The 72,089-nt window shown below is 40.9% G+C and overlaps 4 protein-coding genes across 4 annotated transcripts; 2 read left to right on the top strand and 2 right to left on the bottom strand.

Moving 5' to 3' along the window:
• The first annotated feature begins 13,016 nt into the window (after positions 1–13,016).
• On the top strand, positions 13,017–14,949 carry LOC139472429 (UDP-GalNAc:beta-1,3-N-acetylgalactosaminyltransferase 1-like). Its single transcript, XM_071254907.1, has one exon. The coding sequence runs from the start codon at positions 13,766–13,768 to the stop codon at positions 14,924–14,926; it is 1,161 nt and encodes a 386-aa protein (XP_071111008.1). The 5' UTR covers positions 13,017–13,765; the 3' UTR covers positions 14,927–14,949.
• A 7,747-nt stretch (positions 14,950–22,696) lies between these two features.
• On the bottom strand, positions 22,697–43,542 carry LOC139472294 (solute carrier family 13 member 2-like). Its single transcript, XM_071254731.1, has 14 exons — positions 43,324–43,542; positions 42,979–43,128; positions 41,288–41,403; positions 41,058–41,206; positions 40,178–40,313; positions 38,919–39,074; positions 38,373–38,501; positions 37,498–37,596; positions 34,674–34,778; positions 29,547–29,644; positions 28,528–28,643; positions 27,690–27,851; positions 23,650–23,787; positions 22,697–23,153 (listed from the first exon to the last, which is right to left on the bottom strand). The coding sequence occupies exons 1-14, from the start codon at positions 43,540–43,542 to the stop codon at positions 22,971–22,973; spliced, it is 1,956 nt and encodes a 651-aa protein (XP_071110832.1). The 3' UTR covers positions 22,697–22,970.
• Positions 43,543–49,671: 6,129 nt separating this feature from the next.
• Positions 49,672–67,006, bottom strand: LOC139472295 (solute carrier family 13 member 2-like). The gene is made up of 14 exons (XM_071254732.1): positions 66,788–67,006; positions 66,299–66,448; positions 65,053–65,168; positions 64,115–64,281; positions 62,583–62,718; positions 60,439–60,594; positions 59,729–59,857; positions 59,108–59,206; positions 55,504–55,608; positions 54,553–54,650; positions 53,782–53,897; positions 52,813–52,974; positions 50,104–50,241; positions 49,672–49,854 (listed from the first exon to the last, which is right to left on the bottom strand). Exons 1-14 carry the CDS (start codon positions 67,004–67,006, stop codon positions 49,672–49,674), a joined length of 1,974 nt encoding a protein of 657 aa, XP_071110833.1.
• A 932-nt stretch (positions 67,007–67,938) lies between these two features.
• On the top strand, positions 67,939–68,730 carry LOC139472547 (tetra-peptide repeat homeobox protein 1-like). Its single transcript, XM_071255017.1, has one exon. The coding sequence runs from the start codon at positions 67,939–67,941 to the stop codon at positions 68,728–68,730; it is 792 nt and encodes a 263-aa protein (XP_071111118.1).
• Positions 68,731–72,089: the final 3,359 nt, after the last annotated feature.

Below are 72,089 nucleotides of genomic sequence, written 5' to 3'. Positions count from 1 at the left end.
TTTCAAAATTGGAGCAATATCCAATACCAACGTTGGAAGATTTGTGCACGAAGCTATCTGGGGGTGTAAAGTTCACCAAACTTGACATGAGTCATGCGTATCAACAGTTGGTCTTGGATGAAGAATCCCGAAAATATGTCGTGATTAACACCCACAAAGGACTCTTTAGGTACACAAGATTGCCATTTGGAGTATCTTCGGCACCCGCTATCTTTCAACGGATGATTGAAAGTATTCTACAGGGACTCGATTACTCAGCGGGTTATCTCGACGATATCATAAACTCTGGAATCGACGACAGTGAGCATCTTCGTATTCTGGATGAAGTACTTCATCGATTGTCAGAAGCAGGATTACGTTTGAGAAGAAACAAGTGTGTCTTTATGGCTGATGAAGTTGAATATCTTGGTTATAGACTTGACAGTGAAGGTTTGCATCCAGTGGAGAAAAAGATTGCTGCAATTCAGGAAGCTAAGGTCCCTGAAAATGTGAAAGAATTGAGAGCTTATCTTGGTATTCTGAACTACTACCATAGGTTTCTACCAAATCTGCCTGACACTCTCTCCCCCTTGTACAAGTTGCTACAAAAAGAAGTGAAATGGTCATGGAGTACATCTCAACAAAAAGCGTTTGAGAAGTCGAAGAACTTGCTTCAGTCTTCGGATGTCTTGATTCATTTTGACAGCTCCAAACCACTTTTACTGCAGTGTGATGCATCCCCCTACGGAGTAGGTGTTGTGTTGGCTCACCAACTGACTGATGGTTCGGAGAGACCTATAAGTTTTGCTTCAAGGACACTGACTAAGGCAGAGCAGAATTATTCTCAACTTGATCGTGAAGGACTGAGTGTGATCTTCGGACTGCGAAAGTTTCATAAGTATGTTTATGGACGTCATTTCCAGATCGTGACAGATCACAAGCCGTTGGTGTCATTATTCAATGAGAATAATCCAGTGCCACAGATGGTGTCTCCAAGAGTTCAGAGATGGTCAGTGTTGTTGACTGCATATGACTATAAAATTGTACACAGGAAAGGTACACAGCATACCAATGCAGACGCATTGAGCAGGTTGCCAGCGCCTGACTCAGGGAAGCCTATGGAAGACATGACAGTCTTAATGCTTCAGGAATTGGACACATGCCCTCTGAAGTCTACAGACATAAGTATCCAGACTGGCAAGGACCGAACATTGTCTATTGTTCGAGAATTTGTGATCCGAGGTTGGCCGCAGCGTGACAAGTTGGATGACCACTATGAGCCGTACTACAGAGTTCGTTCTGAACTCAGTGTGATGGATGGATGCTTATTAAGAGGTTCGAGGGTCATCATTCCATTGAAACTCAGACCTGTCATATTGTCAGAGTTGCATCAGTCCCACCCAGGAATCACCAGGATGAAGGGCTTGGCCCGAAGCTATGTTTGGTGGCCGCATCTAGATGCTGACATAGAAACAACAGTAAACAGTTGTGATTCCTGCCAGGAAGACAGGAATTGTCCGAGTGTAGCTCCCCTACACCCTTGGGAGTATCCTTCTCAACCTTGGCAAAGACTGCATATGGATTATGCTGGTCCATTCATGGGTAGCATGTTTCTTATAGTGATTGACGCCTACTCCAAGTGGATCGAATGTGCACCTATGTCGTCGTCAAATGCAAAGGCTACCATAAACCAGCTGCGTCGGATGTTTGCAGCTTATGGCATACCAGAAATTATTGTAACTGATAATGCTACAGCTTTTGTTGGGGAAGAATTTGCTACATTTATGTCCAGAAATGGAGTTGAACATGTGACAACATCCCCTCATCACCCGGCTGGGAATGGCTTAGCAGAAAGGGCGGTTCAAATAATAAAAGATGGATTAAAGAAGACAACTGGTGACACAGTTGCAACTCGACTACATAGGTTACTATTTTCTTATAGAATTACACCACAGTCTACAACTGGTGTATCACCTTCAATGTTGTTTCTAGGACGCAGATTGCGTTCGCGATTGGACTTGATGTTTCCAAACCTTACCTCAAAGGTGAAAAAGAACCAGAGAAAACTTGTGGATCAGTCAGCACTAACGAAATGTAGGGCATTTCAAGTGAATGACTCAGTGTGGGTTAAGAACTTTGCTTCAGGTCCAAAATGGATTAGTGGACAAGTTGATAGTGTAACTGGTCCATTATCGTACATCATCAAGTTAACGGATGGAAGATCGGTCAGAAGGCATGTGGATCATGTCAGACGCAGGATGTCTTTATCTTCACCCCAATGGGACGTGACTCAACGTTCAGACACTCCGCTAGAATCGCAGTCTTCACGAAGGAAGGAGTATGAATCAGACTTACCCGACACATCACAGGTAGATTCCCATGAGGAAAGTATCCCAGGGGATGTTTCAAGTGTACCAGATATGTCTGAACCGGGGGAGGAAACGCCGGTAGTGACATCGCCCGTAGCACCCATACTTCGTCGTTCAACCAGAGTGAAGCAGCAACCGTCTTATCTGAGGGACTTTGTGTCAAAGTGACATTTGAGTGAACTGTGATTGTCATTTTCAGTGAACTATGTGTCAAGGTGGCATTTGATTTAGCTGTGAATTACAGTTACTTGTATCAGGACTATAATACTTCAGCAGGTTATCAGTATTATTATGTGTCGAAAAAAAATTTAGTTGAATTTCACTTTTCATTATGACTGTAACTTGTCAAGTTATCAGGGTTATTAGTACTTTACAAGGGTCAGTGTACATTGTTAAGTTACTTATACTTTATGAAGTCCCGTGGACTGTGTTGTTTATCAAAGATTATTATTTTTGTTTCAAAGTAACTTAAATTTAGGAGGGGCGGATGTAATATCTGTAATTGAAACGCAGTAGCTTTAAACTAGCTAGTGTATTATATTATGAAAGGCCAACAGATGTCCGCTCTTGTAATGTGATTAGTTGCAGGTAAGCGCAATCACGTGCTGTTATGTAACATGCGACAGTCGGAATAAACAGCCGGTCAAGTGGCAGGCTCGTCTCCCTACTCCCGCGTTTGTCGTTCCTCCCTGAGAACCCAACATACATAGATTTAATAATACCCTTGTTATAGACAATGAAAGCGGTTAGCATACTACATGTCCATCCTGAGGCAACATATATCCAACATTTGTCCAACATATATCCAACATATGTCCAACATATATCGAACATATGTCCAACATATATCCAACATATATGCAACATATTTCCAAAATATATCCAACATGTATTCAACAAATATCCAACATGTTATCCAACGTCATCAAACACTTCATCCAACATGTATCCGACATATATTCAACTTATGTCCAACATATATCAAAAATATATCACATATATCTAATATGTTATCTAACATATATCCAACATATACTAGTATTCAACATATGTGCAACATATATCCAACATATGTCTAACATATATTCAACATATATCCAACATATGTCCAAAATATATCCAACATATATCTAACATAATATATGTCCAACATGTATTCAACAAATATCCAACATATATCCAACAAATATCCAACATATGCATGTCCAACATATATCCAACAAATGTCCAACATGTATCCAACATTTCTCCAACATGTATCCAACAAATGTCCAACATATATCAAACATATATCAAAGATATATCAAACATACATCAAATACACGTCAAATATATATCAAACATTTATGCAACATTCGTCGAGGACACGGGATCTTAGAGATAGAGACTGTAATTAAGAGTTATTTTTCTAAAAGAGAATTGACACCGTTGTGTAATTCTTATACTTGAGGTAATAAAGTAGCCCGATATTGACGGTATGAACGATCTTGGCGTTTGCTAACAAATTCATAACAACGATATTTAGACTTTCAAGTGTACATCGTGAGTAGAAGAGAGGGGGGGCTGAGGGGGGTTATCTGTGTACACGGGATGTAGCTGGGTGTTCGGGGGATGCTGATACCGTATCAGTGTATCACATTCCAGTCAATGACACGTCCGGCTGCGTGGAGAAGTACATCTACTGCTTGTGAGCCTGACACATCGAGAGCGCTGCCGCCTTCTCTAGGACGCGCAGGGATAGTCGCCACACATCGCCGGCGCTGCTGTCGCTGCTGTCGCTGCCTGTCTGGTTCTGGCGTTGACGCAAGTGAAACCAACCGTTCGTTCTTGCTGCACAGGTTCATAGATGAGGATGCCACGTGTGTTATTTGTTTTCATGAGGACCTTGATGGTGGTCGTGATGGGCTCGCACGAGAAGCCGGCCATGTTGATACATCTTCGACATTCACCCTGGCATACAGCTTGTGACAACGTGGACGGGACACGGCTCGAGTCATACGTCACGTTCAGAACCCACGGACAAAGCGATCGTTGGGATATGGAACCGCTTATCGGCGCTGTCAAGTTGGATTCGGGGTGAAGTTCGGCGACGCTCCCTGCTCGGATATATTTGGTGGAAGGTTGGTTCAAACATCTCAGATAGGTTGGGATGTTCTCAGACCATGGGCACGTGAAGGACGAGGTTCTCCCGGGAACCATTGAACCTGTTATAACACACACTATCGCCAATACACCGACAGAGAGTAGCATGGTGGTTGGGTGGGTCAGATAGCTCCACAGTGGAATGAGTAAAGAATCTAAACGGGGTCGTATTTATATTTCTCTAAAGTGGATTTCCCTCGTGATAAACAGGATAAAAATAAATATTTTAACACGCACTTACAGAAGCCCCATGAAGAAATATCGGTTTATATCATACTGTCCTTACTTTCGAAATTAAGCCAGGCGTGACGATGAACAGAAATACTATATTGATAAGAGCGTTTATGACATATTTCCCGTCTTTTTATGACAGTTACTTATAATTACTCTGGTAATACCAACTTACTGTGTTTAATCTTGTACCACATCAGAGATGGCGGAGTCAATGGGGAAGTTCTGCTGGGATTCCAGGTTCCTGGCTATCGATGTTATCAAGGGGAACTAAAGGGGTTTCATTGACAGCCACTGCATACTTGTCGTCTGTTTATTTTTCACGAAATAAAATAATTATGGAAATATTATTCAACTGAGTAATCTCATTGTGTTCCTTGATAACTTTTGTGATGATATCAAGGAGATATTGTTCTGGCTTCTGGTTGATTGGTCATAGATGCTATGCTTTGATGCATGTAATTATAAAATTTCAACGCAAGAGAATAACCAGTCTCGATTATCTGACGAAACAATTACCATTTGGCGGAAAAGGCTGAATAATCGTAAAAATCAAGTGATTTACACATCACGAGCATCGATTCACGCATTTGAGATACGATGACATGCATCAACCGAGTCAGCGAGCCTGACCACCCGAACCTGTTAGTCGCCTCTTAGGACAAGCATAGTCGCTCTTTACGGGAAGCATGGGTTGCTGAAGACCTCTTCTACTACGGGTCTTCACGGGTCGTTATGTGACGTCTTCAGAGAAATTACCAACAAGGTGACAAAACAATTTGTCATGATTTCTCTTCAAAGAAAACGGTTCGGTAATACACCGCTTAAAAGTCGGATAGACAGAGAAAGTGAGAGTATATATCTCAATGTTTGATGCAAATCCGTAAAGGATAGACAACAATATCGTCACGGCGCTTTGCGATCACTACACATTCATGGTATCTAATATAGTGTATAACTAATAGTCGAGTGTAAGTGGTGATATGTGTTGTCATCAGTAGGCAGTAAGTACATGTAAACTCGTTATCTGTGTTGTCAACAGCAGGTATTAGGTACATGTGAACTCCTTACCTGTGCTGTCAACAGTAGGTAGTGGGTACGTGTAAATTCGTTGCATGTGTTGGCAACAGTAGGTATTAGGTACATGTAAACTCGTTATCTGTGTTGGCAACAGTAGGTATTAGGTACATGTAAACTCGTTACCTGTGTTGTCAACAGTAGGTAGTGGGTACATGTCAACTCGTTACCTGTGTTGGCAACAGTAGGTATTAGGTACATGTAAACTCGTTACGTAAGTTGGCAACAATAGGTACATGTAAATTCGTTACCTGTGTTGGGAACAGTAGGTTTTAGGTACATGTAAACTCGTTACCTGTGTTGGCAACAGTAGGTACATGTAAACTCGTTACCTGTGTTGGCAACAGTAGGTATTAGGTACATGTAAACTCGTTATCTGTGTTGGGAACAGTAGCTAGTGGGTACATGTAAACCCGTTACCTGTGTTGGCAGCAGTAGGTATTAGGTACATGTAAACTCGTTACCTGTGTTGTCAACAGTATGTAGTGGGTACGTGTAAACTCGTTACCTGTGTTGTCAACAGTAGGTAGTGGGTACATGTAAACACGTTGCCTGTGTTGGCAACAGTAGGTATTAGGTACATGTAAACTCGTTACGTAAGTTGGCAACAATAGGTACATGTAAATTCGTTACCTGTGTTGGCAACAGTAGGTGTTAGGTACATGTAAACTTGTAACCTGTGTTGGGAACTGTATGTAGTGGGTACGTGTAAACTTGTTACCTGTGTTGTCAACAGTAGGTGTTAGGTACATGTAAACTTGTTACCTGTGTTGGCAACAGAAGGTAGTGGGTACGTGTAAACTCGTTACCTGTGTTGTCAACAGTAGGTGTTAGGTACATGTAAACTCGTTACCTGTGTTGGCAACAGTAGCTAGTGGGTACATGTAAACTCGTTACCTGTGTTGTCAACAGTAGCTAGTGGGTACGTGTAAACTCGTTATCTGTGTTGGCAACAGTAGCTAGTGGGTACGTGTAAACTCGTTACCTGTGTTGGCAACAGTAGCTAGTGGGTACATGTAAACTCGTTATCTGTGTTGGCAACAGTAGCTAGTGGGTACGTGTAAACTCGTTACCTGTGTTGGCAACAGTAGCTAGTGGGTACATGTAAACTCGTTACCTGTGTTGGCAACAGTAGCTAGTGGGTACGCGTAAACTCGTTATCTGTGTTGGGAACAGTAGCTAGTGGGTACATGTAAACTCGTTACCTGTGTTGGCAACAGTAGCTAGTGGGTACGCGTAAACTCGTTATCTGTGTTGGGAACAGTAGCTAGTGGGTACGCGTAAACTCGTTATCTGTGTTGGGAACAGTAGCTAGTGGGTACGTGTAAACTCGTTACCTGTGTTGGCAACAGTAGCTAGTGGGTACATGTAAACTCGTTATCTGTGTTGGCAACAGTAGCTAGTGGGTACGTGTAAACTTGTTATCTGTGTTGGCAACAGTACGTAGTGGGTACGTGTAAACTCGTTATCTGTGTTTGGAACAGTAGGTATTAGGTACGTGTAAACTCGTTATCTGTGTTGGGAACAGTAGGTATTAGGTACGTGTAAACTCGTTACCTGTGTTGGCAACAGTAGCTAGTGGGTACGTGTAAACTCGTTATCTGTGTTGGGAACAGTAGCTAGTGGGTACATGTAAACTCGTTATCTGTGTTGGGAACAGTAGCTAGTGGGTACGTGTAAACTTGTTACCTGTGTTGGCAACAGTAGGTATTAGGTACGTGTATACTCGTTACCTGTGTTGGCAACAGTAGGTAGTGGGTACGTGTAAACTCGTTACCTGTGTTGGCAACATAGGGTATTAGGTACATGTCACATCCTTCTGACACGCTTTGTTATAACTGAACAACTCCCGCATCAAGCTGACGCGCTGTTCTATGAATAAAATATTTTTCAAAGGTGCGTCGAACCAAACGCACTTGGTATTAAAGAATCCTTTGAAATATCTTGAAATAAAATACTGGCAATGTGAAATGAGCTGAAATAGAAGATAGAAATTACTACATGTGCTGGTGATGCGGCTACCTTCGCAGATCAGTTCGTGATGCGATTGATTACCACTGAACAACACTGGGCAAGTCTCGTTAGATCACAATAGCAATGCGAGACAATGAAAGCGTACGTAAAATATCTGCCTTTGGTTTGTTGTAACTCCGCACTTAGCAATATTCCAGCTGTTTGACGACGGTCTGTGAATAATCGAGTCTGGACCAGACAATCCAGTGATTGACATCATGAGCATTTGTCAGTTGGGATACGATGACATGCATCAACCAAGTCAGCAAGCCTGACCCCCTGATCGCGGTAGTCGCCTCTTACGACAAAGCATTAGTTGCTGAAAACCTATTCTATTCGAATCTTCAGGGTTCTTTCTGCCCTTGGTGCGCTTTAGACTCACTGTGTGTGTAGTGTTAGTGTAATACTCAGTATAGCATTTTCTAGTGCTAGTCCCCTGAGGTACCATTCCGCAGGTTAACATTGATACCCCACTCAGACTGACTTCGGCCCGACTTCTGTTTTAATTCCCTTAACTCCGTGTTTCATGGCTGGGTAACAACAGGTAATGTTTTAACGGCAGTTAGTATGGCGTGGTTTGGGGATGGAACCACTCACCTTCCGCTCTCCCGGCAGACGCTCTATTCACTACACCATCGGAGTCAGTCTTGAAGATATAGTAGTAGTTGTTGTTGTTTAACGCCGCACTCAGCAATATTCCTGGTATATGACAGCGGTCTGTAAATAATTGAGTCTGGATCAGACAATCCAGTGATTTATGGTATGAGCATCGATCTACGCAGTTGGGATACGATGACATGCATCAACCAAGTCAGCTGGACTGACCACCCGATCCCGTTAGTCGCCTCTTCCGACAAGCATTGTCGCCACTTCCGAAAAACATAAGTTGCTGAAGACCTATTCCAACCCGGATCTTCACGGGTCTGAAGATATGATAATGATGAAACTGATTACTGTTCAAAGAGCTGGGAGAACCTGATGCATAGAAACGATGCATGGATATTATTTGAGGCTGTGCTGCAGTTCAAAGGTCATGTGTAACCACGGTTATCAAGACAGCTGTCATCATATTAGGGTCCTCGGTAACACGGAATCCCTGTTTGACGTGGTTCTATGAACAATCAATTAATCTGAAGGGAAACAACAGTTGGTTATATCGACAATGCATTAATTATTCTTTCCTTTCATGTTCACCATCTGGCAGTTATGAGCATCACGGTCCACACGTCTCTGTCTTTCGTTTTCCTGTTTGCATATCATCTTGCATCTTATGCTTGGATAGATGCATAGAATGCGCGAAAACATTAGAAAATCTGTAACGAATTCTTTGATGATGTAAAAGCTTCTGGACACCATGAATCAATGTGATGTGGTGGTGTCATGTAACGCCTTGTCGTCACGTGGTTGTGTCGTGTAACGCCCTCATGTGACGTGGTAGTGTCATTTGACGCCCCCTTGTCACGTGATGTCATGTAATGTCCTGATGTGACGTGGTGAGGTCATGTAACGCCCTTATGTGACGTGGTGAGGTCGTGTCAGGCCCTTATGTGACGTGGTGAGGTCATGTCAGGCCCTGATGTGACGTGGTGAGGTCGTGTCAGGCCCTTATGTGACGTGGTGAGGTCATGTATATCCTTGATGTGACGTGGTGAGGTCATGTAATGCCTTGATGTGACGTGGTGAGGTCATGTAACGCCCTGATGTGACGTGGTGAGGTCATGTGATGCCTTGATGTGACGTGGTGAGGTCATGTAATGCCTTGATGTGACGTGGTGAGGTCGTGTAATGCCTTGATGTGACGTGGTGAGGTCATGTAATGCCTTGATGTGACGTGGTGAGGTCATGTAATGCCTTGATGTGACGTGGTGAGGTCATGTAATGCCTTGATGTGACCTGGTGAGGTCATGTCAGGCCCTGATGTGACGTGGTGTGGTCATGTGATGCCCTGGTGTGACGTGGTGAGGTCATGTAACGCCCTGATGTGACGTGGTGAGGTCATGTAATGCCCTGGTGTGACGTGGTGAGGTCATGTAACGCCCTGATGTGACGTGGTGAGGTCATGTAACGCCCTGATGTGACGTGGTGAGGTCATGTAACGCCCTGATGTGATGTGGTGAGGTCATGTAATGCCCTGGTGTGATGTGGTGAGGTCATGTTACCTCCTGAGATGGATATGTTTAAAACCTATATGATTTAATCTAGCGTCACAATTGCGATAGGTGCAGCTATCACTTCGATAACGTCACAGACATGAACGGAAACAACCCTTTTTACATTAAAAAATAAATCATAATATCAACAGTTTAGATATTCCAACGATATGTGGCTAAAGCATTCACCCATAGCAACACGTCAAGCTTTAATCAAATGGATATAAACTTAATTTTCTGATGATATGATTACCAACGATGTTCAGAGGTACGATGCCATCGCCCAACTCTCCCAGCTTGACCTGCCGAGCCATCAGCAGATTTATAAAATGACCAACGAACTTGCAGGTGGGCTGATACGGTGTCCAAGTGCTATTGCTGCTGGTGACGTCGCCGTCACGGACCTATTGCAGAGGAGTATGGTACGGATGTGGCGGACTTCCTGTTGGGTTCTAACCCGCTGTATTCCTGTTTTAGGCCTGTCACGTGTTCTACCTGTCACCCGGTAACAACATGCACACATCGTGCGTCTGGAAGAGCCGAAGGTGCTTGCAATATGGGACTGTGACGCTCCCATTCTCGCCATACCAATGGCTCTCTCGCACTCTTCCAGGGATAAACGTGGCATTTCTCTTGAGTGATTTTTGAATTTGACATATCAAACGGTTGTCTAGACCTATTTAGTTTGCACGTACATTTTGTGTAGCGTCCGAAAATCATGTTTACCATTTCTGTGGCGTTGTACGGACTGCACAATGTTCGCAGTAATGTCAGGCCTACAGAGCGTTGAAGTATTGGGGCGAATGTTCAGATAATGCAACGATGCTTGATGTCTGGGACCGACTCCGTGGCCTAGTGGTAGAGCGTTCGCGGAAGGTCCGGGGTTCGATCCCCGGTCGCTACATACCAAAAGACGATAAAAGATGGTACTTGTTATTACCCTGTCTGGCGCTGGGCATTAAGGGGCTAAAACAAGGACGGGTCGGCTGGGAGTCAGTATACTGTGTCTGATTGGGGTATTCATCAGTTCGGTCTGGAACACACACACACACACACACACACACACACACACACACACACACACACACACACACACACACACACACACACACACACACACACATGTGCATGTTCGTCGCTAAATACGTGCATTAATCTTGGACGCGACTTTAAACACCATTTCACCTGACCCCACCCCACTTGATGTCTGGAAGCGTGACCATGGTCTCGTTACGAATAGGGCAGTTCAGTTTGTTTGGATGACGTTCATCTACGAGTACTTCATGAAACTGACAAGAATCACGTGACGAGCAATGGAATGATTGACATTGAGGGGCCCAGATAACACAGTCGGAGGTTAAAAGCTCAGGTGCACGTGCAAAATCGAGGGAAACCTGTCCGGATCGTTATTTGTCAAAGCGTTACAGAATAAAGCTTTCATTCAATTTTTATTAAGACTGTTTATATTCTGCTTTTAGTATAATAAATATCCGTGTATGTTGGATGCTAGTTGTATACACAGTAAACTACGGTTATAACGAACTCGAAGGGACCACAAATTTAGTTTCTAATAACCGTAGTTCGTTATAAGCATATATATATAAGCATATTTATACAACAAATGGCCGGGACTAAAACATAAGTTCGTTATATCGTCAGTTCGTTATATCGGTCAGTTCGTTATATCGGTCAGTTCGTTATAAATGTAGTTTACTGTATCACGCCAAGAAACCGGACCACGTGACCCGTTAGGAAACAGAGGTATTTCTCTTCTCTCAGTTCCGTGGAAGATGTATTCAAAATCCCTAATGCAAAATGAAGTAAATGGCGACAAGCACAAGACGTGCTTGATGAGAAACAGAACGGTTTCCGCCCAACACGCAGTACTCACTAGTATATCTACAGTTTATATTCCGCCATCAATAATTGAAAATTATTGAAGAAATCAACTTATGTATGCTTCATCGATGCTTTGAAGGCTCTCGACAAAGTAAACGACCCTGTTAATGGTATAAATCACAAATCGGAATTAATGAAAAGTTTTTTTATACGCGATTTAATCCATGGGTGGAAATTCAACGGCAAGAGTACTGGACATGTCAATGATCCATATTCTGATGTGTTTGGTGTAAATGTCGGCGTTAGACAGGGATGTGTATTGTCACCAACATTGTTTTCTGTTTACATTAACGATCTAAAGAAATCAAGGGCCTTAACTATGTATTGACGTAGACGGAATTATGGTGAGCACATTACTTTATACTGAAGATGTCCAATTGTCAGTAGTGGACGAATTATCTCTGCAACAGTTGTGTTCACAGTTGGTGAATGTGAGTGAGTGAGTTGGGTTTAACGTTACGATATAACAGTATGATATAGTTATAACGCGGCGTGTCATCTTAATGTGGGAGGAAAGCCCGAAGTGATGCAGGTCTCAGACGTTTACCACTTCGGTGAAACACTCGAGCACGGGTATGGTGCTGTCATTGTATCCCAATTGCGTGGATCGATGCTCATGATGTCAATCACTGGATTGTCTGGTCCAGACTCGATTATGTACAGATCGTCGTCATATAGCTGAAATATTACAGAGTGCGGCGTTAAACAACAAACAAACAAACAAAACTTACGCTGATTACTCTAGCCTTAATTCAACGTCGAAAATGGAATTACACGACGATAATTTAGGACTAACCTGATTGTCATGGTGCTGCGTAGGTATGGAACGTTTATAACACACATTTATTGTCTGTACATCCCACGGTGCGGAGATCGTGTTGCTACATCACAGCTCAGACATCGACCATGAGTCAGGTGTGTATCAGTCAATGCCTCATCTTCCTAAACATCCTGCACAGTGGCATTTGTGTAACATTCAGCAGCCATTCTAGTCTTCCCGTACAGCTGCTGCCGTCGCTGCCCACAGCTCACGGAGCGCACGGACATGAGATGGGCGTTGTAAGATCCATACTGTCACGTGTTTACATTGTGCAGGGACGACGGTTGAGAGTAATGACGTGGTAGTAGTATTGAGATCACAATCTGGATGATATGATGTGCTGAGACAGTTGTGACAATGTGGTTAAGAGAAGGCAATCTTGATTGATGAAATGTTAACAGTGTGCTGCGATTGACGTCGTTGAGAGTAGTTACATCGTGAGAAAAGAGAAGATGCAGTCTTGAAGAAATGTTAACTGTGAGTTGCGATTGACACCGTTGAGCGTAGTGACACCGTTGAGAGTAGTGACATCGTTGGGAGTAGTGACATCGTTGGGACTAGTGACCTTGTTAAGAGAAGAGACATCGCTGAGAGTAGTGACGCCGTTGAGTGTAGTGACGCCGTTGAGCGTAGTGACATCGTTGAGAGTAGTGACATCGTTGGGAGTAGTGATCTTGTTGAGAGAAGAGACATCGCGGGAAGAACCACTGATGTCACTATGAGCTGCGATTGACATCGTTGAGCGTAGGGACATCGTTGAGAGAAGTGACATCGTTGGGAGTAGTGACCTTGTTGAGAGAAGAGACATCGCGGGAAGAACCACTGATGTCACTGTGAGCTGCGATTGACATCGTTGAGAGTATCGACATCGTTGAGAGTAGTGACATCGTTGATAGTAGTGACATCGTTCAGAGTATCGACATCGTTTAGAGTAGTGATCTTGTTGAGAGAAGAGACATTGTAGGAAGACCCGGTGATCTCACCGTGAGCTACGTCACTGTGGAGAATTCAATGTCCATCTCATATTGCTGAGCGTTGTGAGAAGACAGATCAGTACGACACAAGTTCTACATCAAACGTCGACGATGACATCACGATGCAAATCGCCACTAAAGTGGTTCTACATCATGGCGCTTTACCAACTTGTCATTGTCTGCTTTCTAACATTTGTTGTGATGTCTTGGACGAGACACCAAGATGTAACCCGATTCGTCGTCCAAATGCCTGTACCTGCCCGTGACGATAGCGCACCGCTACACAAGAGGCACGCTGCAGATCTTAACGTCACAATATTGTTGGAAAATAAGACCATTTGTCATGGCTTGGACACTGTCTCCGTGTTATTTATGGTCCACACGGCGCCATCGCACACCGCGCACAGACAGGCGATCAGGGCAACGTATGCCAACAGCTCCCATCATCCGACGCATTCAGTGAGGGTGATATTTCTGCTTGGGGTACAACGTCGACCTAATAAACTCAACATACAAACAGCAATAGACATAGAACACCGACTTTTCGGGGATATAATCCAGGGAAACTTCATTGACGCTTATACTAATCTCACGTACAAAGGCGTCATGGGATTCAAGTGGATTACCCAACATTGCAAAAATGTGGACTACGTCATTAAAATTGATGATGACGTTTATGTAGATACTTTCAATTTTTTCGCTAATTTTTACACACAGAGGCAAAAGAATATGATTATGTGTCATAGCTGGCCAGCGTGGTCTCTGCTGGTTGAACGACGCAGCCGATGGAGAGTGTCCAAGCATCACATGAGACGGTATGACGCATATCCGTGGGACTCATGCAGCGGATATGCTGTTGTCATATCCGGTTCTCTTGTACCCAGGTTATACAAAGCCGCCCTCATGGCGCCATTCTTGTGGATTGACGACATCTATCTATTCGGGCTGCTCCCGGACCTTGTCGGAAATGTGACACGATTGCATCTCGAAGACAAGAGATACAGCAACAGGTCGAGGCGAGAGGTGATACAGTGTTTCAATACGTCGGAGTGTCAGCTGGTCATATCATCAGCACAGGTGCCCGACATTCACGAGCTATGGCGGGCCAGGCATCGAACCTATCTCTCGGGACACATGGTGCCGGTAAGGACACATGTGTTTGTTAACGGTAGCATTTACATTTGGGATTTCAAAACAAAACGGATGGAAATCTTCATGAACGACCCAAGAGAATATAATATTCCAGAAATACGCACACTTTTAAAGCATTAAAGGTTTGTCACCTAACGATTACCCCTGGCTACAATAAAAACAAACTTACTCCTCTAAAACTGTGATATTTTAGGCACTGCGGCAACAATTCTCTCGCTGCTTTAAAACATTGAATGTTGAAAAACATTTTATGAAACAAATTGTTTTTACATTCTTGGCATTTATCAAACGAATATTATTTTGATTCTTTGCAGTTTTTAAAATGACAGATCTATAAAGAGAACTTAATGTAACGGAGTTTGGCCACGCGTGTGTGTTCCTATCAAAATCGAGCAATTCCTTTGAAAACGAACCAAGTCGTGTGTGTTTGTTTGTTGTTTAACGCCACACTCAGCAATATTCCAGCTATATAACGGCGGTCTGTAAATATTCGAGTCTGGACCAGACAATCCAGTGATTGACATCATCAGCATGGATCCACCTAATTGGGATACGATGACATGCATCAACCAAGTCAGTGAACCTGACCACCCGATCCTGTTGGTCGCCTCTTACGGGAAGCATAGTCGCCTGTTATGGCAAGCATTGGTTGCTGAAGACCTAGTCTATCCCGGATCTTGATCCAAGTTGTGACAACGATACCGAGGTTAATGTACCGACGAGGGAGCTCCTGTAGTAATGTCCTTGCTAACAATTTGGGAAATACTAAAATATTTTGCAATATATTAACCATAAAACCAATGTTTATTGTGTGGTAATCCATAGGCTCAAATATAGGATGTGGATACAATACAGTTCAGGATAATTTTACTAGTGAGTCACGTTTCATTTCTGTACATTTTTTTATCTTGAAGGCATATTTGAAATATAAATATTGATAATTTGAGGTTGCCATAGGCGAATAAATTGTTGGTCTGACGGTCGAATGACATATTTATTTGGAATGAATTGCTTTCGAATATTTTTTAAGGATGAACTTTTTAAGGATGAACATAAGGTGAAATGATACAGATCTTCGATATTGTTGAGATTACAATGTGTAGATAATCTTCGATATTGTTGAGATTACAGTGTGTAGATAATCTTCGATATTGTTGAGATTACAATGTGTAGATAATCTTCGATATTGTTGAGATTACAATGTGTAGATAATCTTCGATATTGTTGAGATTACAATGTGTAGATAATCTTTCAGATTTTGGAATTTTATGGTGTCTCACGGTATCAATTTTAAGACTCACACCATGGCCAGAACATCCAAAACGAGCACGAGTAAAATCGGAAGCAAATGTACACAAGCTCGAATTGATTAAATATTTCTCTTCTGCTAGGCTTATCTTAAAAAGTGTATAATATTCATATCGAGTGCAAGATGATAAAATAGTGCTCCATTCTTGGCTCTACATGGCTTTCAAACGGGCTTGAAAAAGGTTAAGAAAACCTCGTGGTAGAACCAAGCATACCCAAGACCTGAGTGAGTGAGTATGGTTTTACGCCGCTTTTAGCAATATTCCAGCAATATCACGGCGGGGGACACCAGAAATTGGCTTCACACACTGTACCCATGACGTGGAATCGAACCCGGGTCTTCGGCGTGACGAGCGAACGCTTTAACCACTAGGCTACCCGACCGCCCCTCCCAAGACCTGAACTAAGCTGACTAAGCCGAACAGTACTTGCCCAGTTCTGCCTACCTACCGAATCAAGATTAATTAACCTCTGTATGCCTGATCTATTGATTTTTCTCTTCGAAGCTAGTTACTTCCAAATGAACAAGACTGCTTGCAAACACAGACGAGAAACACCACAATCTGTCGATCACATTGTCTGGGCGTAAACAATCCATCTCAGAAGAAGAAAGGAGAATTGATCAGTGTATATCAATCAATTGCAGTGTTATCGCCGCTTCTGCTGCAACCACGCGTTTGGCATGGATGGTACTCGTGTCGGAACGGCTGATGCATGCGCAGATGCGGTCCTATTTCGCTCATGCTCTGCTTGCATATTTGAACATAAACCCCTCTATCGACCTTCGACTATCGCCTGTAAGTTTGAAACACGATCGTCACGTAGTTTAGACATGTGTGCATACACAACTAAAAATTTACATGATGATTCATTTTGGTGAGTGAATATTGCTTAATGCCGCAGACATTTTCCAGTTTGTTCCCGACGGACTGTTGATAATTGAGTCTCGGCAAAGCAGTGGTCGACAACATGAGCAACGATCCATGGTGTTGGGGCACGATGACATACATTGTAAGCATCAAATCCTCATTAGTCGATTCTTACTGGTTTGTTTGTTTGAGACAAAATTATGATTCCTTCAATGCTGCAGGACAATCACATTTTTGTACATCAAAGAAGGAGCCAAACCATTATGTTTATGGGAAATTGAGAGATTTTATTTTGGCTAAACCGGAATCAAAGTAATCTTTTTCATTGTGTCCCTCGCCGTGATATTGCTGCACTATTGCTAAAAACGGAGTAAAGCCAAACTCACTCACTCAACCAGATCAATCAGATAGCCAGATTACTTACAGAGTATATGGTTTCTCGACATTTTCAGTTTTAGAATAGTAGGACATCGGCAGTATGAGGAAAAGGTTGTGTATTTTATTTTTAAGAATGCGTAGGCTAGCGAATGGCTCCCTGTCGAATACCACACGAACAGCACACACGAGTGTTCAAAATGACGTGTGCCATCTGGCAAAGACATGCTATTTATTTCAAATCCACACTTTTATTAAAAATCGATATGTATTGCAAACAGCCGTAGTCATAACTGTATGTACAGGACTGGCTATGTTTAATGTTACACAGCTAAATCAATGAATAGCACAGCTCAAGAAGAGAAATCAAATGAAAGGCATACACATCCCTTTTTCTACAAGGGTTGATTGATAAGTGTTGAGCTTTACATAGAAGGCGTAGTGTAATAGTGAAATATTTTGTCGTGGACACTATGCGAGTCCAAATACCAATCTGCAAGTACTTGAACACGACACGTTCCTCAGGTTTATCCTTTGTCCAGGGGTTGTGGACCCCTACGTATTTCACTGACTTGTCACTGAGAAACAATTTGCTCAGTTGACTCAGGTATATTTGTGTGGATTCCCTGTATGACACCTTGCGATTCCCACAACAGATTTGACTATTACACAATTCCTGCTGTGTGAGGCTCCGTTAACTCTCGTTTGGTATGGAGTTTTAAAGAGGTTATTTCAATCCTAAATCCCCAATAATACTGTATCTAAACTATAAACAAGACTGTAAACACCAGACAAACCAGAGGTAGCTACGTCGTAGCACTAAATAATTGTTAGGGTTAGGGTTAGGGTATTCCTACTTACAATTCGGCTCTCACTTCATGCATGGAGTCCTAGGAGTCTCATCCTCGATTGTCCAGGGTATTCTTTCTCCATTTCATCATGCTATACACCCTGGGGCCATTGGCAACCACAGCCTCGTTTCGAAAGTGACGTCACCTTTTACATCACTTATCACAAAACTAACTCAGATAAAGAAGCTTTAGAGAAGTTTCATCTGATTCTTCAGAATATGATAAAGACTTACTGAGAAGCATTGGGATGAAGGCTTTGATATGTTGTGACCCTGTGAGGGTTCAGGGTCCACATGCACAGAGCAGTCTTTGTTACAATTGATCTTAGGCGCCTACAATACAACTTTACAAGAGCCATACTATTGTTCTTTTCCACTTGCGCAAACCGATCTTAGTGCGATTGTAAGACGGCTTGTATTTAAGATTGCGATCTTCAATGATGGAGGTACGAATAGCTTAAACTTGACTCCTGTCTACAGTTGTCTGCCTGTCTTGAAGGCCATTTTGAAAAGTTTATTCAGAAACTACAACGATCTTAGTAACTTAAGATTGGTCCTGACCAACTTTAAGACTGTAGGTGTTAGCCATCCTGACCAACTTTAAGACTGTAGGTGTTAGCCATCCTGACCAACTTTAAGACTGTAGGTGTTAGCCATCCTGACCAACTTTAAGACTGTAGGTGTTAGCCATCCTGACCTTGTCTTTGACCATACTGTTCGTGGACCTTTAAAACACTCGAAGGGCCACTGGCTTTATGATAGGTCTGAAATGAGTTTGATTGAGTATGCCTCATCATTTGGGGCAAGGCTTCCAAGAGCTTGTGAAGTTGCTGGGGATAACCTGAAGGAATCTCAGGACAAAAAAAAGTACATTATGACAAAAAGTTTCAAGAGAGAAATTTCAGCTCTGGCATTAAAGTCATAGTGTTTTTGTCAATCGCTGGTCGACCATTACGTGCTAGGTACCACGGTCTGTATGTTATCGACAGAAAAGTCAGCGATACTGACTATGTCGTACAAACACCAGGCCGTCGTAAACAGACAGTTTTGTCATGTCACTATGATTAGATAGTCTAATGTCAAAAATGACAATGTACCAACTCAGTGAGTTTCTCCCATGGATATTGATTGCAATACTGGTAATAATTATGACTCTTTCAAATTTGATGGCCTTGCTGATTATGTTAGCCCTAAGCTAAACAATTCTTAAGTTTTATCAAACTTGGATGCTAAGTTCAGTCGTTTGTCATCTGAGCAAAAGGCTGAAATATCAGAGATAATTCAAGGGCTGCTCACTTGTTCACGAATGTGCCTTTGTCGTACAGATTTAGTGTGTCACGATGTAGATGTAGGTGACGCTGTGCCTGTAAAACTAAATCTCTACCAAATGAATTCAATCAAGCTTGAAGCTCTGAAACAGGAGATTCGTTACCTTCTGGACAATGAAATTTACTGAACCAAGTCCGTGTGACTGAAACTCACCTTGAATACTTGTGCCGAAGCCTGATGGTAGTTACATGTTGTACTGGCATGAGACGTGTGAACGCTGTTTCTAAAACTGATTCTTACCCAATACCAAGAACGAATGAGTGACTGCTTTGACAGAATCGGTCATGCCATGTACGTCAGAAAGTATGACCTATTGAATGGGTATTGGCAGATTCCACTGACTGAGCATGCCATGGGCGTATAAGCCTTTGTGACTCAAAATGGACTTTACGAATATTAAGTGATGCCAAGAAAGTTGGGCTCAAGAACGGCCCAGCCACCTTCCAGCGTGGCATCAATGATATTACAAAGGACCCGTGCCTTCTACGAGAGACTTACTGAAGCTTAATTGACTGTAAATTTAGTTAAAAGTGAATTTGCATACGCCCATGAACAATTTTGAAGGCATGTCATTGGTCAAGGTCAGGTACAGCTCATATAAGCAAAGGTGGAAGCTATGTGTAGATATAAAGTTCCACGAAACAGAAAGGAACTTATGAGATTTCTGGGAATGGCTGGTTACAACCGTAAGTTGTGTCAACATTTATCACATGTGGCAGCCCCTCTCAACAATGTGCTGGGCAAAAGGGTGAAATTTGTTTAGGACAGCAATTGTCAGGCTGCTTTTGAGAAAATTAAAGCCATTCTCATGAATTCTGTTATCTAAGCAACAAACTTTGAACGTTCTGTCACGCTGGCAGTAGATGCTAGTGACATTGGTGCGGTAGGTGTCCAATTACAGGAAGACGCATCGGGTCTTGATCATCCTGTTTGTTATTATTCGCGCAAATTTGACAAACATCAGAGAAATTATTCCACCATTGAAAAAGAAACTCTTGCCTTATTGTTAGCTTTGCAACAATGTGAAGGGTATATGGGCACTTCTTTGTTTCCTATTCCTAGGAATGTTTCTGTAGACCGTTCATAATCCAATAGAAGAACAAAAAACAACACCTAATGCGCTGAAGCCAGTCTTCGCAAGAATTTTATTTAGAAATCAAACGTATCAAAGGCAAAGGCAATGTTATTGCTGATGCATTTTTTCGAGTTGGTTGAATGTGATCTGTTCTGACTGCAAGAATGATTAGCATTTTTGTGAACATTTCTCATAATATCAGGTATAATGTTTATTAGTTGTTGTACATTTATTTGCAAAGAAAGTGCTCACTTCGTTCAAACTTTCTTTCTCCGAAGTGTCTTAGTGTTACATGACATGTTGAACAGTGATAGTAACTGTGTTACATTCTTTCTATCTAGATTCGGTAGAGGCTCATTGCATTGTATTTGGACAGTGATTAGTGGTCAGGAATGTAATACTATCTAAAGTAAGCAGTCGTCAGGAACTTACTATATTTAGATACTAGTGTGGTGTGTAAACATCAAGTATACCGTAGACTTAGGTGAAATATTCTGTGATGTTCTAGTGCATCTAGATTGGTAATGGCACTGTGTAAACAATTCCAGTAGCTATTTAGACTGTATATATAGTGGGACAAGAGTGTGTTTAGGCATCTCTCACGCATTTCATCACATCAACCAGCGTTCCTGTGAGGATCATTCAACATCCCTGATTCCCTGCATTGGCCATCTCGGAAGCTTGACTACCATCACCACTGGCTGAATATATATTATTATCACTAACATTTGCTAGCACCACTGTATTCTTGTAGTTGATACTGACCACTGCGATCATATTATGTATTGCCATTGAATATTGTCCTTTCATTGTATTGTGTAATACCATTGTAATTGCTGTGCAGTTATTTGTATTGATTTGTAAACCTACTTAATTTTGTAATATATTTGCTAATTGTAAACCATTTGTTGGTTCTTTGTCCTTTTACGTACAGATTTTTGGGTTAACGTATTATTTCAATTTGGGAATCGACACGTGACAGAAATTTGGGGCTCGACCGGATTATAAATTTAATATATCACAAATTATATATCAAAATTATTGGATAAACATTTTATTGTCTCAATTTGGGAATCGACACACAACAATAGTTGGAAATAATTGAAGTATAGAAATTAAAATAAACGTCACATTGAAACAATTATCTTATTGGAACTGACGTGTGAATATCTCATTGAAACATCATGTGCGAATATCTCATTGAAACACATGTGCGAATATCTCATTGAAACTGCCATGCGAATATCTCATTGAAACTGATGTGCGAAGAGCTCATTGAAACTAATGTGTGAATATCTCATTCAAACTAATGTGCGAATATCTCATTGAAACTGGCGTGTGATTATCTGATTGAAACTGCCATGCGAATATCTCATTGAAACTGGTGTGTGAATATCTTATTGAAACTGGTGTGTGAATATCTTATTTAAACTGCCATACAAATATTTCATTTAAACTACCATGTGAATATCTCATTGAAACTGTCATGTGAATATCTCATTGAAACTAACCCATGAATATTTCTTATACACTGATGTGTAAATATATCATTGAAACTAGTGTATAAATAAATTCACTGCCGTGTGAATATCTCTTAAACTATGAACTATGATCTCACGTGAAACTGCCCCTGCCTTTACTCATCTTCTGCAACGCGGTGACAAGTAACAGACATATCTAAATTACGCCATGTCATTTAGTAAATTCTGAAGACCACCTTAGCTCTACAACTATGGTAAGTCTAAGTTAAAGTAAAGGATTAAATTTATCAATCTTCGTGCTAAAACAGTTTTGTGAACCGGGCCCTAAGTAAGTTAAATATATCTATTTCAGTATTCACAAGGCTGCCCAATACAAATTATAACGGCAGCTGGACGATTATTACCAAGGCCAGCATGTGCTTCTAATTAACACTGGAGAGTGGCCGGTAGGCCACAGAAGCTTAACATTGTCGATGAGATGCGGGATGCTGCAGGTTGACCAGAGCGGGATCGTATTCGATACATGGCAGCTGGTCAGTGATTTGAATGGTTAAAGTTAGAATACTTTCCATTGGTCGAACCTTGACCCTCGGACAGCGGCTAGGCAGGTTGGCCCTCTTACGCCCCCGAGATACTGCCTGGCCATGTCTGTCTCGTTACCATAATCATGATTATATATCTATACATGTAGATGGTATATATCTATTATTATGGTAACGGGTCAGGCAGCATCGTAGATGCGTCAGAGAGCTTACACGTTTTATGGTGTACCCGAATTATATAGAGTCAATGTCTCAGTTTCACACAAGTCACTAATTGCAGTGTCTCGGCTGGAAAAGTCCCCCTTTAATGTGAATACAGAAGAACCATGGCGGACTCAGCCTGTAGTGTTCAGCAGGAGCGGCAGAGGGGATGAAGTGTTGAAGAGGGACAAGGGCGTGGTCGCTTGGATGAAACCGAGCGGGAGGGTGTCGAAGTTGAAGAAGGCGTTGCCCCACGTTGCTGTTGCCAAGATGATGACGGGGACAGATATGATGTTCATGAGGAAGCCACACGTCACCTGGATATGCAACAGCTAGGTTAAAGGGGGAATACATACGTTATACGTATCCGCAATTCATTGTTGACAATAACGGTCCAAATGTGGCAAAATAATTGTCTGAGTACATTGCAATGAAGCGTGTGCCCGGTGGGCGGAAGTCGGAGGTTCGAACAGCGTCTTACAAAAAATGTTAAGTGGCCAGCACTTGTCCCATTCCCTGTACGTCGAGTGTCAGGCAGGGAAACAACAAGTACCCTCCTTCAACGTATTCTAGTATGAATAGGCCAGAGGTTCCAACCATCTTCCGCTCTCTGGACAGACGCCCGTCAAATATACAACCACGGAGTCTTTATACAGGCATAAACATCTTATATGTCGTACATGTATACATGCATTTACATCCAGAAATAGTGGAAAATGTATTTTGCCAAAAGAAAACTATTGTTTGTACAAGCAGTTAAGTAGGGTCTGAAAAACATTTTGAAACAGGTCGTTTATTGACGACGTCACGTACCATATCGATGACCCGCACTTGTCCGTACGAAAATACTATTGCATTTGGCGGCGTTGCTACTGGCAACATGAAGGCGAAAGACGTTGCTAGCGCCGTAGGAAACATGAAGAACAGGGGATTGACGTTCAAGTTGACGGCCTACAAAGAAGACACAATATTTTCAGTAAGGCTGGACATGCAAAGTTCCTTGTATTTGAGGCTCCGAAATTTCGTTTGGTTCCGAGTTTTTTGTTTCTTTCAATCTTCAATCCTCAATAATAAAAGTAAGGATAAGATTTATCTGAACAGGGGAGACGTTTTAGTGTAGGTTCTAATACCGTTATCAAGCAAGTGATGTACAGAGTATGACTGACGATAATAATACAGTTTCAAAACTGAATGTAAACACCAGACAAACCAGAGGTTGATAGCATAAGGAACAATCAACAAGGGAGGTAACCACGTCGTAGTACGTTTAAATAATCACCAAGGTCATACATGTTATCCGGGGATTAGGGATGGGGTTGTCCTCATTTTAAGTTCTTACTGCTCTTACTGTGTGCATGGGGTACATTATTATGTACCGCCTGTACCCATCAGCCACCACAGACGTCACTTTCTACATCTCTCTCATCACAAACTGCACAATAATTTCCCTCGCTGAAGAGAGTTATTTGATTGCACGGCTACTTTTGGCCTCGCGCCATTCCAACGGGACTCATAACGAAGCTGTTGTAGATGTCCAGGGTATTTATTTACCTTCAGTGAACTGTGATATTATATCCTGAATAACCGTTGACGTGTGAATCTATTCTGCCTAAAAATCTCCCGAATAATTTTTCTTACGATGAATCATTTCTCTTATCTGTATGCATTGTATATTTCAACAATGCATACAGATATGGGAAATAAAATTATCGTAATAAAAGTTCTTCTATATAAGCAGTACACATTACAATACAATACATGGTTCATTTAAAATGAACCATTATATCAGTATACCATGTATGTTGACTCTTGTTTTGGGGTTAGTATTAAATATTACTGTATGTCAATTTATCATTATATTTCTTTTTACAGAGGATATTTATAACTCAGACATGCTAACCATTTGAATCATTAAATAGAGTATGGACTGATGACCAGATGTAAAGTACTGTGCCTGGTTACAATTTGAAAAAGCAATGGCTTTAGCTGTTCCGTTGTATTTAAGTATTTCTCTTTGGTTCTTCTTAAAATGTGATCTTTATCATTTCTACGTATACTATGTCTGTAAATAATTTGTTTTTCGATTAAAGTTATGACATTTACTGTATCGTTCCATTTTCTCTTAAATCCAAATATAATATTATTCTTTGTAAACTGCACCTTCCATATACTTACAGATTGAGCACACTCACAAAACATGAGTTATTGTTTCATTTTTTTCTTTGCAGATTGAGCATATTGGAGTCTATATATTCAATATTGTGTAAAATGCTATTTCTTGTAAGGATATTATGAATTACTTTATTTTGAAACCATCCTAGATTATTACTTAATATGCAATATATTAATATTTTCCAGATTTTTATTGTCATAAAGTTTCTCAAACAGTTTTTCCCACTTTATATGAGTATGTGTTCTTGTAAAGCATAGATCCAATAATATCTGATAAAACTTACAGCTTCCCTTTATATCATTTTTTAAAGTGAAAGACATTAAATGGTAGAACTGGCGATGGGTGTACCCTTCTAAAATTTGGTATTTTTTTTTCAAATAACATTCTCTGATAGCATTTTTAATACCTTGTGATGCTATTAGATCAGTGTTAATCTCATACTTTTCTTTAATTTCCCCAAACCTAAATCTAAATCCGTGTATATCTCATCGGTTTCCTTAAATAGATCATTAATAAATATTACACCTTTCCCAGCCCACTTTGTAAAGCAGATTGGTTTGTCTCCTATTTTAATATTATCATTATGCCAAAGAGATTGACTTGCTAGCTCCGTATCATTTTTTCCCTTTTAAAAACATTTATTCAAATATGGAGCCCTTGCTTTTAGTACATCACTCTAAGATATGCTTGAAGTATTAGGAATGACATGCTTTGTGACCTAAGATGACTCTGTCAAATACAATTTGTTAATATTGTGTGCCCATGAAGATGCCAGAGTGGACCACTCTGTGTTTAATCACCGGTACATTAATACATGTACCTCCTTATTTAAGGGATAACAAAATGAAATTTCTTATAATATTAAAAAAAAAATTCTCATTCCATACAAAGTGGAAACAATTTTAGAGATTGCAATCCTACACATTACAGTTCGAATGGCAAATAAATTAATTTCTTTTTCTTATTTTAAAACGTTATATAAATTAACCATTTCTTGGAGTAAGATATCAAAGTCTAAACCTAATTATTTCACTTTTGTCTGTGACCAATCCACCTTCCATTCATTGCATAGTTTATAGCAGCATCTACTTTTGGATCCAACCCCAATTAGTTTTAGTGTTGTCTGTATTGACAATAAGTCCAGAAAAATCTAGCAAAACAATGTAGTGTATTCATTACTGCATGGTCATTTTCCCAATCCATCTAATGTTAGCGTTGAGTCGGCTGCAAATCTTCCTTTCCAGTATCTTTTTATCCTCTCTTATCATTAAAGGCCATTATGTCAGCGCATACGAAATAAACAATGGTGAAACTATGTCTCTTTGGCGATAACCTGTGATAGCAAATTAACGAAAGAGCTTCCAAATCAATGTACCAGAACACTGCATTGTATATCAATGAAGCAGGCTGTTATCCACTTTTGAATACTTAGGCGGAAATTTAAGAAAAAAATTATAGTACGTTTTTAATAAAACGTCAACTGTGTCAAGATCCTTTTCAACGTCTATCAATAACAGGAGCCCCGGTATCTGATAAGATTCAGAGTAGTCTATCATATCATACATTAATCTGGTTGTTTGTCCTGTACATCTGCCCGGCACAAAACCTGCCTGATCCTCATTAATGACACATTTGATATTAAAGCTGATGCAAATTTGTGAGAAACATTCGTAGAGATATTAGCCGCCAATTTAATAAAAAATCTTTTGTTGGTTTTCATTTGACAGGCAATGATCAGAATCTATTTGATTTAATGTGTCATTATCTATATGCTAAGGTCATTCCAGAAAAAAAAAAAATCTTTAAAAACTCTGTCGTGAAACTCTGTCGTAATGCTTTTACAGTTTCTTCTTCTGTGCATTATCCTTCCAAACGCTGTGAAACACTGTCTGATGATTTGCTACTTCTGTTTTGGCAAACAGTTCTTTAAGCTCTCCCTGGGAACATCCTTCCCTCCAGTATAACTTTTTAAAAACCCTACTGTTACTTCCATAATATCGTTCTAAATGATCCATAATTTTTTTAAAGTTCAATAATTTGTATATGAAAAAAATTCCTAAATTCAATTTGTAAAATGTATTTACTCGGATTTGTTCTTTCCAATTAGCCTTTGGTCTCATAAACTGACCTTGTATCATTACACTACGTATCTTTCGAATCAGTCCTTATTTCAGTAATACGCAATAGTAGTTTTATTTTTCAGTTTAATTTCCTTCTTTATCCATTTCTAGTTCCAATTTATGTAATTTACCTTCTAATTCTTTCTCTCTTGGAAGTCTTTTCGTTTTCTTCGTTGATGTATAGTACATTGTTTTACCTCTTTTTCCTATAGTAACATTTCCCAGAAGACTTGGTCATTAATTAAATATTTTGTTCCTGCTTAGTAGTTTTATCATCGTATTGTTGAAGTGTTGACTGTCTTATTTTCCCTTACATTTCTTAATATTATTTCTCATATAATAACGATTTGTACATTGTGTCCACTGAGACGACAAAATGGATGTTCTTGAACAAAGATAAAAAAAGGCATAACACAGAAGGGTACTTTGAGAATTCCTAAACCGATGACCCCCTTGAATTATCAGTTCTTTATAATTACTGTAAACTAATTCTCAATCAGTGGTGACATCCTTCATCAAAACCACTTGAAAAATGGCATAAAAAAGGGCACGGTACTTACTAGCTGTGCCATGATTGGCATGATGAGTGTTGCGATGGCGCTGTTGCTGGTCACCTCTGTGGCAAAGGCAACAATGTAGCAGAGAATCAGCAACATCAAGTAGGGATCAATGTGGGAAAACACCCCCAGTTTCCCGCCCAGCCACTCGGAAAGTCCGGAGTCCTGCAATCGATATTTCGTAATTAAGGATTTTTTCCATTACTTTCTATTCCATGTAATATGTCCGGACATTTCAAGGAAGATATTTGTTGTCGAAACAAGAATTCTCCTTGGTGATAATTGTCCAGGCGTGTAACTCCCCTAGCCGGTATATGTCATTGTAATTTGCCCATGGTGGTAAATGTCATAGGTTGTAATTGCCAACGATGGTAACTGTCCAGGGATGTGCTTGTCCTACTCATAGTATGATCAACTAGAGGCATCTCTCTCATTTGTGAGGCTCTCGCCAGAGAGGACCTAGTCTCAAGGATGAGGCAGAGATCTACTACAAGCTTCCTAACTGTGAGGCTCTCGCAAACAGTAGCCAGCCCATAGCATGAGGTGGATATCTACTACAAGCTGTTTTTCTGTGAGGCTCTTGCCAGAGTGTAGCCATCCCCCAAGATGAAATAGTGGTCTACCACAAGCTGCCTACCTGTGAGACTCTAGTCAGGGAGTAGCCAATCCCCAGGATGAGGTAGAGATCTACTACATTGGGTTTACCTGTGAGGCTCTCGCAAGAGACTAACCAGTCCCCAGGATGAGGTAGAGATCTACTACATTGGGTTTACCTGTGAAGCTCTCGCAAGAGACTAACCAGTCCTCAGGATGAGGTAGAGATCTACTGTAAGTTGTCTACCTTGGAGGCTCTCGCCAGAGAGTAACCAGCCCCCAGGATGAGGTAGAGTGACCACGGCATCTTCTCATGGACATCCTGCCAGCGGAGGATGGGCCGGATCTTTAGTTTGGTCAAATCTGACGAATGGAATATGAAGTGTACAGTATTTCATCGACCTACTATACAACCCAGAACAATGGTGTCACAAGACGTTTGATTGCGTGAATGTATATTGTTCCGCAAATATAAACAAACGCTAAACTGGAATTTTACGTTTATATCATCGATATCAATATAGATAAAATATCAATTATGTTTTCTTAATAGTAATGAAAATAATATTGATAGTATTGCCGCTGGTGCTACTACTACTACTACTACTACTACTACTACCACAACTACTACTACTACTTCTACTATTACTACTACCACTACTACTACTACTCCTACTACTACCACAACTACTACTACAAACACCACTGCTACTACAGCTACACAAATAAACACCTCTACTACCAGTACTACTACTGTTACTACTATACGTCACTATTGTGTGTTATATAGCATCCCTGAGAAACAGCACTTCTACATGTCATCATTACTCACTAACCTCCAAACCATTTTTCATTGCACGTGAAATGTGAATAAGAATTCCAGATTGAAAACAAAAATTAATGATGTTTCCGAAGGGTCTGCGAATTGTTTGTGGAAACAATTTGTTCCTAGAAACGCTGGACAAAATCGTGATGGATCTTCTGAAAGTTAGACAATGTCATTTCAGCTCCAAAATATTGTTTGGCTCTTCTTTACAGAGGAAATATATTATGGTTTTGACTGAAATGTATTCTGTCAATAATCATGGCACTTCTCTCCTTCCCTCGACATCCCCCAGAATAATAAATGGTGGGTCCCCAGGTCAGAACTGACGGTGTGAAATCACCGTAGGAAGTTCAAGATAGTGGCTTGTCAAGAGATTAGAGCGAGATATACTGATAACCCGAGACATAGGGACTGTCGGTGTAGGATCAACAGCTTCTCACCTCCGGGCTTTCGTAAGCAGAGCACATTAGGGACGTTGGCAGGACACACAAACAACAGAAAGCTGATGAAAATGGCAGGTGTTGAATCCGAAACGAATCTGAAAACGTGAGATGACAGTGAATAATGAGGCATTTTAGAATATAACATGACGTTTCCGTTCAATACTCATGCTTAATCGTATAAACCTTTATCATACACGAATAGCTTCACAGTTTCACAGAGCTAAGCATCCCAGCTAACAATTTCACGTTGTGACAACGTTGTGGTAACGTTGGGGATGTTACGTCCAAATAACGTTATTCTGTGGACTCCCATTTATGTTGGCACAACGTCATGGCCTAACGTTGTGTTACGTCATATTCACGTCGTCACAACGTTGTGATAACGTTGTATTTTACGTTGTGGGGACGTTGTATTTTTACGTTGAGGGAACGTTCTATTTGACGTTGTGGTAATGTTGTATATTACGTTGTGGCAATGTTATAATAATGCGTCCACCTACAACAGTATTCTGTGTACTACCATGGACGTTGTCACAACGACGTGAAACAACTTTGTGTTACAAGGATGACCATTCCCCTCTAAATTGTTGTAAAAACAACCCAAAAACATGACACTATGACCCTTTAGCCTTGTACTGCAGGAAACAAGATAAGAATGGCAGACATGGTAAGGGGTTGACCATTTGATATTCTGGGGAGGGTCGGGGCCTGGAATTTTATCGAAAAAATATATTGTCACCGAAAATTCTTGACAAAAATAATTATGGTTCAGACTGGTTGAAAAAAAGAAGCCTGCCACAAAAAAGACATAGATCTAGTTGCAAGGCGCTTATCTTCAGGCTGATAGAGTTAAATAAAAACATATATCTCTATTTGTAGCTGTGACCGAAAACATATGTAATATGTAATCCCCCCCCCCCCCCCCCCCCCCCGAATATTAAATGGTCGGTCTCTAATCAAATCTCTATATTATACTTCAACTTTCAGTCATGCGACGTCACCATTCAACAAAGAACTCCAAGACACATTTGTGTTGACTTTTTAATATGTTTAGATATACACTTTTCGAAATATTGAATGTCAGAATCTTCTTTCTTTGGTATTCACTTCCACACTTCCCCTTCCCTGAAATACAAACAGCTTAATTAATCTCGAGCAGGTATTTGAAAGATATTGTATGACGAGAAACATTTATTTGGAGATAAGGCTTTATCAAGATTCAAACAATAATGTTTAATGCAAGTGTCTGATGGAAACAAATTTTAACATTTATTCGGAGACATCAAGAATCAGGTTGAATACAAAACGTGGTACATTCTTAGCATTCATTTAAAGCAAAGAAAACACCAATTAACATGGATATAGACAATAGAATGTAACTGTAAACACCTGTACTTACGTTAACATAATTCACAGCCCAGGGTTTATTTGGTGTATTCCTCAATGATTCAACATTCATCATTTTATCTTATGGAATGGTCGTGTACCATTTTCCCCCTTGCTGCAACGAAAACATATAAAAAAAGTCAAAACTAGAACTTTTTCAATAAGCATACATTTAGATCTATAGTCTATCCAAAAAGATAACATACATTGTATAATTGCCTAAAATTTAGGAAAAACTGTAAATCTAAAGCCCCATGTATAACGTTCGATCGGAAATATCTCCCGGCAACAGATATAAGTAACAAAATTATGAGTACCATCATAAAAAAAACACCTAATGTCATTTGGTTTCCATATGCACCGGTCTGACAAACCGGTCAGGCAAACCAGTGATTGTTATAGTGAGCCACGTCTCAAAACCTCTGTCAGAGTACAATGACACACAATCATGTTTGTACAAACATGGTTTATTGGGGACCTTTTCTAAGCCGGAATCCAAACGGGAACAGATTATTTTACAGGCATTGTAGCTAATTACGACTCACATCCCCATCGCAGCGCTGTTTATATAGATCATATGACATTTATTTGTTACTACGTATAATGAACATAATACAGTTCAATATCGTTAAATATAATTCTGTAGTGTGGTAGCCTATATGGCAACATATGGAGGTCGAAAACCGAACGAATATGGTTGCTATCAATATCATTGTACTTTTCATTGGTGCACATTGGCTAGACCTATCTCACCTTAATAATCCACAAACGATGACCAACTCACGTACAATATATGGTGATATTAAACTGTTGACTATCGACTAGCTTATCATCACCAGCGAGGACAATACCGCAAACACCCCGTTATAGTGCGCGACGAGAGACTCGTTTTACCTTTGCAACACCAACAACCAGATGATCCACATTTAGGTTACTTCAGTAAGTGCTAATTAGGCCAATTCGGAAATTGTATCTCTCTGCCTCTTCCCGAAAATACAATTTTTCATAACATCATTGAGCGCTTTAGACTAGGGCTCAAGCCCTACAGTTAGTCGATTGATTTGATAGCCTCTCTTTGCTGTATAAGAAAAATCTACTCAACCTTTCCCATGGTCTGAATGAACCACATTGTTTCACAAAAATCAAAGTCAGTAGATTAGTACATGTACAGTAAACTTTATATAGTAATGATTTCAGAAATAACACGGAAGAAATGGCGATAACTGTCAGTGGTCAGCAGGCGATGCATACGTTAGGCCTATGTACAGATCTGTACGCTTACGATCGCAACTCGAACATAATATAACGGCCGCATAACGCCACCAGATTGAATTCTATTCAAACATATACAGCTTGCCCTTGGTAATTACCCTTGGTATCCATAAAATAATAATATGGAAAAAGTCTTGGGCCTCCTTCACCTCTATAAACATAATGTTCTGTGTATCAAATATAAATATCAACTCTGACGCTCAGTGAAAGTGACCGGAAAACTGCATTCTAAACCCCGACACTTCTGAATGATACGATACATCTAAATCATTTGACCATCTGCATGTACAGAAACATATCAACAAGCGACTGCATTTGAAAAATTAACTTACCTCATCCGAATTCACAGATCAGCTGTCCAGTTCCAGTTGCTGCACAATCACTTGGTTGTAATATATCCAGAGTGAGCTTGAACTAAGATGGCTGGTGACAACAAATCTTCCGCGATAATGTGATATCATTCTGACGTCACTTCACGAGGCAACAAGCTAAACTTTTCAGCAGTCGCTCTCACGCCGCAAAAAATACGCGCCAATTGTTTTTAACTGTAATATTGCTTGTGACAACATTTATTAGACAGATTACTTCGTGAATAGAAATATATGTTTAAAAAATAAAACTAAGAGATGATCTACAAGTGGTTTCCTAAACATCATTTACAAAACGTGTTGTAATGTCCAAAGCACAACGTTATCACAACGTTAATTTGCAACGTTGTTGTTAGGTTGTGGAATAATGTTACAATGTAATGTAATACTGACGTTGTCATAGAGATACGCAATTATATTCTGGAACATTTAGTATTAGGAGATGAAAATTCAAATGCCGAATATATAAAAAGGTAATGCATTACTACCTTGGTATTCTGACAAACTGATGTTGATTTTGATATAGCAGTTCTATTCCTTTATGACTATCAAGAAGCAAACTCTATGACGTTTCACCGACGTTTCAGAAACGTACATGTAGTTACAAAACGTTGTGTGATGTCCGATGGACAACGTTTTCACAGCGTGAATGTGAAACGTTGTTATAACGTTGTGAAATAACGTTGTACGTTGACGTTATAATAACGTTGTGACAACGTTCCATCACGACGTTACCAATCCACAACCTTTCAACATCGTTGTGACAACGTCGTGTGTTGGCTTGGATGTTAGAAGACGAAGAGGACGAAGAAGAAGAAGAGGGAGAGGAAGATGAAGAATCCGAAACGAAGCTGAAAACGTGAGATGACAGTGACATGAGGCATTTTAGAACATAACATGACGTTTCACAGTTTTACAGAGCTAAGCATATGTTAGAAAAAGAAGAAGAAGAAGAAGAAGATGAAGAATCCGAAACGAAGCTGAAAACGTGAAATGGCAGTGACATGGATCATGTAAGCATGATGACGTATGTACATTGCATATCGCGTTCATTTTGAAAGTTGCTGACGTAATCCGTATATCTGATTTTTTTTTAAATATGACATGAAGTTTCCGTCCAACAGTCTTGTGTACATGTCATAGATTAACCCTTTATCGTCCCAAACTGGCTTCACAGTTTCATAGTATTGCAAGTCCCCGTGACTTCATCTCTTACCACAACCAAATTACCACTGGTCTCTCTTCTTCTGCGTATCGCAGTTCCTTGCAACACAATGTACACAACCTATGGTTTATAGTGATAACACATTCTATAATCATAGCCTTAATCTGTATACTGTATCTCCTCCACTAAACACCAGCCCTGGGATAAACAACGGTGTCTTGATTATAGCCCCAGTAGCTTTTATGCGCAGAATTCTCCCTATTATTATATTTGTGATTACACTCCAGGGATAAAGAGTTTCTGAAAGAAATGAGCGTTCAATCGAGGAAATTCTGTACTCCTGGACACTTGATATACCATAGATTGAAAGAACTTGTAGTTCAACTCAACATATTAAAACACTAATGAGTCAAAATCAGCCCAAGGCCCTTCTCCTTTGAACATAAAAAAACATAAGATTATACACATAAGGTCAGTCAGTTAAATTATGATTTATGTAGAATAGGAATTAAAGACACATCAGAATGTTTATATAGTAGTACATTTGCAAATGCATTTCGTTGAATGTGACTTGTTAAATAAAAAAAGAGCCACTTTACTAAGAAATAAAAGCAGTATATCCAAAAATACTCCAACCGATCTCAATTTGATATTTAATGGAAATGAAGATTCACCAGAAAAAGATAACAGATTATAGTTTTGTACAAAATTATATACGTAATACAAAGAGATTTATATAACCTATACTTTTCTCACTGTGCACTTATCTTTCCCATTCTGTTCATGTTTAGTACAAGCTGTAAATCAATGGTGTAAATATCTGAGAGAAGGTGTCCTAAGTCGGAGAACTTGTTCCCAATCCCATTCACTTTTTGTGAATAAAATATATTTAAACCAAACTCCTCGACCCCTGAGATTAACTTCGAAGCTTACTTTGGTCTGAAAATATCTCCCCATCCGCCAACCTCACCGAAGTCTCGCGTGATCCACAACACCACGAGAATTCCGAAGAAGATCATAATACACCATTGAGCGAATCTGGAAACCAAAGTAAGGGCGAGTAAGCATTCAGTGAATGAGGAGGAAGTTGGGTTCGACGTTGATTTCTGTACTTCAGCTGGTGTACAAATAGAATTATTACACACATAGCTGAAAGAGTAGGTCCGGAACACCAAACGGGCAATTAAATTACTTCTCACAAACACGACTCGTAAAAGAGAAATGAAATTGAAGCTATTCATATGTTGCAAGAGATTCGTAGTGTTATAAAAGGTTAACATTAATGGAGATTGCAGTGGGGGAGAAATAATCAAATACATACTCTGCAAAAAAGAAAGGAAACGCAAATGAAGTAGCTGCTGGTGTTCATACAAACATAATATTCTTTGTGTGGAAAGAATGAAACACACCAGCATGCGATGCACGTGCAGCAGCTCTTGTTGGGCTATAAAAAAACGTTGGGTTTATATTTCCGTGCTATCACAATGTTACAGCAAGTAAACAGCGAAAACATTCCACGAATGACGGAAGCCCAACGCAACAACCCTATCATCATCAGCTGTAGCCAGGCATTTCCACGTTGCATCAAGCACCATTACAAGACTGTGGAACCCTATTCAGACACACGGTACAACACGTGATCGTGTCAGATCCGGACGACCACGTGTCACGACTCGAGCACAGGACAGATTCATACGGCTACGACACTAACATGAAAGATCCACCACAACTACGACAACTTGAAAATCTACCGTTCCCTGTGTGCCATCTGTGGATTATTTACATGATATATAATATATACATTTAATGTCACTTTGGTGCTTTTTTGCAGAGCAGATCTTAGTCATGGGATATCAGCTAACAATGGAACAGCTGCTTTAATTAAGCGGAGAAAACTCCAAGTCAGTTCTGGTAACACTAGATAACAAAGGAAGGTTTGTGATGTTAGTTGTTTGTTAATGCTCTTTCAGAATCATCTGAAGTGGATTTAGCACAACACGAATTGAACTGAACAAGCAAGACAAGTAAACTGGGTAACGATGCTAATCTCTATGCACGAACTATCATCCAGAGTTTTTACAAGTTGTGTCTGTAATGAATTATGAACATTCCGACTCTTCATGTTTGAAATGAATTAACGCATGTGTGATTACTGTAACACTCCTATGGAGGATTAGAGATAACACTAATGAACAGAGGTCTATCAGCAGTCCTTAGACCATATTAAAATACATTTCATGAGGAATTTACAGTATACATCTCAAACAGGGATTATGACAGTACCTCACAAGCGTGAATAGTCAATAACATTGTTGTATAAACAGGCAAAACTCCACTCCAAATTGAGAAAGTAGATTAATAACATTACTTAATGTACACTGTAATATAATAGTAAAAGCTCTTTCTATTAGATTTAAAAATGTACTTCCCAATTTATCCACCCTGCCCAGACAGGTTTTGTAAACTTTATATATATTGGTGAGAATATGTCATTTTTATTGGATCTTTTAGATTCGTATGATTGAGATATTGCTTTGATTGATTCACTAAAATTTGGCTTTCGAATCCATAGAATGAGATTATATGCTGAAATGATTCAAAAAGCTACATGTTTGAGTCAAAATGTGTGAATGTTTTTCCTTCATACATGATTAAACTAGTGTTGTGTTATTAACAAGAGTAGAGCAACATATTGGTTTCCTTTGAACAGATGTGTCAGACAAGGATGCTCTTTCAGTGAATATCTTTTCATAATATGTGTCGAAATGGGCTCAAAATTGTTGATGAGCAAGTGAAAGGAGTATATTTCGCAGATGATACAACAAATCGCAACATATAACAGGCTTAAAGATAAATGTATAAAAGAGTACCATTATGGCCATACAGAATCATCCAATCATCAAGAGAAGTTAATTGAATTGAGATATTGTATTTTTGTTGGATGCATCCACACCAGCTCCAGGGACAGATCGTAAATGAAAATAGCCAGTCTAAACATATTTATTGAATTTCAATTATAAAGAGAATCTCTATGCCTTGTAAGTTTGAAGAATCATCACAGATAGACAAGATAAATGCTTTTGTTATAGATCTTTCACTACAATAAGCCGAAGGAACTGCAGTTTAAGATTATGCGTAACATTGGACCATGTAAGATGAGGCTTTTTAAACTCAACATAAGTGAAATACCAGATCGTGATGTTTGTGAAACAGAAGATGATATGACCTATTTCTTTTTGGCTGTGGTAATGTTGCGGAAATGATGAAAGATTATAAAACATTCCTCAGAAAGTATAAATAGCAACCCCTTTCAGCCAATACATGGTATGGTTCATTGGATAACACTGATCTTGTATTGGATTGTCTACAAGTTGTATTACTGATTTGAAACAGTCAATAAATTATCAGAATCAATATCACGACCTTAACAGGTTATTAATTGATCTGCACATATATAATATAGTTCATTGTATATTACAGAAGACCGGTAGTCCCTGACCACGTGGACGTCTATGGTCATGTTTATCGTGGTTGAGTATGATGGGAATGCAAATTAAAGAAAACGAAAAAAGAACATAGATGTAACAACATACGATTCTTCTATCTCTTGAAATATATGAATGGTTACAACACAACTGGACTGTCGTGTGACATGAAAACATTATCCAATGTGAACACGTGAGGCGCCTTTGTAATTAGACTTGCTGCTACTATCCTGTTAGTGCAAGTACTTGCGAATTGTTCGAGGTAAACATACGGGACGGGTCCAAGTTTCCGGAACTCGTGTCGTATAACAGCCTTAACTCTCTTCCTGGCGTCGTTGTTTGCAACACCAGTGAAACAGTCACAGAAACCTCTGAAAAAAATGTGAGTGCGTGAGTTTGGATTATCGTGCTTTGAATGATAGTTGGTTGTTGGACTCGTGAAGGTCCGTGTTGAATAGGTCTTTAGCAACCCATGATTGCCGTAAAAGGCGACTATGCTTGTCGTAATTGACGTGATCTGGCTCTCTGACTTGGTTGACCAATGTCATCGTATGCCAATTGCGTGATATCAATCACTGGATTGTCTGGTCCAGACTCGATTATTTACAGACCGTCGTAATATAGCTGGAATATTGCTGAGTGCAACGTTAAGCAACAAACAAACAAACAAATAAAAGATAGTCGTTGTGGCAGCTGGTTCTGTGTAGAGAGTACATGTCGCAAATCAGAGGAAGTTAGCATCATTGGACGCGGAGAGTACAATGTAGGTGGACAGGGGCCCGTGCCTTTCACCTAAAGATTTCTAGAGCTCCGGTTCTGCCTCACACTGAAATATAGTTTACATGGTGTGTCGTTTTTGGCAGACACTTAGTTTAAAGTATGCCTCTCTTCACACATCCGTTAATGGATACCCAGCAGGATGAGATGGTAATGTTACTGTAAACTTTCTAGCGCATCTTACTCCACAGGGGCAGAGAATGACATTGTTTGTACACATTGATCCAATGACCAGGCGGTGATATGTAGCACCGTGAGCCCCCATGTAGTGAGTGGAATAATACCATGTAAACAGAGGAAACATGGGAGCGTTCAGTGAAATGATAAGTCGTCCAACGTTAGTTAGAACCACTTGTGCTGCCACCAGTACCTGCATCTGAGGAAGTAGATCTGCATCCAGATCCAGAGAAGGACGAGAACGATGAGGGAGAGAGGGACGCCGTACACCAACCACGTGCTGAACGTGATGGGAGACGTGGCGTTGTTGTCGGCGAAAATTCTGAAATTTAAGGATTCCAGTTGTTATTCCTTGAGTGAACACAAGTTTAACTTTGGAGGAACGTATAAACGCCAAGTATGGTAGATACGGTACTTACAGACTCCATTCCTCAGAGAGATATAGGAGTCAAACCTACGACCAGCGGATCCTGGGAACTAAGGGACACAACTGTGTATGCACATGTATACCAAATTATTTGACAAAACAAATGACAAACGTTATCAAAACGTTACAATGCTAGAAACCAGCCGCCGAAACACTGCAAACGTAACTATGATACCCGTATCACTCACAAATACATCACCATCGAATAACCATTACTTGTCTGATTGAGTTTCAGCCACCATCAAAAATGGGCGTATACGACAATACTTCTGTCATTATAGAACGGCCCATCAGCTGATCTTGTGAACTTACATATCAGACTGCCCCTTCAACACGAGATTTGGGCCAGTTCCCGTGAGACTTGCGATGCCACCAATATTCGCAGCATAACAGATACTCAGATACATTGCTTTGCACATGCGCAGGTGTTTAGCTTCTTCTTCCTGTGTTGCCTTGGCATGGGCAGTTCTGGAACAATGGCAGGTATATAGATCAGTGCATCGGCCAACATCCCCTTAGAAAAGGGATGCATGCCGATGTCGTTTACAAGCACATCCTGGTAAACAAGGGACAATAAATCACACAACTACTGGGTGAGGTGAGGTAAGGTGAAATGGGGTTTTACATCATGTTCAAAATCGTTGTACTTATAAAGCGGAGTGCATGCACGTGTGTGTGTGTGTGTGTGTGTGTGTGTGAGAGAGAGAGAGAGAGAGAGAGAGAGAGAGAGAGAGAGAGAGAGAGAGAGAGAGAGTGTGTGTGTGTGTGTGTGTGTGTGTGTGTGTGTGTCAGACAAGGTATTCTGACTCCGAGTCGACAGGTCGTTGTTTTATCCCCTTTATGCCGTGCCCTATGCAGGGTAACAACAAGTACCATCTTGTAACGTATCACGCGGCCGGAGATCGAACCCCCCACATTTCGCTCTCCGACTGGACACTTTACCATCAGACCACAGAGGCGTCACATCCTTAGTGAGAATAAAAGAAAACTGACCTGGATGGTTTACGCACGCTATTATTGAAACAGTATATAAATATTCTTTCAAACTGCGATTTTGCTCCAAGGTGCCTTTTACGTTTGACATTGACAATTTGCAGTAGGAAAGTTACATTCATGTAATCACAGTTCAACAACGCGATTGCCACGTTGAATGAAAAATCTATGTGTGATAGGTTGTTAGAAAGAACAGGTGGTTCCGTAACTTTGCAGCAAACAATGGGAAAGACGTCTTGTCAATGTTACTGTGAAGACACTCCAGCGATTGAAATCATGATCTACGCCAGCGGGGTAAGAAGATGTTGGAGATCCGTATGCGCACTCAGAACACAACTTGCAAATATTAGGAGTATGAAAAAAATGAGAAAAGTAGAATTTAAAGCTGTTATATCACTGGAATGACAGCAAATGCGACTTGTGCTGCCAGTGTAGCAATGGGTATTTGACTACAGGCTATTAAACAACCTGTTGCGAAGACTGAATGAAGTTGAAACGCGTGTCAGTGGTTACCCTACATACCTGGTGTGTTGTCCCTACCCTACCCCAACCCCACCCCCACCCCCACCCCCACATACCTGGTGTGCTGTTCTGGTGTTGCTCCTAAGGGTTGAACTTTTGTGTTGTTACTGACGTCCACCTTCGTCAGGTTCTCGACAGGCTTCTTGGCTTCATCGCCGATTAGCGTCATCTCGAGTTTGGCGCAACCATTTGCTGTTGATGAAGTTGCAGAAAATGGAACGTGAATGTCATTGTGCGGTAATGATGCTTGTAAATAACGACAATCAAATGACTGTGAAGATAAAAGTTTCTCATACTGTAAACAAATGGATACACGCTCCTAAGTTTTCCAGGTACACCAAAGAAGCATTTATGAAAGTAATTGACCACGGCAAAAATGTATGAAAAAAGAATGCAGGTAAGTATGTTGCACTATATTTCATTACAGTATATCATTAAAAAAATCAGCATTATTAATATTCTTACATAGTGCAGAAGCACTATACATTAAGTACCAGAAATAAAGTTATCTTAGCTGAAATACTGGCGGGAAAAAAATAATTCTGCTTCATATTTGTTCCATAAAACTAAATTTATTCTGAAATTAAATATTGAGTCTTTCAATACATATTTACATGTATGAAGACATCTCTTCGACTTTCAGGGCACGATTCACAATTTGCATGTTAACGCTATGCTCGGTGCACAATTTGAATGTTTGCGTGTTAGTTGGGAGGATGATACTCACACACGTGGTTTGTGAATGTAAACAGAGCGCAATGATTCTTCAGCTATCAGGTGCTTATTAACACAATGTTGTTTAATCCTACATAACGCTTACGCAATGCCACGGCTTGCTGAAAATCAGCATCTACTGAATATTTTTACATGTGGTGTCCTACGTTTCCACACAGCAAACAATACCCCTCGCGAATAAACGCGAGTATATTTGAATACCTTTACATTGCCCTTCCTGGTCGCCATGACCGGAAGTCTTCAGTTGCTGCAGGACTGCCTGCAAGATGGGGATCATCATGGCGGTGGTGGCGGTGTTGGAGATCCACATGGACAAGAACCATGTGACCACCATCATGCACGACATCAACCTGAAACACACACTCATGACGTATCAGATTGTTTTCGTCAACCGCTCTCTCATGATTACCTCTTTTAACAAATATTCCTACCATTTCGGTTCTGCTCCAACCAACATCAACACTCCGATTGCTATACGTTTGTGAAGATCCCATGTTTCTATGGCAACTGCCACTGTGAGACCTCCAAGAAATAACGCTGAGGCGTCCTGAAAACAAATATATATGGAGTTTAAAACAAAAATATTTCTAATGTTCTGCTGTATGCTATTTTGTTTCTTTAAATAAATCAGAAAACATTAATCTTCAGAATATCTGATTAACTTATACCCACGCTGAAAAGGAGAGACATCGCAAGCTGGAACCACACCTCTTCATACTTGGTCACATTCCTGTTCATGATGTGACAGAGCTATGGCCAGGAATATTCTTAAAACACTAACGGTGTAATTAATTTAGATACTGAACAACACAAGTTCCTGTGACATTGAATAAGATTTAATGCAAAGTTATGTTTTTTACCAAATCTGAAATGCGTGATTTCTTAAAAAAAACCATGAACATTCTAAAATGCCAATTTACAAATCAATAGCGTGTGTGTCCACCTCTGGTTGCGATGCAAGCAACACATCTTCGTCTCATGGAATGGACCAGACGTCGCACAAAGTCCTGTGGGATATCTGTCCATATCTGCTTGAGCATGTTTCGAAGTTACTGGAGTGTCTGTGGAACACGTGGTTGACGTCGAAGGGGCCGATCCATCTCATATGCTCGATTGGTGAGACGCTGTCTGCACTGTAGACGTGCTTTACAGTGGTTTCCTGTCAAAATGGGACGTCTGGCGGGTCTTTTGGCGACAATTCCTACATATCTGGGGCAACGACGTACGGTTTGTGAAGATATTCGTCGAAGGTCAGGGATGCTTCTTGCAGTCACTGTTGTTTTCTGGCTGGAATTGATTTTGTAGGTGTGTTGTTCGAATCCAGTTGTCTTGTCGATATCTGGATACGCGTGGCCTGCCACTCCGCAGATGGTTTCTGACTGCATTCGTCTGTTGCCAACGTTGCCATAAACACCAAATCGTGTTTCTGTGGACGTTAAATTGTCTTGCAACATCACTTTGACTCGATCCTGCTTCAAGCATGCCAATCGCTCGCAGACGCATATTTTCGGACAGGCGTGGCATTTCGTAATGTTAAATAATTGCGTCATTTGGTTGTGTTTCTGAGTGTTTGTTGTCAGCACGATGCTAAACAATGCATATAGTCCCGTTAACGCACATGTTTTTTACCCATTCTTGGGTAATGAAATGCATGGGGCTTGCATAAAAGTCAACTTTTGCATGGAATGCATGCTTTTCTGTAGCAGTTACGTTTTTGTGACTTGATTCCATACATGTACTACAATATTGAAAACCAAACTTGTTTTGAAAAATACACTAAAATTTTGGTGTCACAGGAACTTTTGTTGTTGAGTATATGTTTACCTACTCTATCTGGGTGAAGCACTGAGAATTGTAATTTAGTCATCTGCTTTCTCAGTCTTTCTTTTCATATGCCATATGCCAATAGCTGCATCAAGCACTGACAGTGTTAGCCATTAATCTGTTTCCCCAATCTACACATAAGGCTGACACACCTTGATGTCACTCACTCACTCACTCACTCACTCACTCGGTAAGTGACTGACAAGGATGCTTGTTGCTGACACTGAGATATGTTGCTGGCTCTAAGGTATTTGTCTGACATTGAGATTGATTTGTTGCCGACGTCGCGGCTACTCACGTTGAAGTATGTTGCTGACACCGTTTTGGCTGGGAGCAGTCCCATCATGGGGAAGAGGAAGATGGGGATGAGAGACGTGACTGCGATGGGCACGGCCTCCGTGATCCAGAACACGGCCATCACCAAGATCACGTAGGCGCAGTTGGTTTTCTGTAAGGACAGAACGTAATCCAAACATGGAACTTTAACACTGACATCTACACTCAGCATTGTGCCTTGACATATGTCAGGGTTTGGGTTTCACAGGTCAGTTCCTGCATAACTTTTACAAACTACGTCAATAAAGTAAGAGGTTTACAATTATGAGATTCTATACATTGTATCCAAGCTGCTGAAGATACATACCGGGTCATCAGATGCGAGAGGAAGTGGCAACAAGACAGTTGGTGTCAGCAGGACAATCAGCACGCTGCGGATCCCCCACAGTTGCCGCCATATTGACGGTCTCTCACACAGTTGCTGATCAACACATCCCCTCGAGCTGGGCTGCTCAAACTTAGGTACCAGGGGATCTTGCTGGTCGGCTGGGGGTAGGGTGTAGGTCGTGGTGGATGGGAGGTCCATGCTGGCACGCCACTGGTTGATGCAACCCTGTACGGAGCTCCACCCTGGGACAAGCGTGAGGAAGTTGGCGCCTCTATAGTACTTGAGGAGACAGCGCGGCAAGGGTTTGGTTGATCCTATCAGTTGCAAGATCCGCTTGGTGTTGTTCGGCTCCTAGAATCCCCCTCTGTGTGATCATTGGCTGGTAACCCCATACTTAGATCCACCTGCGTCACGTAGGGCATTCTTGCAACATTAAGCTGTCGTTTGAGATGTGACTAAAATAGTGTGGCATAATCATAAACATACATTAAGCGAGAAAAACCTGTCCAAATCCAATAGACATCTCTGCATAGAGCAGAGTCGATTGTACGATTCAGACTATATCCGGAACATGTGCTTATGAGTCATTATCAAAAAGTGATGATACGAGGTGTTCGCGAAAAGATAAGCACACCTTGCCCCACTAGTGGCACCCGTCACAAACACATGCAAAGGCAAGACAAATGTTCACCTGAAATACACAGGAAATAGTCAAAATAGGGAATTGCATCGCACATCATTTTTGTCACTGATGCGTCAAATTTGGAAATGTCCTCCACATGCCTACTATAAAACGTTTTGAAAGCTTTACAGAGGCCTAATCATAATCATAAGAAATATCCATTCTCCATTGTGTCATTTCTGACTATATCATAGCAGGCGATGGTATGAATCACTTTCAAATTGTGGTCATACCAAGTGTTAGTGAAAAGATGAGCGTATCGGGCCCCACGGTGGTCACAAACACATGCAAAGGCAAGTCATAAACCATATCATGATTCATGAGTGCTTCATAAAAGATCAGTGCCTTCAACGAAATTATCCACATGCTACAGTTAGAGGTTTATGAAAAAAGAGAGAAAAAAACAAAACGCGTGGTCAGATCTTTGGGTTTTGATTTTGGTAACATATTTCATGTTTTTCTCCTTACGAACTTGCTTCTGCGAAAGGAGACGATTCATGTCCTGTAGACGCGCGTGTTTAGGAACATTTTTCATATTTTCAAGGTTTCCCGAAATTCAATAGTCGGTCTCTAACTATAAACCCCTCGCGCATGTTGTTAAACAGACAAAGGGAAAGACAGAGACACCTCGCATGTGTGGCCAATAGTACAATTGTGTTGTGTTGTCCACAAAACCTGTGGGCCAGAGGATGTTGTATTTATAGCTGCCTGCGAACTGTACACATTTAATTGTGCTGGATACGTATAATAATAGTGAGATAAGTGTTTGATTCTTTCTTCTATCTTCATAGACTAGACCTATTAGTATCACTTTGAGTTCACCTTCTTGGTTGTGGTGACATAACAAGTGTTAGTCTTCGTTAATAAATAAATAAATAAATAAATAAATGAATGAATGAATGAATGAATGAATGAATGAATGAATGAATGAATGAATGAATGAATGAATGAATGAATGAATAAATAAATAAATAAATAAATAAATAAATAAATACATAAAGTGCTTATCATTAGCCCCAAAGTCAACATGGATAAGATCATATAATTGAACTTAAATGTCCAAATCAGGTTCCCAGGCACTTAATGCTACACATACCAACATTACTTGGGACAATATTGACAATCATACAGATATCCCAAGCTCGGTTAAGGTTGACATCCAAATGTACAAGTTCGGTTAAAGGTGACAAGGAAAATTAACACTTTGGGAGATGACAGTCTCCGTAGCACAGGCGGTAGCGTTAGGGACAAATACTGAGGTTGCAGATTCCCCATACCGCAGTGGTTTGATGCGAAGTGTTGTTGTATGACTTCTGGTATTTCTACATCTACAGGAAGCTTACAATGAAAATACATGTTTACTACGATAGACCCTTAATCTTTTTTAATCACTCCCAACCCCCTCAATTCATTTCATTTATACTGCTGCCCGCCTAGTGGAAGAGCGTCGACACGGAGAGCGGAAGGTCCGGGGTTCGATTTCCGGCTGCGTCATACCAAAAGACGATAAAAGATGGTACCTGTTGTTACCCTGTCTGGGGCTCAGCATTAAAGGGCTAAAACAAAGACTTGTCGGCTCGGAGTCAGTATACTGTGTCTGAGTGGTGTATTCATGTTAAACTGAAGCATGTTATCTCAGGGTGCTAGCACTATACATCGGCATGAGTTCGGACTAGTACAAGCGGAGACACACACACATACGCACTTTTCTAGTACACAATACAAAACACAAAATATACATTCATGTTAAACTGCGGCAGGATATCTCAGAGGACAAGCACTAATAAAGCGGCATTAGTCCGGACAAGTACAAGCACAAGCTCGCACGCACACAAACAAACACAAACACACATGGTGCATGTTGCTAAAGAAGTGCAATAATCTTGGACGCGACGTTAAACCCCATTTCACCTCACCTCTTCCCGAACAGTCTGTGTGTCTTCGACGTGAGCGTCGGTAACAGGAGGTACGTCTTTCAAATGTTGACACACCGTCAGGCGGCGTGTATGTCCTTGTGTCCCGATGGCGTGAGATATTTATGTGTTTGTCTGGTCTGACCTCGGCCACACACAGGTTACCTCAAACATCCCCCGTGATGAGCCTATTCTAGCGCCTCGTGCATCATTTATCCTAATTTCAGCACAAACTATATCAACAACATATTGTGAAGCTTTTGTGTGTCGCCATATTGCCAGGTACGCTCCAGAAAACTATTTGTTTGTGTTTAAGGTCTGTGCATCAAGTACAATATACCTGGAAGCATCCAGCATACAATTTAAGAGCAGTGTACACAGCTGGCATATGTAATTAGACATGGAATTTACATATAGAAAAACCATGACAACGCGTGCTCATAAGCCTGGAGCGAAATATGTTATTGATTTGTCAGACTTTGCAAAAATTGAGAAAATTGAAAAATATATTTCAACTCAAACATAATGGCATCCGCGTACCAGGTAAACATTTCACGGTATCCAGCGTTCTGCACTGTGTCATCCGGAATACCACTGAACTGGACTCGACACCAAGTATTCTAAATTAAATTATTTTAAAAGTAAGGTAAGATATTCATGTACACAGACCGCTGTATAAACATGTAATAAAGTGTTCATCAAGATGGTGGAAGAATGACTGAATAAGATATATTTGTGTGGTGATACCAAAATTTAAAGCATTGTTGCCAACTGTGACGAATATGAGCATATTCTTGACACGCATTACAGAAATGTATTCAGTTCAGGTTCAGGTCCTCCTCTAAATCAGTAAGATAAATGGAATATAATATTAATTTGGCGTAATGACGCTAAATGTATTTACACACTTAAAAGGCAAGAATCAATAGATGTTTGAAATATGCCAGATGTATTAAATATAACTCGAGAGTTTATCGAAATGTCATTTCTGCGGGATGCAATGGCAGTCAGACACTACCCGGCGACAATGATCCCGTACATAAAGACAAAACCCTTTCCATATCCAATAGAAATCTCTGCATAAAGCAGAGTCGATTGTACGATTCCGACTATACCCTGAGCATGTGTTTATGAATCATTATCAAATAGTGATGATACGAGGTGTTCACGAAAAGGTGAGCGTATCCTGCCCCACCAGCGGCTCCCGTCACAAACACATGCAAAGGCAAGACAATTGTTCACCTGAAGAAACACGGGAACACATGATGCAAGTCAAAATAAGGAATTGCATCGGACATTATTTTTGTTACTGATGCGTCAAATTTGGAAATGTTTTTAACTTGCCTATCATAAAAACTTTCAGATAGCTTTGCTGAGCCATTGATTGTTGTAATCTTGATCAAACAACATAATGAATGTCATATGTTGTTATTTCGCCGAGGATCACCCCTGAAATCGGTATCTACCTGCGCCCTGTACGTCCTTCTGACAGCACAACGTTAAATGTCACCGGTCACCGGTCAACTGTTAAAACAGTTGCTGTATATTAACAATCACGTCACACAGATCATGATTACGGTGAGTGAGTTTTGATTTTTCACAGCATTTCACAATATTTCACCAATATGAGGGCGGGAAACACCAGAAATGAGTTCCCCACTTTGTACCGATGTGGAGAATCGAAACCTGGTCTTGGGCGTGACGAGCGAACGCTTTAACCACAAGCCGGATGAGGCGTTGACCCACGAGTTTAAAAAACCTAACACATCGGGCATCCATTAGAGAATTATCGCAGAGAAGTGATGTAATCCCACTAAGGGCTGATACCAGCCTCTATAGGATTGTATCCCTGGTAAATAGAAATTGTCCTCATTGTATAGATGAGATTAAGATCCATGGCACCAAGTTACTATGTCTGTCTTCTGTTGGTAGCGGGTGATGAGGTTGTTTTGTCATCAATAACTATTATTTTTTTGTTGTGTATGTGTTCTACTGGTACCTGGGGAAAGGGTTGTTTTGACATCAATAACTATTATGTTTTAATTCTGTTTGTGTTCTACTGGTAGCGGGGAAAGGGTTGTTTTGACATCAATAACTATTATGTGTTAATTGTGTCTGTGTTCTGCTGATAGCTGGGGAAGGGCCTGTTTGGACATCAATAACTATTATGTTTTAGTTGTGTATGTGTTCTACTAGTAGCTGGGGAAGGGGCTCTTTGGACATCAATAACTATTATGTTTTAGTTGTGTATGTGTTCTACTGGTACCTGGGGAAAGGGTTGTTTTGTCATCAATAACTATTATGTTTTAATTCTGTTTGTGTTCTACTGGTAGCGGGGAAAGGGTTGTTTTGACATCAATAACTATTGTATAATGTACGTATGGTGTGTGTGTGTGTGTGTGTGTGTGTGTGTGTGTGTGTGTGTGTGTGTGTGTGTGTGCGTGCGTGTGCGTGCGAGCATGCGTGTTCGTAAACCTTAACTTTAAACATTGTGTTAGTATATGTCGGATTTTACCTTATCCAGATCATGACGTTATAATTTGCTTTTATGTCTAAGTATCTCGTAGGCCATACCTGGTCGGATGTTATATTGTATTGTTCGTGTACGTGTTTTAGTATGAAGTGTATATAAAATGGGACACTATAATAAACATTATTCTCTCTCTCAGGCTGCTGGGGTATGATGACATGCCATCAATCAAGTTAGCCAGCCTGACCACCGGATCCACAAAGTCACCTTTAACGACCAGCACAGGATGCTGGGGTATATATGATGACATGCCATTAATCAAGTCAGCGAGCCGGACCACTGGATCCACACCTCTAACGACCATCACAGGCTGCTGGGGTATATATGATGACATGCCATCAATCAAGTCAGCGAACCTGACCACCGGATCAACAAATCACCTCTAACGACCAGCACAAGTTTGCGGGGAGCTAATACCAACCCAGCATTCCGACAGGGTTGCTTCTGACTGAGACGTTGTTCGTCTGGTTAATGATTTCGAATCCACTTAGGTTCAGCTACATATCGATCCATTGAAGTAGTTGAAGAACGATGATGTAACAAACTACAGTATTTATTATAAAAATATATTCAGTATATGGTAGTATGGATGCTATATACACTGATATACACAGGTACTGGTATACATGACTATACACAAGAATTGGCATACACAAGTGATGATATACACAGGTAAAGGTATACACAAGTGCTGGCATATACACCAGTGAAGGTATAAGTACTGGAACATCTAAATGAAATTGACTGTGCTAATATCACAGTGAAACTGATTGACAAATATCTCATTGAAACTGACATGTGAATTTCTTATTGAAACTACATGTGAATATGTCTATGTAACTGTGATCTCAAATGAATAAATGATTCTGCTTTGATTCATCTTCGGTAACGCAGTGACACATGAAAAACAGACAAAAGACCATAAGGTGAATAACACCATGTTACTTCTGAAGGCGATCTTAGATCTACAACTGTGGTAGGTCTTTGTCAAAGTAAAGGATTAACTTCAATCTTAGTGCTGAGATAGCTTTGTGAAGCGGGCCCTTTTATGTACATCCACTCGCAGCCGTCCCGAGCATCGAGAATCCCTTGCAGGCACCTCATTGTGCCGGCATTCTTACATATGGAAATGTACAGCGTCTAGACTGGATGAGAGTACGAGAGTCCCCCTTTAACATGAAAACAGAAGAACCATGGCGGACTCAGCCTGTTGCATTCAGCAGGAGCGGCAGGGGGGATGACGCATTGAAGAGCGACAAGGGCGTGGTCGCTTGGATGAAACCGGGCGGGAGGGTGTCGAAGTTGAAGAAGGCGTTGCCCCACGTCGCTGTCGCCAAAATGATGACGGGGACAGATATGATGTTCATGAGGAAGCCACACGTCACCTGGATATACAACAGCTAGGTTAAAGGGGGAATACATACGTAATAATTATCCGCAATTCATTGTTGACAATAACGGTCCAAATGTGGCAAAATAATTGTCTGAATACATTGCTATTGAAGTAAACCTGTCCCACTGCCTCCATGGTGGAGTGTATGGAGCGTCTGCCCGGTGGGCGGAAGTCGGAGGTTTAAACAGTGATCACCCTCCCCACCACCCCCCAGACCCCACCCCAAGACGATGTCACGTACCATATCGATGACTCGCACTTGTCCGTACGAAAATACTATTGCATTTGGCGGTGTTGCTACTGGCAACATGAAGGCGAAAGACGTTGCTAGCGCCGTAGGAAACATGAAGAACAGGGGATTGACGTTCAAGTTGACGGCCTGCAAAGAAGACACGATATTTTTCATGAAGGGTAAACATATTGTTTCACTTTGAGAATCGCCACGTAACAATATCATCTGTAGGGCTATGTATGGACGAGAAAAGGTGAATAATTTTGGAAGGAGTAGACATTTCATCACTACATTTCTGAATACTGGTGTAAAAGTTAGAAAAGACGATACATTAAATTCTTTTTTCTATTTTGTTAAAGTTTATCTGTAAAATTTAAATTTATCATATCTTGGAAAAAGATAACAAAATCTAAACGTAATTATTTAAAACTTGTCTGCGACCAATCCACCTCCCATTCATGACATAGTTTACAGTGGGATCTGTTTTTGGATTCAATCCAGATTAGCTTTGTTTCGTTTGTATTGACCGTAAGTCCAGAAAAATCTTACGAAACAATTGAGTATTAATAATTTCATAGTCATTTTCCCGATCTAATGTAAGCGTTGTTGTCGGCTGCACTTTGAGCCAGTATATGCTGATTATTACCCATCTTAATTCCCAGTATCTTCCTTATCATTAAAGCTAATATTTCAGCCTATACGAAAAATATATACGGTGAAACGGTAATATTTGGCGCCAACATCTTGTGTTATCAAAGAAAGCGCTTCCAAATCTAATTACCAGAACAATTGATCTTAAATCATTAAAAAGGTTCCTAGCCACGTTTGAATCCTTGGACCGAAATTATAAAAAAATGTAACACGTTTTTTTTTTATAAAATGTCTATCAACTGTGGCAAGAGCCTTTTCAAACTCAAATAATAATATGAGTTCCGGTATCTGCTAAGATTCAGTGTAGTCCATCATATCATAAATTAATCAGGTTATTTGTCCTATAGCCTTTCTGATCCTCATTTATACTCAATGGAAACCTGTTTTAACCATATTTGATATATGGGCTGATGCCAATTTATAAGAATTATTCTCTGTTATATTGGCCGCCAATTTTTAAAAGAAATCTTTGGTTTGTCTCCTTTTGGGAGGTATGATAGCAATCCTTGATTTCTTACTAATAGGCAATGGGCAAAGCCTGCAAAGTTTGATGAGCTCATAATATGTACATAATTGGGTCAGTCCAGAAAAAACTCTAGGGTGAAACTGTCAGGGCCTGGACTCATATATCTATATGTTGCAATGCTTTGACAGCTTCTTCATATGTAAAGTCTCTTTCCAAAGTCTGTAAACATTGTCTGATGATTTTGGCACTTCATCTTCGGCAAACAATTCTATAAGTCTATCTGGGGACATTCTTCTCTCAAATATAACTTTTTATAATACATTTTGTTACATCTAGTATATCGTCCTAATTGTTCATCGTTGATCCATCATTTTTTTTAAAGTTAGTATTTGGTTTATTAAGAAACTTCCTAAATTCAATTTGTAAAATGCATTTACTCGGATTTGTTCTATCCATTTAGCCTTTGATCTAATAAACTGACCTAGAGGAGTTGGTCATCAATTAAATATTTTGTTCCTGTCAACTAGCTTCATCTTTGTACTGTTGTAGTGTTGACCGTCTTATTTTCTTTTCCATTTCTTCATATTCTTTATCCTATAGTAATGAATTTACAAATTTCCCTTTTGAAATTTCAGACAATGATAATGTTAACGAAATCACTGAATGGCCAGAGTTTATGCTAGGTCTATTTTCTACTTGTCTAACTGAATGCAATAAATTATATGAAACAAAGAGGAAATGTAGCCGTGATTGTTTCACTGTCTTTAGTTGTCTCCAGGTATACTTATTTTCGATTGAGTTTGATTGTCTCCACGGGCTTTTAATATTAAAAAGTACATCAATAATTTCAATACCTTGTTTCTAACCTTTGGTTACGTGTTGTGATCTAGAACTGAATTCAAATCACCAAATGTAATAATTATCTCAATCGCAACTTTCACTGCTATTACTTTTATTTTCTTGAAATATGCAATAACTATTTATCAGTTTATACATAAGATTTCCTATTTCAACTTTAAGTGCAACATACATGTACCTTCCTTCTACTCCATCTGTATAAAAATGTGTAGCTTTAAATTCTAAGCTTACTTTTATGTGCCGAAATGTAACATTCATTGTAACCGTATTGCTGTTTTATATCTGTTTCTGATCGGCAGTAAAATTTACATCTTGCAGGCAAAATATGTGTGCCTTTCCTTCTAAAGACTCTGAGTACTTGTTTTCTTTAATGTTATGTTCCAGAAACCTGTAGTTAAATTATATTATTCTTAGCTTGCCCTTCGTATCCATTAGCTACGTATCTCACTTCTAACTTGTGATAGCAATAATAAACTTTATACATTGTATTGAACAACATCAAAATCACAATATATATCCACATGTACAATGTGCTCATTGAGACGACAAAAATGGGTGTCCTTGTATACTTCTTGAACAAAGATATAAATTGCATAAAAGTACTTTGAGACCTCAATTGCGATTACTAAACCATAGAACTAAACATTCTTTATAATTACTGAAAACTATCAGTGCTGACATGTTTCACCGAATTTCAGATCTCCTGAAGAATGGCCAGCACAAATTAGGAACTCGGCACTTACCAGCTGTGCCATGATTGGCATCATGAGTGTTGCGATGGCGGTGTTGCTGGTCACCTCTGTGGCAAAGGCAACGATGTAACAGAGAATCAGCAACATCAAGTAGGGGTCAAGGTGGGAAAACACCCCCAGTTTCCCGCCCAGCCACTCGGACAGTCCGGAGTCCTGCAATCGAGAATTCGTAATTAACGATATTTTTCCAAATCTTTCTACTCCCTATAAATGTCCTGACATTTCAAGGAAGTTATTTGTTTTCGAAACAGGAATTTAAATGTTAAATGTCTAGAAAGTACATGGTGTTATAAAATCAATCAGTATGTTTCTGAATCGTTCACCGAGCAGATATAAACAAGCATATTTTCAATTTCAATAGTCGGAGAATTTAAGGAGCACAAGATATAGAATATATTGAAAACGGCTGTAATTGTTCTTGGTCGTGGTGTTGCTAACTGGATGAAATTGCCCAGGGGTGTAAAAATTGCTAATTATCTAATTATTCAAGGAAATTGTCGAGTGTTGTAACTGTATTAAGTTGTAATTCCCATTGCTGGTAATTGTCATATGCTGGTATTGTCAAAGATTTGTAATTTCTCTGACTGATAATTTCCCTAGGTGGTAATTGTCGAGGGACTTACTTGTCCGTCTCCTCCTTAGACAAACTGCAGGCTGCTTCTTACTTGTGAGGCTCTAGGTTTTTATTCCCAATGATGGTAATCGTCCTAGGTTGTAATTGTCAACAGTGATAATAGTCATGGGTTGTAAGTCAACTAGGTGATAATTCTCCAGGAATACACTTGTCCTGCTCCTCCAAAGATCACCTGCAGGCATCTCCCTACCAGTGAGGCTCTTGCCAGAGAGTAACTAGCCCCCAGGATGAGGTAGAGATCTACCACAAACTGCCTACCAGTGAGGTTCTCGCAAGAGACTAACCAACCCTCAGGATGAGGTAGAGATCTACTACAAGCTGCCTACCTGGGAGGCTCTCGCCAGAGAGTAACCAGCCCCAAGGATGAGGTAGAGTGACCACGGCATCTTCTCATGGACATCCTGCCAGCGGAGGATGGGCCGGATCTTTGGTTTGGTCAAATCTGACGAATGGAACATGAAGTGTACAGTATTTCATTGACCTACAAAACAACCGAGAACAATCGTATCATTAAGTGTTTGATTGCGTTTATCAGATGTCCTCTGTGAGGCCACTAAATGTGAAAATGCATTTATATAATCGATGACAATATAGACAAAATATAATTATTGAAAATGCTGCTGTTTATTGCTACTTCTATTTCTATTTCTACTTCCACGTCTACTTATACTACCACTACTTTTCGTCACTATTATGCGCGTATCATCAGTTAAGAAAAGTCTGTACTTCTGCATGTCTGACTAGGTGATGATAGTATGTTTTCGGAGAGTGTGATTTGTTTGCAGAAGCAATTTGTTCTCAGAAATGATGTGGGAAATTGTGCTGGATCTTCAATGTCAGAGATGCTCGGAAAATATATTATTGTTCTAATTTACAGAGAAAATATATTTTGTTTATAAAGGTTGATTGAAATGTATTGGGTCAAGAATCATGGCACCTCACCCCTTCCCTCGTAACCCCCTAGAATAATTAATGGTGGGTCCCCAGACCATAACTGATGGTGTGAAATCACCATAGGAGGTTCAAGATAATGTGAGCGAGATATACTCATAACCCGAGACACAGAGGCTGTCGGTGTAGGGTCAGTAGCATCTCACCTCCGGGCTTTCGTAAGCAGAACACATTAGGGACGTTGGCAGGACACACAAACAAAAGAAAGCTGACGAAAATGGCAGGTGTTGAATCCGAAACGAAGCTGAAAACGTGAGGTGAAAGTGACATGGGCCATTTTAAAATATAACATGAAGTTTCTGTTCAATAGTCTTCTTTAATAGTATAAACCTTTATCATCCAAAACTGGCTTCATAGTTTCAGAGTGCTAAGCATGTTAGAAGAAGAAAAGGATGAAGAAGACGAAAAAGGAGCAGGAGAAGAAGACGACCAAGCAGCGAAAGAATAAGGAGAAGAGGTAGGAGGGGAAGAAGAAGAAGAAGAAAGAGGAGAATTAGAAGGAAAAGAAGGAGGGAAAGAAGGAGAAGATGAGGAGGAGAAGAAGAAGGAGGAGAAGGAAGAGGTGGAGAATGAGGAGAGGAAAGAGAAGAAGGAGAAGACAAAGAATAAGAAAGAAGGAGTTTGGAAGATATATAGAATATTTTGTCTTTGTGTGTTTTTGATATCAAGTATATAAACATAAATCGATAAAATTGTAAAACCCTGAATCTTGGAGCAAATATGTAATCATTTCAACCTCACACAATTACCAAATCTATGCCAGATACACTAGTACAAATATATGTATATATTCAAAATTGCGTAATGATATCTCAGCATTTTGCTGCACAATATGCACAACCTGTAGTTTAAAGTGATAACACATTCTAAAATCGTATTATTAATCTGTATTCTGTATTTCCTCGATTATAAACCTGTCCTCAAATATATAAAAGGGTCTCGATTATACTCCAAGAGGTTTTTATGCACAGAATTCCGCCCATTATTATTATTATCAAACGCCCAGGGTAAAGAGTGTCTGAGAGAAATGTATGCAAGGGCGTTTAATTGAGGAAATATAGTACTCCTCGATCCCTGAGGTTTACTTTGAAGCTTACTTTGGTCTGAAAATCTCTCCCCATCCGGCAACCTCACCGAAGTCTCGCGTTATCCACAACACCACGAGAATTCCAAAGAAGATCATAATACACCACTGAGCGAATCTGGAAACCAAAGCAAAGGCGATCAAATATTCAGTGAACGAGTGAGTTGGGTTCGACGTTGATTTCTGTACTTAACCTGGAGTACAAATAGTATTACACCATAACAGGTTATCAAACTACTTCTCACAAACCCGACTCGTAAAACAAACAGAGGAAAAAACTGAAATGAAATATTTATATGTTGCAATAAGCTCGTATGTTATAAAAGATTAACCTTTATGGAGACAGCAGGGGGAGAGAAATGATAATAACTTAAGTCAGGGGGCATCAGCTGGTAATCGAACAACCAAGTCACTTCTGGTGCAATGGGATATAAAACAAGGGAAGGTTTGTGATGATAGTTGTAACATATGAAGGGTGAACTGTCTAAAAAATGAAGGGTGAACTGAGATAATAGGAAATGTGTATTCAACTTCAAAATGAAAAAAAAAAGAAATAATTTGTCAAATTATTCAAGATGAAATTTGTAAGACTTTTGTGGCAAGGGATGCAACAGTAATTGATGGAGACTTAAACACTGTTCTTAATCTTCAAATGATGTATATGTATATATATATATATTAGGTTTATCATAAAAAACAAGTGAATCATTAGGAAGCATGTTTCAACTCAGTCTGGGATAGCTTATTTCTTAGTCTGCAATCACTAGATTTGTTTATTCAAATATCACTCCAAGCAAAACATAAACAACAGATGAGGACCTATTTTCGGAAAATGAAAAATCAATATTTAGCAGATGTTGAATGATAGAAATAAATCTGAAATTGTAACAATTTTTTGTCTGTTTGGGAATGGATTTAACATAATTTATTGCAGATTTCAAAAGATTATCCTGTAAAGAAAATCTTGGAAAGTGATAACAATGAAAATGACTTGGCTAATGAAACTGGCAGTTTTAGAAAGTCAGATGTTGGATAATAATTATTGGGAACAGCAATATTTGGAAACGAAAACTGAATTTGGAAGAAACTTGGAATTGGGAAAGTGACCGGTGGATTTATAAGATCTAGTACCAAATGGTCCAAGGAAGATAGTATCAGCAAATCATGAAGTAATTAGTGAAGAAAAGAGGAATTTACAACTAAACCAATGGGCAAAGGAAACCCCAACAAACAATTGTCGGGTCTAAAACAAAACCGATGCAAAATTTAGTAACAGTTGATGTTTTATCATAAAAAAACATTTATTCAAAATCAGTATTTGAAAATGACGAGATCAAAGACCATGTACTTAACGTTCTGCAGACACGTTTTACATGATGGGTATACTGTCCAGTATTCGATCAATCACACCCGCGGAATCGACGTCGATCTCAGCATCGGATGTGACCCCCTCCAGCAATGATGCATGCCCAAACATGACGTCAAACTAAGAACATGAATCTCCTGAAATTGTGATGAGGGATCCTACGCTATTCTTCCGGCAGGCCAATTGCCAAGGCATCCCTCGTCAATGGCGGCTGATGACGTTTCCTAATCAAGTTGGTCAAATATGTGCTCAATAGGCGACAGGTTAGGTGATCTGGCTGGCCATAGTAATACGGTAACGTTGTTGGCGTTCAGAAAGTCGCTAGCGACTCGAGCTGTGTGAGGGGTGGCGTTGTCCTGCTGAAACAGCGTCCGTGGGTGTCCTTGCAGGGAAGGCAGCACCACAAGCCGCAAATCCTCATCAATGAAACGACATGCAGTGAGATTTCCATCGATGATGACCAGATCTATCTACTGGTCACTGCAGATGCCACCCCAGACCATGACACTACCATCTCCATAAGGGTCCACGTCTTGGACGCAACCACATGCCGCCCATTCACCATGTCGTCGGTACATTCAAGCCCGCCCATCAGACTTGAAGAGCTGGCACCTACTCTCGTCACTGAAGAGCACTCTTCACCAATTTCTCTGCTGCCATTGCTGTACAGTCCTGGCCCATCTCAGTCTGTAACGTCGGTGTAGAAACGTTAACGTCATGCCCTTGAAAGGTCGATAAGCACGGAGGTCATACAGGCGGAGTCGTCTAGCAACAGTCCTTTTGCTGACTGGATGTCCAAGGCAGTTTGTGGATGGTGACGTCACAGTTAGGAATCTCAGGTGAAGCACCCGTAAATACTGGTCTTCCTGTGGTGTCGTGACTTGGGTCTTCCACTCCACGGCCTGTCTGTAGCTATAGTACTGCCACTTTGCCTGTGACGTGTGACAAGTCTGGCAATGGTGCATTTGAAGCAGCCCATGATCCTGGTAACATGCACCTGCGTCGCTCCCATTTGCATCATACCGATGGATCTCCCCATCTGCTCTGCGGTTAGTCGAGGCATGTTCGTTGTTTTAACGGTTTCAAGTGATGAGAGAGTACAATCCTGCCCATGTTTTATACCAGAATTTCACACGGGTAACTTTGTGCACATTTTGCATTTTTTAGTGATTAAATTCACGTGAAGTACGTGCACATGTTCGAGGAGAATAGGGAAGTTGCATTCCAGCTATGTGTTCCCAACTGTTTAGCAAATTTGTAGAAAACTGCAGACCATTATTTATTTGGTGGAGTTTCTTTTGTCCGCTAGTTTATTAGAGAAATGCTTAATGAAGATTTATGTTGAAGAACAGAAAGGCCCCTAGAATGATTTTGATAATTCTTTAGAGGGTGTTTACAGACTTTCAGAAAGGCTCACTTGAAGTGGACTTCAGATCAACATATTGGTTTCCTTTGAACAGAGGTGTCAGACAAGGTCGCCCTTTTCTATGGATATTTGATTGAAAAGAAAATCACAATGCTTTATGAGATTGTAGAATCATCACAACAGGGCAAGATGCTTTGTCATAATTAGCTAAAGGAACTGCAGTTTAAGATTTTCCGTAACATTGGTCCTTGTAAAATGTGACTTTTTAACCTCATCATTTGTGAAAAACCAGATGTTTGTGAAACAGAAGATGATAACGACCTAAATGATGAAAGATTATGAAACATTCCTCAGAAAGAATAGACAATGACCCCTTTAAGTTAATTCATTATGGTTCATTAGATATATACTGATCTTGTATTTGATTTTCTGAACCTTCAAGTAAAATATTTTATGTGTAAGTCTCATTATACAACTATTACATTTTATTACAATTTGAAACAGTCAATGACAATTATATATGCACAGAAACAATATCACGACCTTAACAGGTTATTAATTGATCTGCACATAGATAACACTGTTCATTCTTTATTACGGAAGACCGGTAGTCCCTGGCCACGTGGACGTCTATAGCCATATGTATCATGGGTGAGTATCATGTGAATGCAAAAAAAAAAAATCCCGAAAAAACAACATAGATGAAAAAACAAATGGCCATTCTACAACCTGAAACACCTTAATGGTTACACCGCAACTGGACTATTATGTGACAGAAAAACATAATCCCAACAATGAGAACATGTCGCATTTTGTTATATGACTTGCTGGAGCTTTACTTTCGTATTGTCAGTACCAGAGGGAACACAGCCTAGGTAAACATACGAGACGGGTCCAAGTTTCCGGAACTCTTCTCGTATAACAGCTTTAACTCTCTTGCTGGCGTCGCCGTTTGTGCCACCATTGAAACAGTCACAGAAACCCCTGAAAATGAATGTGAGTGCATGAGTTTGGTTTATTGTGCTTTGAATGATAGCTAGTAGTTGTAGCAGGTGGTTCTGTTTAGAGGGTAAATGTCACAGATCACGTCACGATGTAATTGGGCATCAATTGTCGTGGAGATTAGTTGGACGAGGTGACCTTCCTGGCTCCTAAAGGTTTCTAGACCTTCGTTTCTGCCCCACATTGAAACATAGTTTACATATTGTGACGCCTTTGGCAGATACTTTGTTCGAAATGAACTATCATTCATACAGCCGTACATGGGTACCCAGCAGGATGAGATGGTAATGTTACTGTAAACTTTCTAGCGCATCTTACTCCACAGGGGCAGAGAATGACATTGTTTGTACACATTGATCCAATGACCAGGCGGTGATATGTAGCACCGTGAGCCCCCATGTAGTGAGTGGAATAATACATTGTAAACAGAGGAAACATGGGAGCTTTCAGTGAAATGATAAGTCGTCCAACGTTAGTTAGAACCAGTTGTGCTGCCACCAGTACCTGCATCTGAGGAAGTAGATCTGCATCCAGATCCAGAGAAGGACGAGCACGATGAGGGAGAGAGGGACGCCGTACACCAACCACGTGCTAAACGTGATGGGAGACGTGGCGTTGTTGTCTGTGAAAATTCTGAAATTTAAGGATTCTAGTTGTTATTCCTTGAGACTGCGTGAGTGAACACAAGTTTAACTTTGGAGGAACGTATAAAGCGACAACTATGGTAGATGTACGGTACTTACAGACTCCATTCCTCAGAGAGATATAGGAGTCAAACCTAAGACCAGCGGATCCTGGGAACTAAGGGACACAACTGTGTATTGTGAGCTCAATGCCAGAGACCAGTGGACCACTTATGAAAATCCATGTGTAGGTATCCAGTTACAATACGTGAATATACATAATATAGATATGCACGTCAAAAGAAAGCATACATTTGAAAATCGGATTTGACAGAAGAAAATATAAACGTTATCATAACTATAACAGGTTGAAAACACTACAGATCCAAAACACAACTATGATACCCATATCACTTAAAAATATATCACCATCGAATAACAATTATTTGTCTGCTTAATTTTAGCCACTATCAAATATGGGCGTATACGACAATACTGTCTGTTGCCCGGCAGTTTACTACAATCACACATATATGTTCTGGAAACCTCTGTCGTTATAGAACTGCTCATCAGCTGATCTTGTGAACTTACATATCAGACTGCCCCTTCAACACGAGATTTGGGCCAGTTCCCGTGAGACTTGCGATACCACCAACATTCGCAGCATAACAAATACTCAGAGACATTGCTTTGCACATGCGCAGGTGTTTAGCTTCTTCAATCTGTGTTGCCTTGGCCTGGGCAGATCTGGAACAATGGCAGGTATTTAAAACAGTGAATGTGTGTATAGTTATGTCAGTCGTGTCAGCTTTTGGGGAAAGCCAAACGAGATTCTCGTCATGGTTGCAAAAAGGCCTAACTCAACACACCCCTACTTGGAATACAAGAAACCCTAGACGCTTTTATAATGAAACAGTTCATGAGTAAAATAAATGTTCTTTCAAACTGCGTTGTTTTATCATCATGGTGCCTTTCTCAATTTAGCATGCATTGCTTGTAGGAGGAAAGGTAAATATTCATAGTTCAACAAACACACTTCACTCTTCAAAAAAAAAGAAACGCTCAGGTAGGTGTTTAGTAAATTTATTGTACCTAATAATGTCGATATATTTAATTTAATACCATTGATACAAATATGAAATTTTGGAGCTCGATAGTCACATGTTGTCGTTGTACAAAGGCATTGAAAATTGTTCATTGTCATGTCACATACGGCCACAAGGGTGCGCTGAACGCCCCGGGCAGCAATCACGACTCCTCATCACTGACTGGATAAGTGTACGCCATTCTGCTTGTAACGCGTTGGTCAGTTGTGAGTGGCTGCGGCGTGTTCTGACGTTGATGTACACGTCGATCGAGTTCATTCCAGAGATTGTCCTGTTGAAACAGCTCCCTCTGGCGGCCAATGATTTGAAGAAGGTGAGGTTGAAGAAGTTGATTCATGTGGCAATTTGCTATCAAATTTCCCTGAACCACATCCAAGTCAGATCTCATGGTGTGGGATATGCCCTCCCCCCCCAAACAAAACCCCAAAAACCACCAAAAAAACCCACCATGACACTACCGCCACCGAAATTGTGGAATTCGCGTACATAATGTGGGGCGAAACGCTCAATTTGACGACGATAAACACGTTGTCTTCCATCTCGTCGGTGAAGAAGAAATCTTGATTCATTGATGAGCAACACACGTCTCCAGTTTCGCAAATTCCAAGGCTGTAAGGTATGGCACCAACGCAAGCGTCGCTGTCGTGGGATCTGTTGCAAAACAGTGACAATAATTGGTCTTCTGGGTCGGATTCCAGCCTTGCGAAGATAGTTCCTGAAGTTTGGTGCGATATCCCCCTCAAACCCGGGATGCGTCCTGCAGTCTCCGTAGCTGTGGCATTGCGATGGCGTTGGTGGAACAGTCGAATGTAGCGACCCTGTGCATTGGTGGTAACTCTTGGTCGACCACTTCTTGGATGTTCTGCAGTTGAAATGAACTGTGTGTATCGGTCCCAAAGGCGACAAATGGTGTTGTGATGGACGTTGAAATGGCGTGCCACAGAAGACTGCGATTCCCCTCTTTGAATACGTCCTTTGGCGATGTTCCGATCGGCAGCGCTGAGTCTTGGCATTTTCGAACTTGAAAAATGTTGACAATTGAATGACAAATATTTGGCTTATGCTTGCCTTTTTATAGTAACCACGAGTTTCGAATGACCTATGTTGAACGTGCATTTTACTTTATTGTTTTCCTCCCTGACATTTTAGAACAAGTGTGAAAACAATGCCATTTAAGACATTGCAAATCGACAATGGCTGCGTTTTGACTCACCGTTTGGCGAATATCAGGCCACCAACATTTTCCAATCACATATATCCAATTTATATTCCGGATATTTTGTGTAGTCAGGCTCAAATTAACTAGATACTACCTGTGCGTTTCTCTTTTTAAGAGTGTATAGTGTGAAATAGTATAAGCAATAACGGACGGTTCCGTAGTTTTGCAGCAAACAATTGTGGCAACGTCTTATACTCGGCTCTTTACTGTGAATATAATTGATGACGATGATGCTCGTGTTTTTGTTTGTTGTTTAGCGCTGAGGTAGACAATATATGAAGTACATGTATATGACGGTGGCCTGGAAAGACCAGATCACATTCTGGTGAGTTGATCAGGTTGTTCCGACCCCACACCCCCACCCCTCACACACCCCTCACACACCCCTCACACACCCCTCACACACTTACCTGGTGTGTTCTTCTGGTGTTGCTCCTAAGGGTTGAACTTTGTTGTCGTTACTGACGTCTACCTTCGTCTGGTCCTCGACAGGCTTCTTCACGTCATCGCCGATTGGCGTCATCTCGAGTTGGACGCGACCATTTGCTGTTGATGAAGTTGTAGAAAATGGAACGTGAATGTCATTGTGCGGTTATGATGCTTGCAATCAAATGACTGGGTATGTGTGAAGACGAACGTTTCACTACTAACACTAACACTATGAAAAGAAGAGTACTAAAGTTTCTAACTTCACTTAACCTATACTTCTGAAATAAATTATCCATGGCATAATGGCATGAAAACAGAATGCATGTACGTATTCATTGAACTTCCACAACTAACTATTCCAGCATAAATGATTAAAATCATTCATCATAATTAATATTCACTCTCATAGCGCAGAAGCATGCCTTAAAGTTCATGGTGAACAGTGGCAGTAGGAGGTCCTGTGCACAGCACACAGGTCACAAATCAGGTGAAGCAAGGTCGGTTGCAGAGAGTCCTTGAATGGGTGACCGCGTTTCACCAGCTTGGCTCCTGAGAGTATATCCGGCTTCTACCCCACACTGGGTTAGTGACTTTGTTCGAATATGGGCATCTGTTCACCCACCAGTGAATGGGTACCCGGAAGTATATGAGATTGTGGTTGTTAACCTTCTAGCGCCTTACAGTCGGCTTGGGTTGTATACTCCCGAGGGAGCTGAATATGATTGTTGAGTGCACACGGGGTCATAATAGCGCTTTGAACATGCCCCTGAGTTGTGTGGAAATATGCGCAATATAAATAGCCTATTATTATTATAACCTCCGCTGCCAGTTTACAACAACGCGACCTTTTTGTAGGATGCGGTAGAGGGTTGGCGGTCACGTCTGAGCTCCGGGTTATAGTGTTTTCAACAAACGTCAAACGTGCACCCCTTTTGCGCGCCTACATTTCCAACGATAAGTAGCAAGCAAAACATTCCCTGAGAACGCACGCACGCACGCACGCACGCACGCACGCACGCACGCACGCACGCACCCACCCACGCACGCACGCACCGAAGTGTAAAGGTATAACATTTTTTGGTGATGTTTTCAACAAAAATATAACGTGAAGCCCTTTTCCCAAAATGCTGTCTCTGCGCCCGTCTTCCTACGTTTCATATACAATAAACATTACTCAACCCGAAAACGTGGGTACATCTGTTGACGTTTGAGTATATCTGTTGACATTTGAGTACATCTGTTGACGTTTGAGTACATCTGTTGACGTTTGAGTGTATCTGTTGACGTTTGAGTATATCTGTTGACGTTTGGTAAGTAGGAGGCGACTGACGGGAGCGGGTGGTCAGGCTCGCTGACTTGATGGATGCATGTGTGGATCGATGCTCATGATATTAATCACTGGATTGTCTGGTCCAGACTCGATTATATACAAATCGCCGCCATACGGCTGGAATATTGCTGAGTGCGGCGTTAAACAACCAACCAACCAAACCAACCAACGTTTGATAAATACCCATACATTGTCCTTCATCTGTTGGCGACTGCTCCTGGTCGCCATGACCGGAAGTCTTCAGTTGCTGCAGGACTGCCTGTACGATGGGAATCATCATGGCGGTGGTGGCGGTGTTGGAGATCCACATGGACAGGAACCACGTGACCGCCATCAGCCCCGCCATCAACCTGAAATACACACACATGACGTATGAGATTGTTTTCAGCAACTTTTTCAAAGAATTTAAATAGCCTAATATCGTTAAAGACAGTTTGAGAAGGATATATCTAGCATGTCCACATTTGAAAGGTGTCCGTTTTTGACACGTCTGCTCTTTTCATGGTCAAGAAAATAGAAACCATTCCGTTTCATTGCTATATCGATATTCAGGTAACTCTTTTGACTTTGAAGATTAAACATACGATCATTAAGATAAGTTTTGAGATCAGCCTAATATGCATTTCAGAAAACATCCGAACGCGAAAACGGCCGCTGGTCAATTAGAAATAACATCGTCGCGTTAAGTAACCCATGAAAACGTCCTTTGTACTTAGAGAAAACGTCCGATATGTTTATCTGGCTTCAATTAAATTACCTTGATCTATATTCAGAAATATGTTAATCCTTTATTAATTGAGATCTCATCTTGATCATCTCCTTTCATGATCCTATTTTATTTCATCTCTTAAAGCAACATTAAAACAACATCAAACCCTAGTGTAAAAATCATTAAGTGTCATATCATTCACTTAATGTTACTTGATCATATTCCAGCAAAAATATACAAGAAATAAAGTTAGTGTGACCAGGGGTACAAAGGACGTTTTCTCTAACGCGGCGGGCGTTCTCTCCCATTGGCCAGCGGCCGTTTAATTTTCGCGGGCGGGCGTTTTCTCAATAACCCATAAAATGTGACTCACTGTCTCATAATTATGTTTGTTGCTGGGAAATATTCCTACCATTTCGGTTCCGCTCCCACCAACATCAACACTCCGATTGCTATACGCTTGTGAAGATCCCATGTTTCTATGGCAACTGCCACAATGAGACCTCCAAGAAATAACACCGAGGTATCCTGAAAACAAACACATTTGGAGTTTCATTAATCGGTTTATCCACTCTTTATGAATATATGTCAACTGCAGGTTTAAGCACTGCCAGCGTAATTCATTGATATGCTGATCCACTCTGTGTTTATTTCAATAGCTTCACGAGGCACTGCCAGCGTAATTCTTTGATATGCTGATCCACTCTGTGTTTATTTCAATAACTTCACGAGGCACTGCCAGTGTAATTCATTAATATGCGGATTCACTCTGTCTGTCTTTATGTCAATAGCTTCACGAGGCACTGCCAGTGTAATTCATTGATATGCTGATCCACTCTGTGTTTATGTCAATAGCTTCACGAGGTACTGCCAGCGTAATTCTTTGATATGCTGATCCACTCTGTGTTTATTTCAATAGCTTCACGAGGCACTGCCAGTGTAATTCATTAATATGCTGATTCACTCTGTCTGTATTTATATCGATAGCTTCACGAAGCACTGCCAGCGTAATTCATTGATATGCTGATCCACTCTATATATGTGGTGTGTTGCTGACATTAGTGTGTGTTGCTGACATTGATGTGTGTTGCTGACATCGGGGTGTTTTGCTGACATTGAGGCGTGTTGCTGACATTGAGGCGTGTTGCTGACATTGAGGTGTGTTGCTGACATTGAGGTATGTTGCTGACATTGAGTTTTTTTGCTGACATTGGAGTGTGTTGCTGACATTGAGATGTGTTGCTGACATTGAGGTGTGTTGCTTTCATTTAGGTATGTTGCTGACATTGAGGTTTTTTGCTGACATTGAGGTGTGTTGCTGACATTGAGGTATGTTGCTGACATTGTGGTATGTTGCCGACATTGAGGATTTTTGCTGACATTGAGGTGTGTAGCTGACATTGAGGTGTGTTGCTGACATTGAGGTGTGTTGCTGACATTGAGAAGTGTCGCTGACATTGAGGCGTGTTGCTGACATTGAGGCGTGTTGCTGACATTGACGTGTGTTGCTGACATTGACGTGCGTTGCTGACATTGACGTGTGTTGCTGACATTGTAGTGTGTTGCTGACATTGAGGTATGGTGTCATTGAGGTGTGTTGCTGACATTGAGGTGTGTCGCTGATACTTAGGTGTATTGACTACATCGCGGCTACTCACGTTGAGGTATGTTGCTGACACCGTCCTGGCCGAGAGCAGTCCCATCATGGGGAAGAGGAAGATGGGGATGAGAGACGTGGCTGCGATGGGAACGGCCTCCGTGATCCAGAACACGGCCATCACCAAGATCACGTAAGCGCATTGGGTTTTCTGGAGGGCAAGAGCATTCAATGAGCATTTGCAACATTGTACGCCTGCTGTGATGGCTACAATGGTATATATAAGTAATGAGCATGGTTCTCAGTTCTAATTTGTAGGCTCATCACATTCATATCATAATCCAAAACAACGGAACAATGACACTGACACCTACAAATAGCATTGTCATTAAAATGCCCGTCCATGCACTCCAAGTAACGTGACGCAGGAGATGTTAGAGTTCAGTTCTCACAGGTCAATTCATGCATATCTTGACTTTTACAAACTGCGTAAATAAAGTGAGGTCAATGTGAGCTTGCATATACCATCCAAGCTGCTGAAGATACATACCGGGTCATCAGCTGCGAGAGGAAGTGGCAACAAGATTATTGGTGTCAGCAATACAATCAGCACGTTGCGGATCCCCCACAGTTGCCGCCATATTGACGGTCTCTCACACAGTTGCTGATCAACACAACCCCTCGAGCTGGGCTGCTCAAACTCAGGCTCCAGAGGGTCTTGCTGGTCGGCTGGGGGTAGGGTGTAGGTCGTGGTGGATGGGGGGTCCATGCTGGCACGCCACTGGTTGATGCAACCCTGAAAGGAGCTCCACCCTGGGACGAGCGTGTGGAAGTTGGCGCCTCCCTTGTACCTGTGTAGACAGCGAGGAAAGGGTTTGGTTAATCCGATGAGATGCAAGTTATAAAGCTGCCTCATAAATAGTCATGCAGTGCCTTAAACGAGCCTCTTCATATGCTACAGTCAGCCGAAAAAATGAAAACACATGGGAACATAGAATTCGTGTGCAAATCCATGTTATTGTCTACAGGGCTATAGTACGGTCGGGTAGTCTAGTGGTTAAAGCGTTCGCCCGTCACGCCGATACCCAGGTTCGATTCCCGACATGGGTACAATGTGTGAAGCCCATTTCAGGTGTCCCCCGCCGTGATATTGTTGGAATATTGCTAAAAGCGGCGTAAAACCAAACTCACTCACTCACTCTTAGGAATGTGGAAAAGTTTTTGTCCCTTTCATGTACAATGAATTTGACAAATTAAGTGTTACTGTTGCAGCAGTAAAGTTAAGTGGCTTACGAGTGGTTACCTCTCATAATCATGATGATAAGGATTATACAATTATCGGTCAAATGACACAGAAATGGTGTCACCCGCCGGAAGTGATGAGCGGTCCGGGAGACAACTCTGTCTAATTTTCATTAAGTCTTTCATTACGCACGGGGGTAGAGAAAACTTTATTCATTTTCTATGGTGACGAATTTAAGACTAACCTTGTGTCTTTATTATAGATGGGTTTAAAATTACATATGCAATAAGCGGTGCCGTTAATTGAAAATCCTCGAACAGGGCTGACTTGATTGAACGGCTGTTCCACCAAATTGCCTGCACCCGTAAGTTCAGACAAAGTACTCTTTAAAAATACTACTAAAAATGTCTGTTGCCATGACGACGGATTATATACTTTTTAGTTGTTTGTCAGGGGACATGTCAGGGGACATGTCAGGGGACATGACAGGGGACATGTCAGGGGACATGTCAGGGGACATGCCAGGGGACATGTCAGGGGACATGTCAGGGGACATATCAGGGGACATGTCAGGGGACATGCCAGGGGACATGTCAGGGGACATGCCAGGGGACATATCAGGGGACATGTCAGGGGACATGTCAGGGGACATATCAGGGGACATGCCAGGGAACATATCAGGGGACATGTCAGGGGACATGTCAGGGGACATGTCAGGGGACATATCAGGGGACATATCAGGGGACATGTCAGGGGACATGCCAGGGGACATATCAGGGGACATGTCAGGGGACATGCCAGAGGACATGTCAGGGGGCATGTCAGGGGACATGCCAGAGGACATGTCAGGGGACATATCAGGGGACATGTCAGGGGACATGCCAGGGGACATGTCAGGGGACATGCCAGGGGACATGTCAGGGGACATATCAGGGGACATGCCAGGGGACATGTCAGGGGACATGCCAGGGGACATGTCAGGGGACATGTCAGGGGACATGTCAGGGGACATGCCAGGGGACATATCAGGGGACATGCTAGGGGACATATCAGGGGACATATCAGGGGACATGCCAGGGGACATATCAGGGGACATATCAGGGGACATATCAGGGGACATGTCAGGGGACATGCTAGGGGACTCAGCGGGCCCGTTCATTGTCCGTAGACCCAGGCACGATGTGGTCTGGCGATGTTATCTTGCAGTTACGAATGGAACAACCACAGGACGCCAAATTTCGTCCACATAGCGCTGGTCATTTAAAGTCCATTCATAATAACCAAATCAGTTCACCACTCCACACCATGACACTGCCGCCCCCATACCGATCATGGTAAAAAAATGTTGCCCTGGCATAGCGCTCGCCGCTACGTCGCCAATAACGTTTTCTACCATTGCGAATTGGAGGCAAAACCTTGATCGTCTGTAAACATTGTGTAAGCTGTGAAGGGTTGTCTTTAAGGACTGACAGAATCTTATGGGCGTGGGTTCGAATCCCAGATTCAGCAATGTAACGATTCTAGGCTTGTCAGCACCATACCCGTGTTCATGGGTTTGTCTCAAGTGGTAAATATCTAAAACCTGCATCACTTTGGGCTTTCCTCCCACATCAAGCTGACACGCCGTGAAACTGAAATACGACTGAAAGCGGCGTTCAACAAAACCTGACTCATGTCGTGACACTTATTGTGATGGGACGAGAAGTGTGATGACCGACACAAGAAAAGACCTAACATATAGGTAATCCATTAATAAATTATCCCAGGGAAGTGGCCCAGACCTACAAATGGTTGAAACCGTCCAATATGCAAATACACGCCTGGGAAATAGAAATTGTCCTTATTATACAGATGAGATTGAAGATCATCTACACGGAATGCTAACCTGTTTACATTATGTTGTTTGTTTGTTGTTTAACGCCGCACTCAGCAATATTCAAGCTATACGACGGCGGTCTGTAAATAATCGAGTAGGGACAAGACAATCCAGTTACTGACATCATGAGCATCGATCCATGCAATTGGGTTACGATGACATGCATCAACAAAGTCAGCTAGTCTGACCACCCGACCCCGTCAGTCGCCTCTTACGACAGGCAAAGTCGCCTTTTACGGCAAGCATGGGTTGCTGATGATCTATTCTACCGGGGGTCTTCACGGGTCTGTTTACATTATGACATCGGAACGAGTTTAGATGCCTGTGTATTAAATGTCATCTTTTGTTATTGTGAAATTTATGTGTTTTATAAAAATACCAGATCCTATTTATTGAGCAGTTAGAACCAGTCTGTCTATTTCACCTAAACGAACTTTTATATAGATAATGTGTCCTGTGCTCTTTGTATTTGTTTATTTTACATCGTATCAATGCTGGTCTCTCATTTATATTTCGCTGTACACAAGTGAGACTTTAATAAAAGATTGATTGGCTTACCGTTACTGCTGGATGAGATGAACACAGCCTGTGTCGTATAACTGCGAGGTCCGTCCTCCGACCGTCTCGTTTACCTGCGAGGTCCGTCTTTTGACACTGTGTCCACGCTACTTATATGACACTAAAACATAAATGCCACAACTACACTTAAATCAGTGTTGACACCAGAGTTTGTATAACATACTCTATTGTTTATGGACAAAGTATCTCCTAGTACACAACAAACAAAGACTAAGTGTTAATGCATTGTGTACACGACTTTCACCCCCGCTGGGACGGCACATCACACTGTGGTGATTACAATGACGTGATTCTCAACGCGCTTCCTGGTCCGCCCCTGTAGGAGCATATTTGAGGTTAACGGAGACCTTCTTTCTGTGACATGTATTCTTTTTAACGATAGTTGTGGAGATGATCTTATGGGGACATACTACAGTGTTATGACGGACAGGTGTTTCATTGTTTTGTTTGTTTGTTGTTTAACGCCGCACTCAGCAATATTCCAGCTGTGTGGAGGCGGTTGGTTAATAATGAAGTCTGGACAAGACTATCCAGTGATTGACATCATGAGCAAACCTACGCAAATGGGATACGATGACATACATCAACCAAGTCAGTCAGCGAGCCAAGTCAGTCAGCAAGGCTTTTCACTCAGCATCAAATACTGTCTTGAGGCGCCTATACAGAATACAATACAAAGCCCTAATGCTGGCCACAGGCGCAGCGACAGGCACCTCACTAGAAGCACTACAAGTAGAAACGGGAGAACTCCCATTGAAACTAAGAAGAGAGCAGGCAATATTATCGTTCTGGGGACGAACATCAAACCCTTTGGTTAAAAAGATATGGCAAGACAAAAACGCTCGAGATGAAGCCCTAGCTCGAAAAAATCCCTCACTAAAACCATCAGGGATATTAGTGTGACTTTACAAACTCCCAAAGTTGACACTGCTTTAACATCAGAAGTCACTAAAAGAGAAAACCCAACCCTACTACGATCAGTAGCTATCACTAAAATTCAAACTACCTGGGACAGCTGGGCCCATGTATACACTGATCGATCCAAGAATCCTATCAACAACAGTGCTGGTTTCCGGATCCATATCCACAGCTCCAAACCCCAAGCACATTCAGTTCGCTTGCCTGATGGTCAGTCAGTATTCACGGCTGAATTGGAGGCAATTCATCATGCACTCAAACTCATACCTGAACTGCCGGAAGCAAAGGCAGTCGTCCTATCAGTTTTGCTTAGTGCACTTCAGGCCATCAGTGGCAGAAACTCAAACTCCAGGCTATACGAGTCAACAATATTCTATACGAATATACAAAACTATCGGACCAAGGGCAACAGGTAGAGCTGTGTTGGATCCCCTCTCACATAGATATTCATGGAAATGAAAAAGCAGACTCACTGGCGAAGCTAGCTCTACACAAAGCGGATATACAGCCTATTCCCTTTAGTAAACTAGAGATAAAAAGCAAAATCAAAGCCTCCACACAAAAAGATAGCAAGCCCAATGGGACGCAAGTAAGATCGGCAGATGGCTATACAAAATTCAACCCAAGGTCCAACAAAAGCCAAACTCATACTCAAAGGAAAGGAAAATTGAAACTACTATCTCACGCCTCAGACTTGGTCACAAAAAGCACTATGACAAGGTTTGTTCATCTTGCAATCAGGCTGAAACCATTGACAACCTGTTACTAGAATGTCAAAACCATGCCCCAGCCCGGGCTAGGTTAAAACAAGAATTGCAGTTAGATCCACTATCTGTCATAGATCTCCTAAAGCCAAGAGATGCAATAGCGAAGGCCAAACTAACTCTATTTCTGAGAGATGGACAGCTGCCCGAACGTATATAAACAGAGCAGCCAAGGATAAAAATGAAACTATATAAATATAAGAAAATAGAAATCATATCAATGCAAAAACAGAAATTATGTGAACACCGAACTCACAATAGATATGTGAACCCTTCTCACACCCAGGAGTCCCAAAGAGGGACTGGTCAGCCGAAATTGCCTAGGCAGAAGGCGACCTTTTAAACACCTAATGCAACAACAACAACCTGACCACCCGACCCCGGTTGTCGCTTCTTACGACAAGCGTGGGATCAATTATAACCAGCAACTTCTCGGGGGAGACAAGCATGGGTTTCTGAAGACCAATTCTAA

The sequence above is a fragment of the Haliotis cracherodii genome, unplaced genomic scaffold (assembly GCF_022045235.1).
Source record: "Haliotis cracherodii isolate W230 unplaced genomic scaffold, xgHalCrac1.p SCAF_24, whole genome shotgun sequence".
Classification (NCBI taxonomy): Eukaryota; Metazoa; Mollusca; class Gastropoda; order Lepetellida; family Haliotidae; genus Haliotis; species Haliotis cracherodii.
The sequence above is the reverse complement of the archived record's forward strand: the minus strand, read 5'-3'. Positions and strand labels throughout refer to the sequence as shown.

Excerpts from the sequence above, each read along its gene's own strand:
- LOC139472429 (XM_071254907.1), top strand. The coding sequence starts at position 13,766 with ATGACATCACGATGCAAATCGCCACTAAAGTGGTTCTACATCATGGCG.
- LOC139472294 (XM_071254731.1), bottom strand. The coding sequence starts at position 43,542 with ATGGACCTCCCATCCACCACGACCTACACCCTACCCCCAGCCGACCAG. Across the intron at positions 41,207-41,287 it reads GTTGGAGCAGAACCGAAATG|GTTGATGTCGTGCATGATGG; the intron begins GTAGGAATATTT and ends TGTGTGTTTCAG. Across the intron at positions 29,645-34,673 it reads GGAGATATTTTCAGACCAAA|ATTCGTTTCGGATTCAACAC; the intron begins GTAAGCTTCGAA and ends TCACGTTTTCAG.
- LOC139472295 (XM_071254732.1), bottom strand. The coding sequence starts at position 67,006 with ATGGACCCCCCATCCACCACGACCTACACCCTACCCCCAGCCGACCAG. Across the intron at positions 62,719-64,114 it reads AGATGAAGGACAATGTATGG|CAAATGGTCGCGTCCAACTC; the intron begins GTATTTATCAAA and ends CTTCATCAACAG. Across the intron at positions 53,898-54,552 it reads CTGCTTACGAAAGCCCGGAG|ATTTGACCAAACCAAAGATC; the intron begins GTGAGATGCTAC and ends TCCATTCGTCAG.
- LOC139472547 (XM_071255017.1), top strand. The coding sequence starts at position 67,939 with ATGTCAGGGGACATGTCAGGGGACATGACAGGGGACATGTCAGGGGAC.